The following is a 65,465-nucleotide window of genomic DNA, read 5'->3' on the forward strand; positions in this document are numbered from 1 at the left end:
CTTCTATGGCTTTATGTACACTCTGTTCCCACATTTCATCTCCCTATCTTAAATAATCGTCTCAAATGACTTGGCTGAGCTTTGACCTGGGATATCAGAAAAATCATTGAGTTTCACTCCAAATATGAAAACAGGATAGAGGCCATGTCGTATAATTAAAGAGTAAATAGATTAATGAGTTAGAGACCAACCACTGCAGCTTTAAGCGCACACATTTTTGCCATGACGTAAATGCTGCAGGCACATCTACACATTTTAAAGTGGTGGTGGATGAGAGTGTAAAATTACTCTCTATGCCACTGGAATAGTGCAAACTTTGCAGACAAATCTGGCAGTGAAAGATAACTATTACTGACGGTAAGTTGAAATTGATTGGTATCACTTTAACACCAACTCTTCACAGGAACCCATGTATTATCGGCTGTTTTATAGTCAGTTTATGATATACTGTAGATTTCTCTGTGCCAGGCTGCAGTAAGTACATCAAGTTCGAATCATGGAAAGTTTTCAGTCATTAATGGACAACAAAATCCTGTACTAATGGACTGAGGCAGCTATTAAAGCTTACACTGAAAATAAATACGATACAAGAAAACTATGTGTTCACTGTCAATGAAATCAAACATGGTGAGGATAATACAGGACACCAACAGTGTGACAATTACAGAACGTCATGTTCATCTGCATGGACAGATGGGAAATAAGAGATGGGCCGGGGGTTGTTTTTGTAGTCTGCCAATGTTCTCAAGTGAATAGTGATACATTGACTGGTCCATTTCATTTCAAAAGGCAATTAAGAAAAAAATGAAGCTACTGAACATACCGGATGTTATTGTCAGCATGGATATGATCTTTGTCTGCTTTATCAGCACTTATCGCTGCTTCCAAACTTTTTGTACCTTCACTTGAAAAAACAGAATTAAACATTGATTGAAACTTATAACTTCATGCATTTACAGAAACAAGCAGCAGAAATTTAGTCATGCGGTCAATCTGTACCTGAAACGTTACCAGAATTAATAGATTTGTGGATAAACTGATAGATTTAGTTTGCCATGTTGATTTGGGAAAGTCTTCAAACTTGAAAATAGGACTACTCCACTTTTTCAGCATTTCACCCACTTTTACAAGGACGGCTTTAAACAAAAATGACAAAAACTGATTCAGCAAAAAGAGATATATCATAAGTTAAAGACCATGAATCCCTGTCCTTGTGAGAACCTATATTACCCACATCACACCAGCTCCATTAAATATTCAAGGGTGTATTTTAATGTGGCCTCAAGCTGCAAGGCATGAGCAAATATGAAGTCTGAGCACTCCTCCATCTCCTTTCATTTTAACAAAGTGAAACCAAAATACAGCCGCAATGGCCACTGATATATTCTGAAGCAAAGGCATGCCCTGATCAGATCTGGCCAGTGAAGATGCAGGATTGACATTCTTCTTACCAAAACACACACTTAACTCACCGATATAACGTCAAAGACACTTCGGGTTGCTACAATCCACAGCAGGAAATATTTTTGTTGATCCAAAGCAGATGCTTGCAGTTATGGAAAGTGTTTGTTTTGTTTCTCCTCTCCATTCCTCCTCTAGTCTGATAATCTAGAGAACACTGCAGAAGCCACATTTGTCAACAGAGCTGTCAATCATGACTTTGCATCCACTGTTTCTGACACCAAACAACTATTTAAAAGTAAACTCCTCAGAGAAATGAACACTTGGAAATAAAACTACCATGACAGGGAAAAAACAATTTGATATGTATTTGTACTTTCTAGTTTGACCCATGTCCCAGCTGTTATAATAGAGGAGGCAGGTTTTATGATCTATACCAGGGGTTCCCAAACTTTTCAGCCCGCAACCCACAAAATATAGGTGCTAAAGATTCGGGACCCCCACTGTCCCTTAAGGTGACTTAATGTGAGTTAATTTAGCTGGTCTGCAGAAATTTAGCCTACCTATATGAGCATGTGGCTGTGTTTCCTCTGCCATTATGAATTAACCTACTGCTACTGATGCTTTTGATAATTAACTGTTCACTAACCCTAAACTTAGGAGTCATCTGGCAAAAAGAAAGGAAGACAACTCATTACATTTTCTATTTTCATGGTTTTATTACAAGTTTAGTGACTATTTTTGTCGATAGTTTTTACTATAATGGGTTAAATGTACTATTTTTGGATCATTCAAAAAATATATATATTCTGGAAGACATCTCACGACCCCCCATTTGTGTCTCGCATCCGCCCAGGGGCTCCCGACCCACACTTTGCAAACCCCTGATATATACTACAGCCTGACACTAGGAGGAGCTCTTATTATTTCTGCTTTGTTTCGGGGAGTGGTTCTGCTGTCCAATCGCACATTACTAACAGAGGTGTAATTTTTCCTCCACTGAGCCAGCATCAGACTTAGTTGCATAGGTGTTATGGATGCAAAATGGCATCTCTGTAAATGACAGAGCCGGCAGGATGGACAACTGCCATGTGTATGTGAAGCTACGCTGTTTGTTAAAACGTTGTGCCTCCTCTGCTTCCATTACAGCGTGGGAAACCAATAACACGCCTATATAAGGTAAAAGAACAAAGAGGTAGTGACAATGCAGCTACGTTACAAGGCTGTAGTGTCTACTTAACTCAAGTGATGTAACCTGAGAGAGCGACAACACTTCAGCCAGACTAACAGCCGCCCCTGAAAACACAAATTGCTTTAAATTACTTGTTTTTTTTTCACATTTTTCTTTATATTGCTTCACAAGAAATAGAAGCCAGTCATAGTAGTCAAATTGTTATGTTCTCCTGTGATATTTATTACTATTTAAAGACCTAGTTGTTGAAAAAATGCTTATTAGAGACACTAAGTTCTCACAGCACAACAGTGTGCGGCTAAAGCCATAATTGCTCTTGAAGTGAACTAATCACTTTATTAGTCTAAAAGCACGTAGGTTTTCATGGCGTGTATGATTGACTCAAGAGCTCTAAAGGGGACTCATTTCAGGTGTTAATTATGATTAAAAGTGGCTGATACTTAGTATCCAATAGTGATGAGAGGAAACCCTGAAAAATTCTGCTTCAGTTCTGATTAACCTCTCATCTGTCTCAGGAATCAGTGTCATGTTTCTAGGTTTGAGCATGTTAACAAGCCCTGACAGAACAGCAGAAGTCAGTACGCAGACTAGAAAATTAGAGTTAAAACATTTTCTTGTGGTAGAAGAACTGCTGAAACTGTATTGGTGGTTGAATTTGCAAGAATACACAGAACTGTGGGTTCAAAAGTGGGGACTTGCTGCACTCACACTCCAGGCTTAAACACACCAGAGGGAGATGAACTAGTTCAGTCGATTGATCTCTGAAATATCTATTTTTCTTTGCTTTCTTACGGCTTTCTTACACCACCCCCGTAGATAGCAGCTTAGTACGCAGTGTCCACCGACAGAGTTTCAAATATCCTGCATATTACTAAATAAACCCCCCAGGATTTCCAAAAAGTACGATCCCGGGATACAGATGGAAACAAGGAAAAGAAGTAAGAAATTTACGCCGGATTTACACGAGGATGATGGAGAACAACGAGGTGCGGAGCAGCATGCTAGCAACAGGAAAGATGGCGGACGACAGAAATGCAACGAAAGGTCGAAAGTCAATTTGGAGAGAATTCTAATACAAGAAATACAAGACTTCAGAAAAGAAAACAAGCGCCAGCTGGATGCTATTAAAGACGATCGGTACAAGACAACCCAGAGAGTCGGGGAAGCGGAGGATCGCATTGACGAAGTGGAGACAAGACTGCAGGCGGTGGAGCAGGTGATGAGAAACGTCTTAAAAGTGCAAAGTCCACACAAGGAGAAGCTGGTCGACTGAGAGGGAAGGTCAAGGAGAGAAAATATCAGAGTGTACAATGTACTAGAAAATGAGGAAGGCAGTTTGATGATAAGTTAATGGAAAAAGTACTTCAAGAGAAACTTGACTTTCCCCCGTCTAAGGACCTGCACAAACCCACGGCTCAGGGCAAACCCAGGTCGATCTTGATTAAATTCCATTTTTGACCACGATTCCCTGCAATACTAAATAAACAAAAGGAGTACAACAAGCTTAAACGAGTGTTAAAGGTCCGCTTCCAGACCCCCTACCCAGCTAGGCTGCACGTCTTCTACGAGGACAGGACTTGACTGTGCCACACGATCAGCGATGCCACGGAAGACATGAAAGACAGAGGTTTGCTGGTCCGTCATCCCACCACCAGAGGATCCAGCTGCGCGTCTTTATCACCAGGCATGGCACACGGCAGGGAAAGGACGCCCAGAGCGAGAGGGAGCTGTCACCAGGAGACGGGACTTCAGAGACCAACTCCAGGCTTATAGACGTCAAACCCCCCTTGAAAATTAAAATGTTTATTTTCACATGATAAAAAGGTTTGTCTCACAGTTCAAATCATTTCTGGGGATTGAACATATGGGCTGCACAGTGGTACAGTGGGTAGCACTGTTGCCTCAAAGTTAGAAGGTTCCGGGTTTGAGTCAGGTGCCTTTCTGTGTGGAGTTTGCATGTTCTCCTTGTGCATGCGTGGGATCTCTCCGGGTACTCCTGCTTCCTCGCATAATATGCTCACCAGGTTAATTGGTCTCTCTAAATTGCCCGTAGGTGTGTGTGTGCGTGAATAGTTGTCTGCCTTCTGCCCAAAGTCAGCTCCCCGCAACCCCGAATGGTATAAGCAGGTAGTACAATATATAAAGTAAAAGATTCCCACAAAAATACAATAGAAAACAAATAAGACAAGATTCAGGGGATCTTTGAAACATTCTATAAACATCTTTACTCTGGTGCATATGTTGATGACAACCAGATTAACTCTTTCTTGGGTGACAAGCTCTACCTACTATGACTGAAGACCAAAATCAACTCCTCGTTTCAGAAATAACTGAATTAGAGTTAATGCAAACAATTAATAGACTACATGAACCTTTTAAAAAAAGCTGGCCTTTATCAGGCTACAAATTAAATATTGGTAAAACTGAAACTCTGACTTTTTACTGAAATCCATCTGAAAATCTCAAGAAAGCATATCCACTGAAATAGAACACAGAATCGTTCAAATATTTAGGGGTTGTTTTGCCTATAGACCTATCAAAAATATTTAATAAAGACTATTACCCCTTGTATCATAAGATCAGAGAGGACCTCGTTAGGTGGAGCCTCATACCAGTCTTAAGTTTGAGTTCAAGAATTGAAACAATTAAAATGAATGTTCTCCCAAGATTTCTATATCTTTTTCAAACCCTCCCAATCACAATTAGTAAAAAACAATTAAAGGAATGGGACATGATGACATCACGTTTCATATGGCAGGGAAAAAGATCCAGAGTACAATATAGAACATTACAGTTACCGAAAGAGAAAGGAGGCTGGGGCCTTCCATCCCTGAAAAACTACTATATCTAAGCTCAGATAAGAGCAGTACTATGTTGGTGTGACCCTTCTAACGATGCACAATGGAAAGAAATGGAATGTCAAATGACATCAAATGTTCAGATTCAAGCAATTCTACCAGATAAAAACCTGCAAAGTTATATAGACAGCTTGGAGAACCAATGGATAAAATCTACTCTTGAAGTCTGGAAGAAATGATAACAGAACTTAAATTAGAAGAAGATATTCAAATCTTAAGTTGGTGTGCGTTTGATTCTGACTTCACACCCAATAAATTACTTGACAGATATACATCCTCGATTAAAAAAGGTATAACATCTCTATGTAACATCGTAAAGAAAGAGGAAATAATGTGTTTTCAAACACTGAGAGAGACCTTTTCTCTTGAAAAACATGATTTATTTTTCTTCAGTTAAGAAACTATTACAATATAAAAATAAAAAAGAATCAGATGAGAGAAGCTAGTAAACCTTTTGTCCAACTATTCAGAAATGCATATAAATGAAATGTTAAAAGAGGTATAATTTCTCGAATATATAAAAACCTCAACAATCAGAAACCTCACTCTACAAAATACATAAAAAATTACATTGGGAGAAGGAAAGCAAACTAGCAATCACAGACAAAGAATGGCTAGATATATGCTGCTTTCAATGGGCAAGCACAGAATCTCATGCATGAAAAGAATATTGCTGGAAAAATGTGGCCCGTTTTTTCATTACTCCTTATTTGAAGGCACAGTATGATAATGGTGGCGCTGAGTGCTGGAGGAAATATGGGTGCCTTGCTGCAAACCACTTCCACACTTTCTGGGAATGTCAAAACATTCAGTATAACTGGAAAGAAATACATATAACTATACAGAGCATTTTTGACACCATAATACCTTTTGATTTTAAAACCATGTATTTAAATTATATCTCCCCTGAAATAAAAGGTGTCAACAAATACTTGATAGCTGACATCAGGTAAAAAGGCTCTCATCCAAAGATGTGGCAGGCTGGACCTACATTAAATAACTGGATAGATGTGACAATAGAGATTTACAGAATGGAAAAGGTAACTTTCTCTTTAAATTTAAGGTTAGAAGTGTTCAGATCACACTGGGCAAAATGGGTGAAATATGTCAAACCTGAGACCTGACTCTGTCGATTAGGTGTATTGTAGGAACATTCATGTGTTTTATTTTTATTTTATTTAAAATTTATTTTACTTTTTTGTAACTCACTTTATTTATTTGTGTCGCAAATTGGTATCATTCAAAAGTTTATTAGGCCAAAGTGCTGATACAGTTTGATTTACTTTATTTTTGGTACTAACCAATACTAACTGTATTCAAAGAGCTCAGAAGAATGTTGTACGCTTGTTATGTACTTATGTCTTGAATACTGTGTAATTGTAATGACAATGTTCTATGGCACAAATAAAAAAATAAATAAAAAAGTTCTTACGAGGCATTATGCAAGTTGCTGAGGAGCGACCAGTTCACGTCTCTCAAAGTTAAAAAAGTCAAAGAAAAATACGGTTTGTAATTCAATTCAGCAAACTTTTACTTTCCCCTGAGGGGCAATTAGAGTGTGGGCATCTCTGGGCAGACTCAAACCACAACACCAGGCAGCAGATTCAGGACATTGACTCCAAAAATATATCAGCAGGGCTTAGGAAAAACCATAAGCTCGTTGAAAGGCGAAGAAAAGACTTCAATGATGTCAAAGTCGTAATTCTGTTTAACAACATTAATATAAGTTGGCTGATTTAATATTCCTTTGAGCACAGTTTTGGCATAAAGTAACAACTCATTTTGAATCACTGCCTTCCCCCAGAGCTGAAGTGAAGTGATTGTTGTATGAAGATGTTTGATTTAAAAGGCCTTCATGGCTGATTCTAAAAAAAGCTATAAGCAAATCAAACACAAATGGTGAAGATGATTTTAATGCACTCAAAGGGATCAAACTAACATTTTAGAAGAATTAGATTTTGTAATGTGGATCAAGACTGTATATTCACACCTCAGTATTAGAGACCCTATGGTGAAATTATCCTATTTTCTTTATGGAGGACTACTGTAAAGAAAGTAGGAGTGCTGTGTCTGTAGCAGTATAGCTGAATATAGTCTGAAATAGTATCTGGTAGGGACCAGTATGACCACCAATGGACAGATCTGATTACATAACCATTAACCCTGAACTATACTGCTTGGTTCAGATAAGTAATCATATAAAAATAAAACAGTTTAGCATTTGAGGACCTTTTTCAACTGATACTGTTTATTTTCTAATCACACCAGAATTTGGAGGAATACTTGGAATTGGCCATAACTAAAGTCAGGAGGAAGTCAAGTTGCCATTGGTATCAGGAAGGAAAGAGACAGTCATGAGGAAAAGTTAGGATGGGGTGCAATGTGATGTTTTCACGGGGCCCAGAAACCCTGGCAGTGTACCTGCTCTGAACATCTGTAGTTGCTTCTCTCTGAATGCCTTTGGTGTTACAATTGCCATAGCAGCAAATTAAGTAAACCAATTTGATTATCCTCTCAGATAAAGAGAAGCCTATTAAATAATAAGTACTGCAAAGTATTTTAATGACAGTATGGGTCTATTGTTGAACTTACGTAATTCTATTCAAAGTGTGTTTAACCAATACAAATTAGACTATATTATTTTGTTCTACCATTTGCATATGTGCCGTGACTGCCTTCTTGTTGAACTTGCAACAGCTTGACTCCAGCATTTTTTCTGAACATATTGTGTAATTGTTCAACATTTTGTTTGAGTCCAGCATCTGCCAGCCCACATTAAATCATTTAAACATGCCTGTGGTGCAACTGCTCCACTCATGGCATTCTCCTTGGGAACAATCAACCAAACTGCCATGCTCCCATCTGGTAAGGTAATGACATGCATTGAGTCAAGTTGTGTGAAGCAGTAAGTACACTGAGTAGACTTTTGAAGGAAAATTCATCCAATTAGAGGATTGTTCAAAAAGCCAGATCCTATATTTGGTGCCCATTGTCAAAACACCCCAGTGCTTAATATTGGATATTCATCTATAGAGATTTTGATTTTGAACAGGAGATAAGAATTAATGAACAAACATTAATGTCATTGTTATGATAACCTCTTGAGCCTATACCTTAGTACAAAACATGTTTATGATGTTTGGCAATAAAGGGCTGACATTTAAATGGAAACAAAGCATTTAAGCCATAGGTTCACAGTCACTTTGTGAGCTTTGATACAAACGCTATTACTTATGTTTAAAGCTCCTGTGAGGAGAGTTTAGCTGGTTATAAAACAAAGTGAAATCACTATGGATGCCTTCTTATGAGCTATAAAGGAAAAGGGACCATCAGGTAAAAGACTGACTAATTATATTCAGTGATTTTTGACTCCCGTAACGACTGTCACCGGGTATGAGCTGGGTGGAGTGCATTCAGAATACTACTAAAACAGCCTTTATGTGTTTCCACAAGGCAAAGACACTTAATGAGTGATACATTTGTTTAAACTGTTTGAAGAAAGCAGAATCTAAATTTCTAAAACCATCGCTCACACATGTAGACGACAAAAACAGCAAAGAGATGAGAGGTATTAGTTTGTCCATCGGGGGGCACCAAAATCAATACTTACTGAATGTCTCCCACAGAAGCTTTAAAATGCCCAATAAAACATACTGCAAATCCTTGAAGTGAACGTCCCAAATATGCACAGGCAGTTGGTTTTATATGACTTTTCAGAAAGTGTTAAAGGTTGTTTGATCTTTTGCTGCTTTTGTGGTAATTTATGACTGCACTCATAAATGATGTGTTATATCTAGAGTTAATTATACTTAAAACTTGGCTCCCGTCATGTCGCCCCCCCCCCCCCCCAAAAAAAAAGCTATGGGAAACTGTCAATAACTGTAATTAAGTCTGACAGCCTAATTAAGTTCTTCATTTTATCCCTCTGACAGCCATGTGCTAAATCCTAAACTTAAGCTCGCTGCTAGTGTTGCAGACAGGAAAATGAGGGACTGAACAAAATTTGCTACCGAACTGCTTCCACTTTGGGGAAAACAGAAGACAAAGCACAGACCCTGGTATACTTTCAAGTTACCTAACAAAAAAGGGGACAGGCTGAATTTAGTATGAAAGTGTTTTGCAAATTATTTTTAATGTAATAGTGAAACAAAAAGAATGCTCTAAACAATTTGAAAACTGCTCTGAGGATGCTGGGAGCAGTCAAAAATGCAACACAGACCAGAAACAGGATAGCCGGGGCGCTGTGTGACCTCAAAGAGGAAGTCAAATAAATTATAGCACAAAACTAAGAATGTAAACATGTCAGTTCATGTCTGCATTTCTATGAGCCTAATCTTTCTCTACTACTGAGACTTTCATTGTAATATACTGTATATAAAGTATGTACTTGTCACTGCTGCTGCTGTTGGGTTCCATCCGGCCAGGTGGGTAATTACATTCATTGGGTGGAGCTCCCAATCATTTCCTTTTTGATTGTGCGGAAGAAAACAATCACAGCTCTGTTGTTTGCGAACTACTGCTTTACCTCAACCTCACAAATGACGTCGTATTTCATAATAAACTGAAAATGTATTATGTGGGCAAAGTTCAACAGGTTTAGAGGAAAAGAAGCAGCCCCTCATCTTGATCAAATTACACATTTCTACGAAGTGAAGGCTTGGTTTGCAGCAGCATTGCCGATGCAGAACTCAGATTGGAAAATTTATTTCAATTTTAGAGCCTTAGGTTTTATTCTTTTTCAGTTGAAGTCATAATTCTAATCCTCTTGTGAGGACACTTGAGTCACTGGTACTTTGTAGAGATCTGGGGATATGTCAACAACTCTATCACAAAGAGTAATATGCTTGAGCAAAATAACATGAGATAAGACGGTAACAATACAGTTACACAACACATTTTAACCAGTTTAGCTCATAGTCTATGTTAATGTTCTTGGCCAGATTTTTTATCTCAATGAGCATTTTCTGGTGAAATAAAGGTTGTAAATAAATAAATAAATAATGGTATGACTCCACATGTCTGTGTCATGACGTGTTGAGATCCTTAAAACTCTTGATATGTTTTACATATACTAGAGGCTAATTAAAAATAATTAACAGTTACACTATATTTTGACTTTTGTGTAATTCTTTACGAGCTATAAATAAAGATAGTAAACTGCTAACAGTCAGTTGTCTCCTTTATACAATAAAAAAGTCAGATGGGTTTGCTCCTAAACCAACTAGGAAACTTGAAGATAATCAGCTTCATTTGTCATCACTGATTAAGAACATGTGGGAAAATGTAAGAAACACGTGTGAACTATTGATAATTTGCAGTCAAGCTGAGATTTTTAACATCCCAGATTGGCAGTTTTGTGTTTAAGCCGTGTATTTTGCCCTGAATCCTTAAACTGTTTGTGTGCTGGAATGAAAACAGCGGGGACTCGACCGTTGTGTTCTGACTTTTATCACCACTGAGGGTCCGTGTTTGGGTAGAGTGGTTTTCATTTACTATCTTGTGATGTTGGCACTGTGAGGCCCTCTGAGACTATAAACTTGACTAATAGCCTGCTGCTCTCAGCCTCTGTAACCGTTGGCCCTGTTTGAATGCCTGTGTGGATCTATGTGTGCTCCATGGTATTCATATTTATAAGAATGCATGTATAGCTGCAAGTGAACATGTAAATGTATTTATAGCTTTTTCATATTTAAAGAAGGGCATCATGCATTACTATAGCTCTATTTGTATTCATTAATTCATCTATTATTCAGTTTGGTCACATCTATTCTTTTACTGACATACATGAACAATTTTGCTGCTAAGTTTTAGCTTATATTAGGGGGCTATTTTGGGGGGCTTTTGTTTTTGAAGAGTGCTCATTGGGAGAATATGTAGTTACTTTAACACTACAGTTTTGCAATAAGAAAAACAAAGTATCCACCACTATTCTATTCAATAATATTTTTAATAAAGCTGTCCATGTAAACACATGGAACAGCTTTGAAGGTTTGACAAGCAGTGTGCTGGGATTTGATTATTTTCCAAATAACTACGTATTGTTTGATTTGCTATGTCTGCATTTATGACAAGTGATATTGTTTTTGCAGGTTGTATTTTAGATTTTGAGACAAAATAGATGATATCTGAAAGAGAAGAGTAAAACAAGAGATAGTGTGTCATGTAACAAAGTTTGGTGGTTAATATTGGAAGTGAAAGTCTACCTTCACCTTAAAACAAAAAGTGAGACAGTTTTATTTGTTTTTAAAAACATTGGTAGTCATTGGTTCATTAAATCACCAACAAAAGTGTTTTTTGGGCTGTTTCCAGTGTGTTTGTTACTGATGGTTTACAAAAACCAGACTCCAAACTATTTACAGATTGCCCTGGAAATTATTTAAGGATTCTCCGAGGAAATGTTCATTTTATTACATAAAAAAAACAAAACAAACAAACGTATAAATTACTTTGATAAGTCTTCCAGGTCTCCAGCAGCTCTTATTTTTCTTAAACTTTTTTTAAAAAAACTCTTAAGGTCAAAAGGAAATGTCTTCAACCAGAAGAAATCTGAAACTAAAATAAGAACAAATTTCCCATTAGTTTGGGCAACCCTTCCAGCTTGTCTCTGTGTATTTCCTGGATGAAGAGTCATTAGTCATTCCACTGGAAGAGTTTTGCAACTGCTATAAAATGTAAAAAAAAAAGTTAGACCCAAGGGTACTGCTAACACTGCTCAGGTTTTGTGCTCAAGGCTGAGCTTAATAAGAGCTGTGGCCGGAGGGAGAAAACTTCTTGCAGCAAACATGGTCCACAGGGTGAGTTTACCCCTGTAGCTCTGCTACCAGGCCTGCTTGATCCTTCAGTATGACTTTAAGATTTGCTGTCCATATTTTTGAGTTCCAAAAGGCCATCACGTCTGCATTAAGCAAAAGGCATAAAAACAAAGACTGAAAAGGACTTTATTTTGCCTAATGTTGGATGGATTACAAATATCCATTTCAACATTACAACCCAGGCAGACAAAAAATGTCTGTGTAAAAGGGCAGTTTTTGTGGGTCTTTTGCAGAGATGGAGTGTGTATGGAATCAGTGATATCACTGCTTGCTTCATTGCTCTCCAAATGGAGGCAGGGATCAGCAGCCACTCAGTGCTCTCCTGTGGTTTCAAGCTAGACTGACATCCCTGCCAATTAAATCAGACACAAACAGTGCCATTGTATAGGGAAAGGGATACGGATGCATTGGGATCAGGGGTGTCCAGCAGTGTCTGTCGGTGTGTCCATGCTTTGTCAGATGGAAGAGACAACCGAGGCAAAAGCATCGTGTTTCTGACTCCAGGCAAGCTCTGTTTTCAATCAAACCCAGCTCCCAAATGTGCTCCTGCTCACTCTCCCATGCACGTATACACAAACACCGCCTCCCCTTCTTAAGTGTTTACACTCTCGCTTGCTTTGACCTGGGGTTTCCACACGCATCAGGTTGATTGAATTAAACTGACCTTGGTTCTTTCTCTTTCAAAGAAAACAATCATTCCGAGGAGCAATGGATTTGTTTACACACTTGAAAATTGCACATGACAGATGAATCCAGTATGACTGAGCTCCTAATCGGAGGTGGCCAAAAAATAACCCAAATAGGAGGGAAAATCTGAAGATGGAGGCGTTAGATTAGCGAACAGACAGACATACAGCTCTTTGGTGGAAGGAAACTGCGTTTTAGGATCTTTTTTACAGCTGCTAATGCAGAGTTACACCGCAGCAACAACATCCAAAACGTTTAGCTGGGCACACGGTGTACAAAGACGTCAACATCTTTGGGCAGCTAGCGTTGGAAGATCAATCTTTTACATAACCCATAAAGTTGTCTTGTGCAAAAATACTGCAAGTTTATTTCAGTTAAAACTTCATAAAACAATTGAACTTTCAAAAAGTAAAAAAAAAAACACATTAATAAAGAAATAAGAACATGATAAACATCACGTTTCAGCAGAAATAGAAAATTGAACACAGACAAGAACGCTGGCTACAAGTAACTCAATGCATAATTAAGTTTGAATCTATTTTAAGTCTAGACTCTTAACATCTTAACACAATCTTAACAATATCAAGAGTTTCAATATATTCAAGTAATGACACCGGAGTTCTCTTATTGCTCAAACAACCTAAGAATTCTAGGGGGTCCAAGACATCAAAGTATGACAAAATAAGAAACTTTTATTTATACATTGTGCAACTTTAGAAAATCATAAAATCCTGAGAAAAGTGGGCATGAAAAATACTTCTTGACATACTAATCAGTCTGTGAAAAGTTTATTGATACTGATTTGGTTGTCCAGAGATATTCCTATCTCTCCTTATGTCTTTCGCCGACGTTTCCCAAAACCAGGGGGCGATGGTGCATCGTCTCTTCTTGAGCTGGACGATCGCTTCTGGGCTGAGGTATTTTCTGTGTCTCTGTTAAAGAGCATTTCAAAAAACAACTGTTTAGTCTTTTGTAAATGAAAGTGAAAGTATGCAACATTTTTTAAAACAAATATCACACTTGTTTCATTTGGACATTATTACGTTGTTAGTATATTGTTGCGGTAAAAGAAGCTGTTTATAATAATTGTTAATAGTACCAGGCTTCCATAACACTAAATAAACTAATTAAATAAGTTGCATCCTTAGTTGTTACAAATATATCTCACCTTTTTTACCACAAGTGTGCACTTATCAAAAGGCTCCAGAAGACTGTTGTAAAGGTGTAAAGACAACACTGTCCAATCAGTCTTCTTTGTACCCTACATGTTTGTAGAAGTATGTCAAGACTTCCCAACAGTAATAACTTAAGAAATTGAAATGAATGTCCAGGAGCCAATGCTAGCCTCTGTGTAACCAGCAGTTAATGCAGTCAGTTCATATCAAAAGTACCTTTACATTAACTGACTTCCTCAGTTGTATAGACATAAATAAGTTCTGCATACGGCAAACATTTGGCATGACATATGGTCAGGTGCATTGTCTGTTTGTATTGTTATTGCCCGGATGTGTTAATACTGGATTCTGATTGGTCAAAACCGACACTCATTAATTTATTCTCAACAGCAAAACCAATGCAGTGGGACAACCTGATACACCCCATCATATCAAATAAATCCACTAAAAGGAGTTCCAGCTCATTTCACCTCTTCCTGTTGACATTGTGTTAAAATGTTAGCTTCTGTCTCAGAATAGTCGGGAGAGTCAGGAAGTAATGACAGTTTCCAGGCATCATAGTGAGGAGCTGCTGGACCCAACTATCTCTGATAGAGACAGAAGTGGAGCAAGATCCTGTTGTGCAACAAATGCAACACTCAGCAGCAGAGCTCTAAGTTGCTGATAGCTCAACAGAAACCATAAGCAGAAGTCATAATAGCAACAATGTTAAAGGTTGTGACATTTGTGTCTCTTATGTTTAAAGGTGTTCCAACTGCAAAACCTTGAGAACAGGGAGAGCTAAATGAGGGCAGAGATGTCAACATAAATATTCCCGTAGGGTGATGTGTTGGGCTCATGCTCGCCCTGTCAGCATTCTAATCACACAACCACCCACTCACTATAAAAAACCCTTACATACCATGCCAAGTAATAGCAAAATGACTTCATACTTTGCAACAGGCTGCTTGACAAATAACCTCTAGCAAATAAATTGTATTGGACTTAGTGGTTTCTTCAACTATGCAGCAAGTGTGTCAAATTACAAGAAATAAAAAGGTTAATGTTAGTACAAAAGTTATTCTGCTAATGTCTGACAGTGCAGCAATACAAAACCCAAAGTGTGTTTAAAAGTGCTGCTCAGCTGAAAGAAAGACACAGCAAGCAGCTTGATTGGATTGTAGAAGTCTGTTTCAGATTCAGCAACATGTAGAGTATTACACTGTGCTAATTCCAAGTTAAAGCACCCCCCTCTGTTCTAAAAACAAGTTATATAGCTGTAATAGTGGCAGCTGTTAATACAGTATGAGTAAATGGAGTATATATGATGAGCTGCAACAAAAATGAGCAGTTAAGAATGAAAAAAAATCTGAAACACAAGCTTGAATGTATGGATCATCATGACACAACACTTCTTTTTCTAAAGTATCTGCACTATAATAAAGATGCAGAACAAATAGTCAAACACTGTTCTATCACTTTAAATAAATGAGAGAGGATGCTATGTTTTTTAAGAACACATGTTTTTGTATTCTCTGTATAACATTATATCTACAGTTGAAAGATGATCTGTACTACCAGGACAGCATTTTATCAAATTTCAGAATTATTTGCTAATCTGCACTTTTTGTATAGTTAATGTAATAAGAGAATAAAGCATCACAATGATCTGTTTTTATTCCGAAGAAAACCTCAGTGTGTTGTCAGAAGAACACATCTGGAGCACTCAGTGCGTCTAAAAAAAAAGCTGCCCTCCACTAATGGATTACTCACATCAACATCAATATCTTTTCTTAACATGTGTGTCCCACTGGGCTGCACAGCTCAGTGTGCAGTGTTTACTTATTGCCCTGTTACTGAATCACCTCTGACACAAAGCAGAGGACACTGAGATCCCCCCCCCCCCCCCCCCCCCCCCCTTTTTTTTTTAAAGCTGTTCAGATAACATGTCTTAGCAGCCAAAGGGGAGTCCTCAAACCTCAGTGTCCTACATATGGAACCACTTAAAGCTTCTCTGAAGGGCTCTCTTTAGCTCATCATAACTAAGATGTATATCACCCTGCAGCCAGTGACAAGGTCCTCTGCCTCTTCATCCTGACTGTACAGAGAGGAAAAACAAAATTCCAGCACTGGAATTTGGGTCAAAAGTCCACATGGGGTAAGTTGGAGGACAACGTGATGTCAAAGTATAGTGGATTACAGGTGAGGAGGCTTTTGGTTAAGTTTGGATCAATATTTGCCAGAGGCTGACAAAGACTGCAGAGAGGAGATAAAGCCTTGACTTTTACAATAAAATGTACTTTCACTTTTGTTCTGAAGCACAACTTGTCTGCAATGACGCATTCCACAGCCCAACACTGCTGGTGTTGTATGACTTTATAGAGAAAAAGTGCTTTTTGAAGGATGGCATCAGGAGTAAACACTGGCAGGTTTGGACGCAAGGTCACTCAGACAGAAATGAGTACTGATTATCTGCAAAAAACAACAGGGTGCAATCACATTCACATTTAAGTGCTTCTGATGTTTTTTCAGTGGACAGGCAGAAGAGCTTCCTGTTTGTCCTTGAGGAAGACTTGGCTTTGTGTCAGTAACACAGCACGATGATTACATTTTAATGAAGCTGTGATGTGCACAAAGACAGAGCTACATTTTAGGTGGCATCATTTAAAAAAGTGGGTATAAAATAATGGACTGGAGTCTAGTACCTGCTCTTTATATGAAGAGTCTATACAAATACTTATTGTGTTTAAATGTCATGGTTGAACGCTGCAAATCAAAAGTGAGCTCAGTGTAAGCTGGGACTCGTCCGAACTTGTTAAGAATCCTGAACAATGCAAATCATTCATAATCATCTACTTTATTTTGTTATCTTTTTTTTTTTTTTGCGATAGTGTTTTTATTTACTTTTATAACCAGGAAAAAAATAGAGCTTTATCATTAATCATTTCCCACTTTCACAGCTGCATGGCTGTATCTCAAGGTTTAACAAATGGACAAACAAGACAATAACAACTAAACAAAAAAGAAATAATAATAATAATAATAATAATAATAATAATAATAATAATAATAATAATAATAATAACAATAATAACAATAATAATAATAATAATAAAAATAGAATGAACAAAGCTTCCCTAAATCAAACAAGGCTATTCAATTTGAGAGAAATAAAATCAAGGTAAGTTGGCATATATTAAGACAAAATGAAAGAATCTGCATTTGTACATGGATTTGGGGACTGCAGTGTTGGATTGTTTTTTAACATAATCAATGAGGGGTTTCCACATTTTTTCAAAATCTGGCTCTCTGGATGTATGTTATGTTTTCTAATGGGAGGGTTGACAACATCTGATTTAACCAGTGGGTGGTACTGGGTCTGTTAGTGTCTTTCCAGTTTTGTGCAATACATTTCTTTGCAGACAGCAGACTATCAATGAATTTGCATGCATTTTTAGTGTAATGATGTTTTTCTGGATATATTGCTAACAGAAACAATTTGGGGTCTCGTATGATCTGTTTGAAAATGATCTTCTCCATGATATTTTTAACCTCTTCCCAAAATATTTGTATTTTCCTGCATTCTCACATACAGTGTACTAATGTTCCTTTAGATTCAATACATTTTATACATATGTCTGGAATGTTCTTATTGTACTTGTTTAATTTTACAGGTGTTAAGTATATACGCATTAGCCTATTTTGTTATCTTACTTGTCCTATCAATAACATGTTTTAGTATAGCAACATAAAGCTATACCACCTAAAGGAACAACACAGAAGAGGGATGCAACGCTGCACCAACTTCTCACACTTGTTTCAGAGTTTGCAGGGTAATAAGCACTGGTTCAGTGCATTTGTTAGTGTGTCTCCTACTCGCTCTAGATCTATGTGTGGCTGTCTCATTGCACTGTCAGGATCATTTGACAAAGACTGCAGCACTAATAGCTCAGTAACAAAATGAGAAGGAGAAAAGAATTGATAAAAGAATACAGAAGAGTTTTCCAAAAAAAGAGTGTATTTAGTCTTAATGTTCAGCCCACTTGTCACGGCTATAATTGGAGTGAAATATTTCCATGGCTCCCTCCAGACAGCCTCATTTATAATCAGCATAACTCAGTTTCTGACAACTGTTAGCTCAGATAAAATCATCCTTCTTGGGATGTTTAGTTGTCTAAATAACAAGCTCAGGGACACTCACTGCAAGAAAAATTGTCAAACATTCTCCAACAATTTGTTGGGAACAGAAACTTGATGAGCTGTGCTATCTCCATGCCTCTGATAACCTACTAATTTCCCAACCCCGCTTCAGGGAAAGCATAACAGCACATGTTGACATAGAACACCAGAGACAACTGGGGAAACCCTAATCTGTGTGAAAAGCAGCGTTTATGAAAGCAGACTTGAGGACATGCACTGCTGCAGGCTTAGCTGCTCTTCTTGCACTGCAGATGCTGCAGGGCTAAACGTTAAGTACCTCTCAATAAAATAATGATAGGCTTGGTCTACACTCAAAGACAGAGAGCAGTCAAAACAGTATGATGAGACCCAGATGTAGGATATGTTTCAAAATGTGTTAATATCCAAAATTGTTTCAAGTATCAATTTGATTTTGGGACTTATGAAGACATTAAATTACATCAGATAATAATAGAACACACAGCCAAAACACACAGAGAAATTTTCTCCAATGTGCTAGTTCTCTGTTTGAACAAACAGAGCAGATACCTGCATAGACAGCTGGATGGACACAGAGTATTTGTAGGCTATTAATATTCATGTGTTTGGTCTGCAGACTAGAGCTGAACATTACAAAACATCACCATCATTCAGCCATCCACAGAATCAAAAACAGTAGCTCATTAAGCATTTCAAACAGCGTGTTCTAAATGAAAGAGTGGCACAACTGAGATGATGTTTTGTGGTAATTCTGAATCACATTTTTATAATATCAGTAAGACCCAACATATTGGGTACATAAAATACAGCTCAGTTCATAATTTATGTTGACATATAATACCAGTTATTACAGTGACATTAACCTATCAGTCTTTTTGCAGTCTGCATTTTGGCTAATGTGAATATAAAACCAGAAATGTGAGCCCAACTCAAGAAGCGACCTCCAGGGCTGAGAAATGAAGCTAATGTGAGGTTCAAAAAAACACAGTGCCAAAAACTGAAGTTCCCCAAATATCCACTTGCAAATCAATCCCTGTAAGGCCTTTATGAATGTGTGGGACAGAGAAGAAAAAAATATTCTCTGTAGCTCCCATTTTCTGTACATGACAACTGCATGAGAGGTAGTTTTATGTCTAACTAACTAACTAACTAACTAACTAACTAACTTGAAATTAGTGTGGAAAAGATATTAGTGATGGGGATTGTTCAAATTTCATATTCGATCACAATATTGCTTCCTGTGATTATAAAGATAAGAGTCAAGATTAAAAAATGACTGATGCCTTCTTGCACTTGTGTTATCCTATACAGTGAATGAACAACCTTTGCGTCCTCCCCGCCACATAACTAACACTCTAACTTCATTATCAAGAGCTCAGATCAATGCGCTTCAAAGAATGCAAAGAGGTGACAGTTACCTTCATCATGTAATACAGCAGTATAAACAGGGTTCCCACTCTTTTCCAGAGATCATTTTCAAGGACATTTCCAGGACATTTTCATTGATGATCAAGCTGGTATGACAGTCTAAATTTAGTTCCTAATTTAGTTCCTAAATAGTCTAAATATGTTCCTCTCAGTGGAAGTCTTCATTGAAAGACATGTAGGTCTATGGCTATCAATGAAATCATCTCTTACATCCTTAAAAAATATGGCAAATTGATAATAGAGTAATGCAACCACAACTGTACAGAACTTCACTTTATTAGTGCAACCAAGTAACAATGATGGGCAACATCTCAGCATTCTCTTTTCTCAAAAAATATAAAATGAGCTGAGACAAAAACAAAAGAGCCAGCAGTGTCACTCTTTTTGTTCCGTTGGTTTTCACTATCGGGATTTGGACTCCTACTAGCTAGAGCAGGGGTTCTCAAATTTTTTGGAGCCAGGGACCCCTTACAGGAGAGAAAACTGTCCATGGCCCCCTCATAATTGTAACACAGATTAAGCACATTAGTGATGTGTCATGATCAAAAGCTGCGGCTCTGAGAGCCGATGCTTTATAGTGAATCAGAAGAGCCGGCTGGCATCGAGAGAGAGCCGGCTCACAGTTTTTTCCTTTCACTGCTTGGCTCTCACAGTGCTTAGCCCCAGCTCTGCTCACAGCAGAACTTTGTTTTGATTGGTCAGCATGGCGGCCATGCGGCCAATCACATGTGAGGATATAGGATTCAGGTGATGGAGGGGAGACTGTGTTTCCTGGCTACATCTGTTCCTTCAGAGAGAGTCTTCTTGAAGACCAGGCAAATACTCACTGAGAGGAGAAATCGGATCAGCCCATCCAAGCTGAGGCATCTGATTTTTCTCAATACCAACCTGAGGACATTAATAATGTTTGCTCCAGTTTGGTTCTGTTTGCATGAGTTTGGTTCTGGTTCTGGTTCTGTTTGCTTGAGTTGGTTCTGGTTCTGTTTGTTTGAGTTTGGTTCTGGTTCTGTTTGCTTGAGTTCGGTTCCGGTTCTAGTTCGTTCTGGTTCGGTTCTGATTCAGTTCTGGTTCGGTTCTGGTAGGGTTCTGGTAGGGTTCGGATCTGGTTTGGTTCTGGTAGAGTACAGTTCTGGTTTGGTTCTGATTCAGTTCTGGTTTGGTTCTGGTAGGGTTCTGGTAGGGTTCGGATCTGGTTCGGTTCTGGTTCGGTTCTAGCAGGGTTTGCTTGAGTTTGGTTCTGATTCTGATTAACCCTAATCACAACCCTAATCCTAAACCTAACCCTAATCCTAACCCTAATCACAGCCCTAACCCTGATCCTAATCATAACATTAACCCTAATCCTAATCCCAAACCTAACCCTAATCCTAATCCCAAACCTAACCCTAATCCTAACCCTTACCATAACCCTAATCCTAACCCTTATCATAACCTTAACCCTAATCCTAACCCTACACTTAATCCTAACCCTAATCCTAATCCCAAGCCTAACCCTAATCCTAACCTTAACCATAATCTTAACCCTAATCACAACCCTAACCCTAACCCAAACCCTAACCATAACCCTAACCCTTGCCCTAACCCTAATCCTAACCCTAATCCTAATCCCAAACCTAACCCTAATCCTAACCCTTACCATAACCCTAATCCTAACCCTAATCATAACCTTAACCCTAATCCTAACCCTACACTTAATCCTAACCCTAATCCTAATCCCAAGCCTAACCCTAATCCTAACCTTAACCATAATCTTAACCCTAATCACAACCCTAACCCTAACCCAAACCCTAACCATAACCCTAACCCTTGCCCTAACCCTAATCCTAACCCTAATCCTAACCCTAATCCTAACTCTAACCCTTATCCTAACCCTAATCATAACCCTAACCTTAATCACAACCCTAACCCTAACACTAATCTTAACCCAACCCTAACCCTAATCCCAACCCTAACCCTAACCCTAATCCCAACCCTAACCCTAATCCTAACCCTAGTCACAACCCTAATCCTAACCCTAACCCTAATCACTACCCTAACCCTAGTCACAACCCTAACCCTAACTCTAATCCCAACCCTAAACCTAACTCCAATCCCAACCCTAACCCTAATCCTAACCCTAGCCCTAACCCTAATCACAACCCTAACCCTAATCACAACCCTAACCCTAATCCCAACCCTAACCCTAACCCTTACCCTAACCCTAATCCTAATCCTAACCCTAACCCTAATCACAACCCTAACCCTAATCACAACCCTAACCCTAACCCTAATCCTAACTCTAATCCTAACTCTAACCCTAATCCTAACCCTTACCCTAATCCAAACCCTAATCATAACCCTAACCTTAATCACAACCCTAACCCTAACCCTAATCTTAACCAAACCCTAACCCTAATCCCAACCCTAACCCTAATCCCAACCCTAACCCTAACCCTTATCCTAACCCTAATCACAACCCTAACCCTAGTCACAACCCTAACCCTAATCCTAACCCTAATCCTAACTCTAACCCTAATCCTAACCCTTACCCTAATCCCATCCCTAATCATGACCCTAACCTTAATCACAACCCTAACCCTTACCCTAACTCTAATCTTAACCCAACCCTAACCCTAATCCCAGCCCTAACCCTAATCACAACCCTAACCCTAATCAAAACCCTAACCCTAATCCTAACCCTAATCCTAACTCTAACCCTAATCCTAACCCTTACCCTAATCCCAACCCTAACCCTAATCACAACCCTAACCCTAATCACAACCCTAACCTTAATCACAACCCTAACCCTAACTCTAATCTTAACCCAACCCTAACCCTAATCACAACCCTAACCCTAACCCTAATCACAACCCTAACCCTAACTCTAATCCCGACCCTAAACGGTTCTGGTTCAGTTCTGGTTAGGTTCTGGTAGGGTTCTGGTAGGGTTCGGATCTGGTTCGCTTCTGGTAGAGTTCGGTTCTGGTTCGGTTCTGGTTCAGTTCTGGTTCGGTTCTAGCTGGGTTTGCTTGAGTTTGGTTCTGGTTCTGGTTCTGTTCTGGTTCGGTTCTAGTTCGGTTCTGGTTCGGTTCTGGTTCAGTTCTGGTACGGTTCTGGTTCAGTTCGGTTCTGGGTCGGTTCTGGGTCGGTACTGATTCGGTTCTGGTTCGGTTCTGGTTCGTTTCTGGTTGGGTTTGCTTGAGTTTGGTTCTGGTTCTGGTTTGTTTCTGGTTCTGTTCTGGTTCGGTTCTGTTCTGGTTCTAGTTCGGTTTGGGTTCGGTTCTGGTGCGGTTCGGTTCTGGTTCGGTTCCAGTTCAGTAACCTAACCCTAACCCAACCCTAACCCTAATCCTAACCCTAATCCTAACCTTAACCCTAATCCTAACCCTACCCTTAATCCTAGCCCTAATCCTAACCCTTACCCTAACCCTAACTCAAATCCTAATCCTAACCCTAATCATAACCCTAACCCTTGCCCTAACCCTAACCATAACCCTAACCCTAATCACAACCCTAACTCTAATCCCAACCCTAACCCTAACCCTAACCCAAACCCCAATCATAACCCTAACCCTAACCCTTGCCCTAACCCTAACCCTAATCACAACCCTAACACTAATCATAACCTTAACCCTAATCACAACCCTAACCCAAACCCTAATCCTAACCATAACCCCAATCATAACCCTAACCCTAACCCTTATCCCAACCCTAACCCTAATCATAACCTTAACCCTTATCCCAACCCTAACCCTAACCCTAATCCTAACCCTAACCCTAACTCTAACCCTAATCCTAATCCTAACCCTAATCACAACCCTAACCCTAATCCTAATCCTAACCCTTACCATAACCCTAATCCTAACCCTAATCATAACCTTAACCCTAATCCTAACCCTACACTTAATCCTAACCCTAATCCTAATCCCAAGCCTAACCCTAATCCTAACCTTAACCATAATCTTAACCCTAATCACAACCCTAACCCTAACCCAAACCCTAACCATAACCCTAACCCTTGCCCTAACCCTAATCCTAACCCTAATCCTAACCCTAATCACAACCCTAACCCTAATCCTAACTCTAACCCTTATCCTAACCCTAATCATAACCCTAACCTTAATCACAACCCTAACCCTAACACTAATCTTAACCCAACCCTAACCCTAATCCCAACCCTAACCCTAACCCTAATCCCAACCCTAACCCTAATCCTAACCCTAGTCACAACCCTAATCCTAACCCTAACCCTAATCACTACCCTAACCCTAGTCACAACCCTAACCCTAACTCTAATCCCAACCCTAAACCTAACTCCAATCCCAACCCTAACCCTAATCCTAACCCTAACCCTAACCCTAATCACAACCCTAACCCTAATCACAACCCTAACCCTAATCCCAACCCTAACCCTAACCCTTACCCTAACCCTAATCCTAACCCTAACCCTAATCACAACCCTAACCCTAATCACAACCCTAACCCTAACCCTAATCCTAACTCTAATCCTAACTCTAACCCTAATCCTAACCCTTACCCTAATCCAAACCCTAATCATAACCCTAACCTTAATCACAACCCTAACCCTAACCCTAATCTTAACCAAACCCTAACCCTAATCCCAACCCTAACCCTAATCCCAACCCTAACCCTAACCCTTATCCTAACCCTAATCACAACCCTAACCCTAGTCACAACCCTAACCCTAATCCTAACCCTAATCCTAACTCTAACCCTAATCCTAACCCTTACCCTAATCCCATCCCTAATCATGACCCTAACCTTAATCACAACCCTAACCCTTACCCTAACTCTAATCTTAACCCAACCCTAACCCTAATCCCAACCCTAACCCTAATCACAACCCTAACCCTAATCAAAACCCTAACCCTAATCCTAACCCTAATCCTAACTCTAACCCTAATCCTAACCCTTACCCTAATCCCAACCCTAACCCTAATCACAACCCTAACCCTAATCACAACCCTAACCTTAATCACAACCCTAACCCTAACTCTAATCTTAACCCAACCCTAACCCTAATCACAACCCTAACCCTAACCCTAATCACAACCCTAACCCTAACTCTAATCCCGACCCTAAACGGTTCTGGTTCAGTTCTGGTTAGGTTCTGGTAGGGTTCTGGTAGGGTTCGGATCTGGTTCGCTTCTGGTAGAGTTCGGTTCTGGTTCGGTTCTGGTTCAGTTCTGGTTCGGTTCTAGCTGGGTTTGCTTGAGTTTGGTTCTGGTTCTGGTTCTGTTCTGGTTCGGTTCTAGTTCGGTTCTGGTTCGGTTCTGGTTCAGTTCTGGTACGGTTCTGGTTCAGTTCGGTTCTGGGTCGGTTCTGGGTCGGTACTGATTCGGTTCTGGTTCGGTTCTGGTTCGTTTCTGGTTGGGTTTGCTTGAGTTTGGTTCTGGTTCTGGTTTGTTTCTGGTTCTGTTCTGGTTCGGTTCTGTTCTGGTTCTAGTTCGGTTTGGGTTCGGTTCTGGTGCGGTTCGGTTCTGGTTCGGTTCCAGTTCAGTAACCTAACCCTAACCCAACCCTAACCCTAATCCTAACCCTAATCCTAACCTTAACCCTAATCCTAACCCTACCCTTAATCCTAGCCCTAATCCTAACCCTTACCCTAACCCTAACTCAAATCCTAATCCTAACCCTAATCATAACCCTAACCCTTGCCCTAACCCTAACCATAACCCTAACCCTAATCACAACCCTAACTCTAATCCCAACCCTAACCCTAACCCTAACCCAAACCCCAATCATAACCCTAACCCTAACCCTTGCCCTAACCCTAACCCTAATCACAACCCTAACCCTAATCATAACCTTAACCCTAACCACAACCCTAACCCAAACCCTAATCCTAACCATAACCCCAATCATAACCCTAACCCTAACCCTTATCCCAACCCTAACCCTAATCATAACCTTAACCCTTATCCCAACCCTAACCCTAACCCTAATCCTAACCCTAACCCTAACTCTAACCCTAATCCTAATCCTAACCCTAATCACAACCCTAACCCTAACCCTAATCCTAATCCTAACCCTAATAATAACCTTAACCCTAACCCTAATCCCAATCCTAACCCTATCCTTAACCCTAGGGAATGGTTTTGTAACAGAATAAATGCACAAAATTGGTCAATTTTAAGTCTTCTCATAAAAACACTGTACTTAAAAGGGTTTTCAACAAAACCCATTACTTTTTGCAAAGTTAAGGTAAAATATACGGCTACAAAAGATCCTAAATTAAGAGCCGTTCAGGAGTCGATAAAGCCAGCTCTTCTTTGTGAGCCGAGTCAAAAGAGCTGGCTCTCTGAAAAGAGTGGAACTTCCCATCACTAAAGCACATGCTTACTACCATTTGCACTCTTAGTTGCCCTTGGAACTATTTGTATTGTAAAACGTATCAATGTAAATACTTCAGACCTGTACCATAGTGATAAAGAGATAACACTTCAATTTGAATCAAGTAAATACAACTTGTATACTTTAAATCAGAGGGTCATTTCATTCCTTGTGGACTCAGCATGACAGCATTTATACTTTTCAAGTAATTGATCTTAAACGCTTTCAGAAAATTAACAGTCTCAAGACTCACATATCCCTTCGAGCCACCAAATGGTATCATAACAATGGTGTATATGTTGTTTTGTAATGAAACAGCACAATTTTATAATTTATTAGAAATGTATTCAAATTATTTCACGGACCCCCACGCTATGGTTTGTGGACCCCCAGGGGTCCCAGGACCCCACTTTGAGAACAACTGAACTAGAGTACGGTAATTGAGCTCTCAGTCTGCAGAGAAAGTTGTGAGGCACAGACCCCCGAGCTCTCTGCCCGACTCCACTGGTCACACTATAACTTAAATATAAGACTCTTTGAATCAAAAGAGCACTCTACAAGGTTAATGTACCATAAAACTAGACAATATACCCCCGTTTTCTGTGAATGCATGATTATGACCAAGTGAAGGAGAAAAGATGTGAAAAAAGTTGTGCAGTGTCGCTGTCTTTTCCAGCACAGCGTGCACTCAACTTTCAATGAATGGGGATGTGTTTTGTTAATCGGGTCAGGTCGCACGCAGCCATGTTGGAATAATTTTCCAGGACTATATGTGATTTTTCAGGACATTTGACTTTTTCTCCCATTTTCCAGGTGTTTTCCAGTACTGGAAAACTGGTCAACTGTTTTCCAGGTTTTCCAGGACAGGTGGGAACCCTGATAAACTATAAACTATCATGCAGCCACACGTGGAGAGCAGGAGCCAGAAATGCAGGTGTGTGTGTGTGTGTGTGTTAGTAGAGCAGAGGGACAGAATGAGCATGAATAGAGCGAGGTTGTGGGAATAATAAACATTTACAAGTTATCAGTAAACAACATTGGTGGTCCGGATCATATTAAACTATATGCCTATGCCTCGATGTTTTAAAGATGAGGGCTTAATAAGGCTGATTAATAGATCTGCAGCCTGTGATAAAATGCAACTGGAGAAAGAGCTCAACTGCAATTAGAAGTCTTGTATTCATTCTAGTATTGGCCCTTTTCCACTTCACAGTTCCAGCCCTACTCGACTGGACTCGGCTCTACTCAGTTTCAGTACCTTTCCACCAGCCCGAGTACCGACTCACGGTGAGCGGGGTCATCATAATACTAACCCAGCACCAGAGTAGCATCATGCTAACAGAGCTAACACCGGACACTAACGCCACATTGTAAGGATTTCACCTGCTGTGGGTGGAAAGGATACGGGAGAGCAAGACTGAACTAACTTGTGAAGAAGGCCAGCTCAGTCCTGGACCCTGTGGAGGATGTGGCTAACAGGAGAATTATCCCCAAGCTGTCGTCTCTAATGAACATTTCTTTTCTATATATATTCTTGTTGAAATCTTGTACTGTACACCTTCTTGTTTGCTGCTGTAACTCTATGAATTTCCCTGTTGTGGGACGAATAAAGGAGTATCTTATCTTACCTCTCTTATCTAACACAGCTGCGCAAAACTGTGTTCACGTCATTTTGAACGCGACACAAACACAACGATTACAAACAATGGAGGACATGGAGGTAATGGGGTACAGACATTGTACAGTACTGATGTTGTTTCTTAAAAATGGCAGGTTTGATTCCTGTGTTGGGCGTCGCGCTCATGACTCTTAGGTGATGTCATTCTCTGACCAATCAATGGCCGGCAGTCCGTCAACATCACCTTTTAGTATCGGCTCAGCTCGCTTGGAATCAGAGCAGAGCAGGTACAAAAAACTGGTATCTGACACGAGGTAACGCACCCGCAACACAAACCGAGTAGAGTCGAGTAGAGTAGAGTAGGGCTAAGACGGGCCAGTGGAAAAGGGCCATAAGTGTTCTCATCAAAGTGATGTGAAAAAGTTCCTAAAATGAAGTGCTGATGGAGTAAATGGCCCCTGTCAGTAATATCACATATGATTAATGTTATTAATAATAGGACTGCTGTATTAATCCAGGTAAAAAGTGAGCAAGTTGAGGAGGATGACAGACAAGTCGGCTTCGCAGATGTCAAGAATAACTGTCATTATGATTTATGCCATTATCAAGCAGCCCTAAAAATATGCAAAATCAGGGCACTCAGGTGACAAGTTGATGCAGTCAGCTTTTTCCAGGCTGTTACCTGAGCTGATTCAGTCACTCCACTTAACAATGCTGCTGAGATTGCATTATTGTTGCCTTCTGAGGGTTCTCCATGCAAATAAAAGTACACAGATAACACGGTTCGCTGTCCAAGAAATGTGATGAAGCTTTTTCTGCGAGTGAAAGTCTCATTATATGTTACCTTTGTTAGAACTAACTACCTGGTGTCAGTCTGTGTGCACATTGTACCGAGCTTGTTGGCTTGTTCAGTGTTTGTAATACATTGATTTATTTATGACAGCCAGGGCAAAGGAGTCAGGATGTTATTGGTGTATCCCCAAAGAGACTACAGCTGGCTGTACTGATGAGCAGACTGTTTGTTTTTTAATAACCCAATAGTACCGCTCACCTGCTACTCTCTCAGCAGAATTAGGAACAAGCTGGCAAGCTGCGTATTCCAGTTTGCACACATTAGCTTGCAACTATACTTTGATATGGCTTTCATAAAACACACAGAGAGGTAGGACTTAAAGAAAGTTGTTTACATCCTCTGTTTGGCAGTTTTTTGTTTTCCAGACAATTAGAGCAACTCTGGAAAAGAAGATGTCGGGATGGGAACCCTGGACTGACAATAATCAACATCCCTTGGTGGGTTAAAATCAAAGCATAAGGCTAGTTAAAAATGCAGACATGTGCTGCAGATACAGAACAGATTGTAGCAATAAACTGAAATCCCTCTGGTTTCTGAGAAATACCAGGGTATGATGTATTGGGCAGAAAAGCTTTTCTTCCACATTCACGGTGTCACGGTAAAGTTGACCTCTGACACTCAGACTTAAATATGTTATCACTTCATTTAGTACACATTTGTTTGACATTATGTCATAATAAGTGTGTGAATTCTTGGGATACAGCCCCTGAAAGAAAACTGTAAATCTTATTCCTCCATCCTTGAGTTCAAGTGGACGTTTTTGCTAAATTAAAAGGCATTCCCAGTGAAAGTTCCTGGGATACAGCGCACATAGACTTCATACAAAGGTACCAACAGATAAACAAACAACCCCAGAAAGATAATGCCTCAAGCTGCAGCTTTTTCCCACACCATGCAGCAAAACAAAGCCCAGTCAGAGAAAGCAGAGCGTTCATTAATGTGCCCTGTCAGCATGATGGCTTATTATCAGTGCACAGTTTTGCGCAATCCCCTTTTCATTCTTGAGTCTTTTTGAAGTAAGTTTTGGTCATTAAGAAGCATTTAGTTGCATGAATGCCCTTTTACGTAGTGGGGCAGAATGGTAGTCCGTGGAAAGTGTAAAATACTGTACACAGACTTGAAACAACTTGCACAAAGTACAACAGTCCTGAGAACAACAGAGAGTGCAGACATCCAATCTGTGAATCAACACAAGCGTGCAATTACTCGTAATGAAAAACTGTGTGGCATCTGAAGCATAAATGGGTGGAACAATAAAAATCTGAAATGATATTACTTTTCCTGACAGTAGCATTGACAGCAGAATCACTTACTCAGGGTTTCTGGCAGACTCCGGACCAAAGATGTCTGAAATAGAACTGTAGTGGAAAAGGGAGAGAGAGAAGGGGAGCGAGAAACAGAGGAGAAAGGAGTAATTTACTATAGGTAGTGTAGTGTATAAAACTGGGCACTGCAGCAGTGACATACAAACAGGGCAAACACAACAACATATATTGAGGAGCATAATCCTCACACACTCTGCATCCTTCACAGGTTACAACATGATGCTTTATTATGCATTTTTGATTATTTTGTCATGTTTCGTGCATAAATACCAAGTGGCAACCTTCGGTCTCAAACTATGAAGCCCATGCGGAAGTGTTATAAACTGCAATTCATCGAGAATCCACTTGAGGCTGTCTGTAGTAACACAACCACATAGTCATGAATGGGAAAAAGACGATCTTTGCAGCATTAATAAACATGTTTACAGCCTGGTTACAATGTTACAATGTTACAATGTCATTTAGCAGACGCTTTTATCCAAAGCGACGTGCATACGAGAACAAGAACAACACAAGCAAAGATCTAGACAAGAGGAAACAAGATCAGTAAGAGTAACAAAGTGCTTCAAGTCAATTTGGGTGCAGGTACTGCCAAGCAGTGTAAAGGCAATGCACAAAAGTAAGCAAGGAATTTTTTTTAATTTTTTTTTCAAAATAAGGAACATCTACAATGAAGCAACCAAACAATTTAAGACCTTCCATTATCATCATCAACAATTAACATGGTTCAAAAAACGGCTTGGCTCTATGCAGCTAATCTCTCTATAGGCACACACTGTACAGGGGGTGAATTTTTTTCTAACGCGACGGTTCAGAAGATATTAAGATTACGAGTTTTTGCCCACATGACAGACTTGACTCCCGGACGGGAACACATAGCTGTTGGCTCAGAGGCTCAAACTCCGCCTCTTTACGTCACACTATGCCTGGTTGGGTTCCGCATTTCCAATATGGCTGCTGCCGTCGATTGGCTTCAAAACAGCGCTCAGGAACAGATGGGTGACGTCACGGATACTACATCCATATTTTATACAGTCTATGGTAAACACCCATCAGTCATAACATTGTGACCACCTGCCTAATATTTTGTAGGACCATCTCTCATCTGCTCAGGATCAAAAGAGTCTTGACAAAATGAGACATAAACTCCTCTGAAGGTGTGTTGTGGTATCTGGCACCAAGATATTAGCAGCAGATCCTTAAAGTCCTGGAAGTTTTGAGGTGAGGCCTGCATGGATCAGACTTGATTGTTCAGCAAATCCCACAGATGCTCCGTTGGAGAGAGATCTGGTTTTCCTTCATCAGCCACTTTTGGTAGGTACTGACCGCTACAGACCAGGAAATGAAAAGGGGGCTGTAGATTTGGAATTGCTCTCACCCAGTCGGCCCTTGTATGCTTGTCCATTTTTCCTGCTTCCAACCATAGACTGTATAAAATATGGACGTCACCCATCTGTTCCTGAGCGCTGTTTTGAAGCCAATCGACGGCGGCAGCCATATTGGAAATGCGGAACTCAACCAGGCAGAGTCTGACGTAAAGGGGCGGAGTTTGAGCCTCTGAGCTAACAGCTATGTGTTCCCGTCCGAGAGTCAAGTCAGTCATGTCCTTATTTGGGCAAAAACTCGTAATCTTAAAATCTTCTGAACCGTTGCGTTAGAAAAAAATTCACCCCCTGTACAGTGTGTGCCTATAGAGAAATTAGCTATGTAGGACCAAGCCGTTTTTTGAACCAGGCTGTAAACATGTTTATTAAAGCTGCAGAGATCATCATTTTTGAATTGATGTCTATGTGGTTTCCAGTGTTTCTGCAGCCAGCCTCAAGCGGATTCTCGATGAATTGCAGTTTATAACACTTCCACATGAGCTTCATAGTTTGAGACCGGGGGTTGCCGCTTGCTTCCAACACATTGACTTCAAGAACAAAATGTTCCCTTGCTGTCTAACATATCCCACCCACTGACAGGTAACACTGTACAGGAATTATCAGTGATATTCACTTCCCCTGTCAGCAGTCATAATGTTATGGTTGATCTGTCTAAGTGCTTTCCTATACAGTTGTGACGTCTACGGTTTTTTATGTATTATATATGCTTTTGGTGCACAGCATATTCCCACCAGGAGCAATGCAGGTTTAATTCATTAAAATAACCTTTGATCCACCATTTATCAAAAGATATGTCACACCCAATGTTCACAGTCAGGTCAATCACAGCAGAATATCCCCAGACATTTTAGGCATATGTTTGAAGAGGATCATCAAAGAGACAAATCTCATGAGTGAGGACGACAGAATCATGAACCAGTGATGCACCAGGACTGACTCATAAAAAACATATGTGAGAGTAAATATTGGAACAAGGACATCTTCATTTGTACACACTGAAAAATTAATATGATATGATATTATCTGAAGTTAGTGGACAATAAAGAAAAGGAACTAATTAAAAAGCAAGTGTAAATGCTAAAGTCGGGTTCTTCCTGTTTAGATTTAATGTACTTAAAGATTTGCCAAACATTGATTATTATTGGTCTAACAGCAAGGGATAAAAGCTTTTGATTTAACAGATGTCACTCACAGGCTATATTTCCCTGCTCCTGCATATGTGAGAACCAAAGCTGCGGGCGTAAAAAGATCAGATAAATATTTATTCTGCAGATGTTGAGTACATTTGGAGGAGATCAAGTATGCAGACTGTTGAAAAAGAACAATTTCTGGTTTTCTAGTAGGAAAGCATAAAATCATGATTTATTCAGTGAGGCTCAGCAGCAGCAGCACAGCCACCTTCAAACTGACATGCTCCTAAAAGTTTGGTTTTTAAAAGGCCTTCTGTTATAAACTTAAACTTTTAATTAGCCCTTACTGAATCTCTTGTACTTGAGTATCATATAGTTGGTGTTTTGCCTACATTTATAGCAGGTAGCTCTTCAACGTTGCTCTTGGAGGTTAAAAACAGACTTTTAGCCCTTCTATAAAAGCTACCACATGATTAAAATTAGGGGTCATTACTCATTGGGGTTGGTCATCATTGATATAAAAGTATTTCAGTCTTAGCCTGAGCAGGGCTGATTTTTGTCCTCATTAGAGATGAAGTAGCTCACATTTGTTTTGTAACACATACCTGCCACAATGAGCTCAGTCTCACTGCCACAGTTGCGGCTAGCTGAGGGCAGCTCTATTTATAATTAACTAGTGTTACCTAAGGTGAGGGAGACAGGTGTGCTGTGACAACTTAATTTCCCTTGACCAACATAAAATGTTAAAAAACGCCAGGAAAGGAAAGTCTCTTTAGCCATATTAATGCTGCAGGGTGCCTGCATGCATAAGGCACCAACAGCAGACACTAATCTTTCACTGTTTTTTTTTCTAGGCAAACAAGGCAAACAATAAAACACACTGAACTGTGTTGAGGCCAACTTTAAAAGGGAGGTTTGGCTGATTTGTGTAGGGCTCTGCTGACCGCACAGATAAGTCCTCATCAATATCAGTTTTTTATGATGCAGCAAAGGAGCTCGTCCTGTTCGTCAGACCAAGATGTTGAGTTTGGCTGCTAGGCTTCGTTTAGAGACAGCGAGGGATCTGTTTGTAATTATGCTGTGATTAAGCTTTGACTGCATATTAGCATGGCTTCACACTGATTATTATAATTATTCAGTGGGTTTTATTTTCCATCTTATGTTATGTTTTTTCAGCTTTTTTTCAGTACACACATGTAGTGGGTCTCATTCTCCGTCACTGTTTCATTTACTACTGCATTATATGCCTCTTTCTGTGTCCACTGTCATGTAAAGTCCTTGTTATGTGTCATTTCATTTTGCCAAAACATGTCTCCTGTTCTTGCCTGATATGCTACACATAGTTGATCAGGGGGAAATAACTAGAACAATAGATCTTGACAATTTTGCTGAGAAGATCAGAACCTTTCCTTGAATGTGTGATATCTAAATCCAACAGTTGGAAAAAAAAAAAGGTGGGGGCGGGGCACTGCTCACTACTGTGTCCCCAGTCCACTTTTAATTAAGTAATTTCACACTATGGGCCCGGTGGTGATTAGGTCAAAGGCACCAGGCCAAAAGGCTGTATTTCTCTGCTGTGTCACAGTAAAACGTTAAGTTAAAATAGGAGGGCAATATAAAGGCTTAAAGAGGATATCCAAGACTGTGTGGTGTGAAGGCAAGCGATAAGCACTCCCAATGAGACACTTAGAGGTTCATCCAGAGATTCTCTGTACAGGAATCCTTTTTTTTTTTAACAAGGATGAGCTCATTGCACTGCAAATTAATTACCGCCTTATCTAACATTATACAGTCGAGTGAAAAGATCTGATGTGAGTGACAGAACATTTTGCGACACTGAAAGAATATGCTGTATGCAAGTGCCAATAGTGTTTTTTTTAATATGAGAGTGAACTTTTCAAGAATATTCGCTAAGCGCAGAGGTTTAATGTCAGAATTTCTTTATTGTTCCATGTGAAGCAACGAAGATCACCTCTCAATACATGGCTTGCTTTCATCTACAAAAGGGCAGGGTGATCATTTGAGTGAGAATGTGTTATTGGATCTTATGCCTCTCCGGATGTGCTTGTTACCAGCTGCATGAGAGACATACAGACAATAAGGAAAAAGAAACTCATGTCATGAGTTGTGATGAAATGCATACCTACCATACTGCAACATTAAATCTTTGTAGTGTGGGGATTTTTTCCTTCTCACAATAAAGAACAGCTGATTGATATGCTTTCCTTTAATCTGTAGTGTATGTGAAAATTGAAATGAAAGTAAGAGTGTCATCCTGATGTGTGTTGGGCACTATTTTCTAACTCATGGTCTACATCTGAATGCACTAACCTCAGATTGAGTTTCAACAGTTGTCATTACCATGATAGAGTTTAATGGGGAATGCTAATTGAATATTGAATGTCTAACAGATTATTTCAGTGCTGTCTTGTGAATACCACACAAGAGCCCTGAAAATGAATGGTCATCATATTTCTGAAATAAAGCTAGTCAGCCAGGCTCTCTGGGATTTATGAATTGTCAGAGCAGCAGGATGAAGCGCTGCTTCTTTTCAAACAAATAAATGAGGTTCCAATCTATAATTTTTCATTATCCCTGAGAAATCACAATAAGTAGCTTGTGTAGCATATTAAGGATCAAGCCCAAAACGCTTTGATTGTTTCACATACTGTGAGTGAATCAGGATCTGTCTAATGTCCCTCTTATCGGGGTCTTACCTGCTGATGGATACTTCACTAAAAGTGGGGCTTGGAGACAAATCGATGGCTCCCTCTGATGGCTCTTCATCTGTCTCTTTTTCTTCCACCTTTACCACCAAGCAGCCTTTAGATTCCGCATCTTGATCTTAGGGATGTAGAAATACAGATCAGTGTGTCAGACATCCAGGTGGAAATAAACAGAGGACAAATTCCCTGCTAAAAGAGGCATGAAATGAATGCCCCTGATACCCTTGGCTATTTTGAGCCCTAGATTATTTATGCCCTTCGGTGGAAACATGACTCACATTTACTACTAACACGTTTCATAGAAGTTGTGTGTGCCACCATTTATTTATTTATTAGTTCAGGTCCTTTTCAGCTTCACTATGTTCAGCAGCTGCTCATCAACTTGGACATTCTGCCATGTGCTACTTGATGGTTTGGGTAATGTGAGCTTTATTTGCTTGCTGAGGAGGGTGATGCTGATGTTGAGTGGTGAGTAGGTTATGTGTTTAATAGCTAAAAGATAAACTCTCTGAAGGGCTGTGTCCAACTATGCTGTTTTTTGCCCTGACAACGCTCATGACCTCGATTTCAGGGGGAGTACTCACCAGCAGTAACTGTTGCTACATCATGAAAGTTGTCCTGTGGCACTTCCACTTCCCTTAGTACTGACTGCTAGGTCTGTTTTAAAATGCTCTGTATGCTTCACATTTGCTTCCATATGATGTCTTTTGAATTTTGGGATAATGGCCTTCAAGAAATCTCAAACATTTTGGACATCTCTCTGAATCATAGCCCACTTGTCCTCCTTCTAGGAAAATTACCAGAAGAGATAAAAGAGTGATTCTCACTTATTCTTAGTTTTTAGAGCAGCAATAATGAAACAAATTACAAGACATTGGCTGAAAAATGACAGTTTAGTAAAGGCAAAATGGAAGGACCTTGTAAATTAAATCAATGGAATGGAAAAAATTACAATGAAGAAAGCATAAATCAGCTCTTTGTTTTTAAAAAAAGAAGAGAGAAATGGGAGAGATACACAAGTAGCAATGCTCCAAATGATTCACTGGTTATAAGTGAGAAATAATTAGGCAGTAGTACATGTTCTTCATTCTATTAAATTCTCTATTTATTTTTGTATAACCCTTGCTTCTCTCCTCTTTTCAACGCTTAATATACACATGAAATTGAACACAGGTATACACTTTGTCTATTTTCAAATATGTATCGACTCACTGAATTAACTATATGTCGCCTGTAAAATTTGTTGGTTTTTGTATGACTATTTTCTTTCTTTTTTACAATCCTTATAATTTAAGTGTCTGTTTTTTGGATTCAATGCTGCTCATACGTGCCTTAAATTGCCCCCCAGGGACAAATAAAGTTTTTTGAATTGAATTGAATTATTTTACAAGTGTAAGAAGTCAATCAGAATTCCATTTAATTCTGATGTCAATGTAATTTGCAATCTTATTGAAAATGAATTGTTATTATTTTAATTTTATTTAATATTATTATTATCCTTTTTCATTGGTTGCTGTATATTCCTTTATCCATCTGTCTTGTTTTTTTTTTTTTCTTCGTTTGACTAACTGTATGTAATAAACTTGAAAAATGCAAATAAAAAAAGAAAAAAGATTGATAGAAATTATATTGCAGCATTAGCAGTAGCTCTAGCCCTTTAATTTGTAGCTTGAAAAATTAGTTTCCCTCGGTAAGGACCTCCAACATTGTTTTTGACAAACTGATATCAGAAGTCCCATCGTGTCTTGATACTGATTGGACTGTTATCAAGAAGTGACATAGGAGAGCACTGCGGTATTGCAACAGTTGAACTTTTTCAACAGAGACTGCAGCAACTAATGAGCATTAGCATAGTAACACTACGTCAGCAGAATGGAAAATGAACACAAACAGTCGACACAGCTTACTGCTTTCCTTCTGAAATCGACAAGTTGCGTTGAAACCACAAAACCAACCAGCATCCTCACTCATATTTAAACTCTTGTTAGGGGTCTTTTAACGACAAGTTTCCACAATAAGGTGTTCAATTGCTACTAGAGGAGATGAGCAAAGGTCTGCTGAAACAACAGCTTTCCTTTATCCTCCTCCATCAGAACAAGACAGCAAAGTCTTTTTTTGTTGTTGCCTTTATACAAGTTTTCAGTGACATGTTAACATATACTTCTAAATGTGGGCAATATGAGATTTTGTCGTCTGAACTGAAAAAATGCTGCAAAATAAAGTATGTAGCAACAAGGGGTCAAACAACCATATGTTATATTGACAAACAAGGCCAAAAAGTGTGTAGGGGTATGGATCAGGCTTTAAAAGGAAAGGGTTGGCTGACTCCTGCTGCAGCATGTTGACAGAACAAACAAGAGGCAATCAATATCAGTTTTAGTGATGCTGTGAAGAGCCCTGGCTGGTTTTGAGTCCCACATGTAGAGTTGGAGATGTTTGGAGAGATTATCTTTTTGTTGCTGAGGTCAAATAGAAAAATGCTTGTGTTTTTTTTGTGCTGAAAACAGCTGTTGTTGTTGTTTTTTTTACCAACACATGAATTACTAAAATATTTGTTGGCTCGATTTTTTTGTTAATTTTATTTCCACAATGTTTTCCTTCTGTTGTTCTCTGCGCTTCCTCTTCAGCATTTGGTTAATTGTTTGCTACAGTTCTACTCATTTCCAAAACCCATAAAATCACACAAACAATTAAATTTGTGAATTCAGCGAGGACAGAACGATAAATTGATGCACTTAATTCAAAACACCCTTACACACAAACAACCAGAAGGCAGTCACAAAAACCCTGTCAGGCTGCATCTCATTGCTTCATTTGCATTTTGTCAGTAAAAAAGCATTTTGTCACAAAGCAATTAATCTGCACTAGTTTGACAACAGCAAATGTGTTCCATGAAGATATAAGGTGAACTTGGGGAGCAGGTGGTTTGTGCTGAAGGGTATCAGAGAAGCTTAAAAGTCTCCTACAGCTAGAGCATGTTTTATGGCTGGTGCAGTACCTGCAGAGTGTGGTTTATGTTCATCCATTCCATCTGCAATGACTTCCTGTTTGATACGAGTCTGCCTGCTGGTCTCTAGGCGACCCCGGACCTGAGCAATCAGGCGGGAAAAGTCACTGCTGTGCTGCTTCCCTGCGGGAAATAGAGCATCTATGTTAGAAAACATATAAAGGACAGACTCTTTAATGACCCGGTGCAGGGATGTTTTGCAGAAATCTGAGATATACCCAAAATGTCAATGAGGATATTATCATTTAAGGTAACACAGGTGCTATTAATGTAAAGTTGAGTACATGCCGGTGGAGAAAAACAGGCGTTAAACACAGCACACCCTGGTGAGCATTAAAGACGACACTAAAAAACCCTCCTAAAAAAAGCTCCTGTACTGTGTTGCTTGGGGAACATACTAATATCGACTGTGGACTCATTTTTCTTTGTGAGATAATTCTTACACATAAGGCTGATCAGATAAATATTTCGACTTAGAGGAGACTAATTCCAACCTTGAAAGTTTGAATACATTAAAGAAAATACTAGGATTTATTCAACGCCACAGATGCAAGCTCCAAGATGAGATCAGTGCAGGAAAATAAACACCTTGTCTGCTGTGGCTGAGGTTAAAAAGTCATTTAAAAGACATTATCAGTAGCTCTGAATAGAAGCAGGGAAAAGGGGAATAAAAATGAAGTTATGGCAGTCATTCAGAAACAAATAAGTGATTTAATCACTGTCCACAGAAATCCAGCACATCTGTGATACTTATATAAACACAGAACCAAACATTGTAATTAAAATTTGTGTGCTCTAAATTTTGCAGTTGAGTTAAATGTGATTTGGGACTGTTATTTTTCTTAAGGGTATTTGTATATTTGAGGTAGTTTTCAATTGATAAGAAATAAATCCCTATGAGAAGCCTGTGTTAACTGCATTTTTTAGAATCTAATATGTAAAGAAATACTTTTTTCCCCCAGGAGAAGACACGCTTATTTGCCCTTGTTGTATCGGGCACCAGGTAATATTCTTGAGGTCCATATGTTTCTAAATCAAATCTTTTCGTTTAAGCTGCTGTAGCAAGTATGGAGAAAGCAGCAGGACTTTTCTAAATATTTAAAAAGTAATCATTCCCTCCCATGGTTTTAGCCGGCGCGCTTGGAAAACCTAATGAGCCGAATACACCTAACTTTCCATTTGAAAGACAATCTGAAGTATAGTTCTATAAAGGCTAAACAACTCTTTGTCTTCTAGCACTGCAGAGACAAATGCACACTGTGATAATGATGTCAGGTAAATTAAACACTAATGAAGAGTGGGCACCAACCTGTTTTTATGAGACACTCTTTCTAAATATCAAACTTTGAGCAAATTGAACTCTGCTGCCTCAAACAGGTCACTCCTATTGAGCAGAGAGATCAATTACCCGAGCATGAGGATTGGCTTATGTAGTTACAAAGCTTCACTTTGGTTCATTTAATGATCAGAGTGTGACAAGACAGGTTTTCAAAGTTAACATTTGTGCATTTTGTGAGAGTAAGTTAAGGTAACACATCTTGTAGCAGTGTAATTTATGGTCATAATAGCAACATCAGCATTTAAACACTTTTCCCACCTTTTTTCTTCATTAACCACTACAAAATGTAAAAGTTTGTATAAATTGTAAGTGTAACTAACTACAGCACTTATTTACTGTATTTGTAAGTAAACTTATTTGGAAAAAAGTACCAAAAGTAAATAAACTATAGTAACTATAGCCCATTTCTGGGGTTTGAAAGAATGTTTTAAAAAAATGTATGTTATTGTCTCTCAAAATTTGAGAGAAGGAGAGGAAACCTTGTTGAAGGTAAGAGAAGCTGGAAGTGACTGACAGCTGCTGAATGTGGTAGGAGTGAATGCCTGTCAATCAAGCAAACATGACTGAGACCCAAGTTTCTCTGGGAAAAGGGAATATAGCTCATAACTAAATTTTTCATTTCACTTATTTATTATCAACTCAAGCGTGCTGGTTGTATTAACTTGGGGTGTGCATGTGAAGTCAACCAAACAATTAAACGTTGTCACGCTTGCTAGTCAGCACCAGACTTACTGGTCCGTTAAACAAATTATTTAAATTATAAGTGCAGGCCACAATTGTCGGTCTTATATTTTATCAAAGCTGTAGTGGAGCTACCTGTATAGGCCTGGGTTTAAGCTCCAGTTTATGGCTTACATAATGCTCCACTAACCGGATGTAAACAAGCACAACTGAGGGATGGCATCTTGTGGGTTGGCACAGTTTGGTAGTGTCTTAATCTAGAAAATTGAGATAAAGTTTTATGTCTGCAGCAGCATTAGGTTAAACCGGCATACAACCCCTTGTCTAGAACAATGTTTCCAGCACAGGGATTTGGATGTCAACCTTCAAGGAGGACTGAAGGCTGGGGATGCTAGCTCTGCTAATGGTAGGCACAACCCTCAGCATGTGAAAATTTAACTTTGAAATGCTGATCTGCAAGTGATCATAAATCACTACACACTCTCCACTGTTCACTTATCTTACCATATATCAGTTACTGTACTGAGGTTTAGGGGAAACACATATAAAAGCTCACTGCAACCACTGTCAGTACTACAGAAAAGAGCCATCAGAATAGTTCACAATGTTGATTTCTGTGAACACACAAATTCATTGTTCCTCAAATCCAAAATATTGAAATTATTTGACCTTGTAGTAGGGCTGTACGATAAATCGATTTTTGCATTTTCGGTTTCAGGCGATTTAAAAAAAAGAAAATCTAGATTTTCTCTGTAACCTTCTCCGCTTCAAGCTAGACATCTAGCTGAAAGTTATACTGCTTTTATTAGTATGGTAGTGTCTGCCATTTTGTTACAGGCACATTTCTAGGCTTGCATTTGTTTTCAGAGGCCTTAGAATTATATTGCGTTTGAATTCAATGTTAGTGAAACTACATAATGCACTTTTAAAGAAAAGTTTACAGTTTACACTTTTTTTTTAGGTACAGTGTGTGGACATAGGACTATTTAGCAATGTCTTTACAGTCAGATTGTAGACTGAAACGCTTCCTGCCCATCCCTCCCGTGAAACAACAGTGACCTTTAATGAAAATAAGTTCCTGTGATGCATGATAAGTGATACTCCATTTGTCAAGTTTTACTATCAAAAAAGGTCTATCAGTACAATGAATATTGTTTCCCATTCCTACCAAGTCTGTTCTGTCACTACTGCACACTGTACCTTTAAGGGGAAATTCAGTTTGCCTTGAACATTTTATGATAAAATTAAATCAACACTTGTTTTTAGTCATTTGTAAAAAAAAAAGAAATTTCAGGAGATAAACAAAGAAATCGATTAAAATCATAAATTGAGGTTTTTGTAAAAAATCTGGGATTTTATTCCTAGGCCATATCGCCCAGCCCTTGTGGATTTTAAAACGGATCAGAGTCTAAAAAGCTCTCACCACGGGGGCTCTGACAAGCAGAAGAGTTAATGACATTTACTAAGTCCTACAGAAATGTAGATGTACTATAGCGTCCGTCCGGACGCTGTAGGGATGACGAGCCGATTCGTGAACACCTTGAGTTTTAATAACCGGTCACTGTCGGCCGTGATCACGACAACCAACAAAGCAACAATCAATGTTAGAATGAATGAAGAACTTCTCCTCTTGTCTCTCCTCTCTCCCGCTCACACACTCTACACCTCTCCTGATGCCTTCACTGACTGTCAACACTGTAGGAATTAAGAGCATCTACACTGAACACGTTTAACAAACAGTAGAGTTGTTACAGTATTATATGTGTTATAACTTTTCTCCTGATGTCGTGTCACCAGTACAACTGGATAATGCTAGAATGACAGTTGTAAGTAGGTACTAACAATAGCCATGTTTGTTTGTGTTTTTAACTTTCACTATGATAATGTTTTGGTGAGGACCGGTTTTGAATCAGTCACCATCATATGGTCGCAAGTCAGTGGCGCTCGTGCATGTGAGCGGGGGGGGGGGGGGGGGGCGTTGTTTTGGAGGAGCTCTGAGGGAGGAGGGGAGGGGTTAGACGGAGTGATGAGGACATGCTACATTCAAATTCATGCTAGTTTTCCGAGACTGCCAACCCCAGCTTTAAGAGGGAAGTTAAGATTAAAGATGGTGAGTGTTCGGACCACTAAGAGAACTTTTTGTATTTCAATCTGTGGGGTAAAACTTTTTAACAGTCTCAATATGGAGCTACAGCAATGTCAGAACATAATCCAGTTCAAGAAGAAGTATAAAGAAATGATTTTCATGATGTAAAAGGAGGAAGACAAGTGTTGATAATCACGAGGGGTTTACTTTTGATTGTCGATGTAAATATGAAGATATGACGTTTAGGAGTGCACTAGTATAATCTCAGATAATAGTGAATGAAGGGGTAGGATTAGATACGTTTTAACTTATTCTTACTCCTTTTCGCACATGTAAAGTAAATTGTTTCACTGCTTGCTAATGGAACTGATTCCTTTTGTTTCTTTTGTATAACTATTTCTTCTTTTCTAATTGTATGTTTGTTTTTTTCTATTTTACTTTTACATGTTCGAAATAAAGACATCAAAAAAAAAAAAAAAAATCTAATCAAAACATTGAATGCCTTTGTATCCGTAATACTTCTTAAAGTTATGTGAATCTTTAAGTTTATATGAACACTAACATTAAACTGTTCATGTTAATACTGCATGGAATAGGTTGTTGCATATTGTAGGTTTCTTCCATAGACTGTAAAAAATATGGACGTAGTATCCGTGACGTCACCCATCTGTTCCTGAGAGCTGTTTTGAAGCAAATCGACGGCAGCAGCCATATTGGTAATGCGGAACTCAACTAGGCAGAGTGTGACGTAGTGTGAGTCTCTTAGCCAATGGCTGTGTGTTCCCGACCGGGAGTCACGTCAGTCATGTCCTTATTTGGGCAAAACTCATAATCTTAATATCTTCTTAACCGTCACGTTAGAAAAAAATTCACCCCCGTACAGTGTGTGCCATTAGAGAGATTAGCGTTGTAGGGCCAAGCCGTTTTTTGAACCAGGCTGTAAACATGTTTATTAATGCTGCAAAGATAGTCTTTTTCCCATTCATATCTATGTGGTTTCCGGTGTTTCTGCAGCCAGCCTCAAGCGGATTTTCGATGTATTGCAGTTTATATCACTTCCGCATTGGCTTCATCATTTGAGACCAGAGTTTGCCGCTTGGTTTCTTCATATTATCCTGCTCTGCATATAATTTTGAGTAGTACGGTTTGTCTGTAAACTAAAGATATTGTTTGATGTCTGGGTTCAATGCAAATATTTAAAAAAAAGAGATTGAAATATCAAAGCTACCACATTGGGTGTCACTCCATTCACAACATTTTCTTCCCAGTAATGGCGGCTGGGAACACACATCAGACTTCTCTGTGGGGTGGCCTCATGAAGCAGGATTTCCATATTTTTGTTTTGAAGTTATTCTCGGTTATGAGGATGTTTCTCTGAACAAGCAGCTTCTGATTATATTAACATGCCATCGCATTGAGAAAAAAGGCTTCGAGCACCTGATGGATTCAGTGTTTGTGCGTACACGTGTGCTGCTTTCACCTTCCTGTCTGCTCATTCACTATTCCCTGTGCCGGCAGAGTGAGTCATCCACATCCTCCTCTGATAAATCAAGAGGTTATCACAGCACTGCAGCTATTTTTAGAACCCACCTCCTGTGAGTCACATCCATTTTTCAAACACTTTTAAAGTTAGCTTCTCTGAATTTTTCCAACAAGTTTTTATGTCGTTCAAACATGACAACATGACTTTGGGTAATGTTCTCGGCTGTTCTTTTTCAACTGCTCTGGGCATAAAAACACACAGCTTGACTAGAGTCCTGTGAATATCTTCTGTGTGTTGTTGAATGATCATCTTTGAGCAGAAACAGAAAAAAAACAACTGTAAGCACTTTACACTTTTACCCATATGTCAAAAAAATGGGAATATCATTTCTTACACTGACGGCAAAATCTTAACTCACCTCATCGGTTAAAATTTTCATTCCTCCCCTTGCTGTTAAATTACTCACAAACTGAAGAAGAAGCAATCTACTCATTTCTGTAGTTGGTAATGTGTCCTGGAAAGTATATGAGGCTGGCTCCTAGTGGAGGGATTCTAGACTTAATAAAGTAAGATTGAAATTATGGTTGGGAGATGCACTGAATATGTAAAACTGTAATTTGTTTGAGGCCAAAACTGTTAAAAAACTGTCTCCTCAGTTTCCAGAAAAAGAAAGTCTTCCTCACTATATGACCATGCTACTATTACTCAGCTTTGACAAAAATGATGTTGCACAGTTTAGGTTGATGGATTATGTCTCAAGCAAGATCAAGCCTGTGAGAGTGGATTTTCCAACTAATCTATCTGCCGAGAATTGGAAAAAAAAGAAAATCAATTGGTCAAAAAGCATCCAGTCTGATTTGGAAAAATGTTACTGCAGGCTGCCATTAGATACCAAAACTCAATCTGGTTTTGAGATATTCTGGGGACACATGTCCCTGAGAAACCATATCTAGTATATCTGAATTGTTTGGTGGGTAATAAATCAGGCGGTATTTTCAACACAAAGAAATGTGATTGTTTATGGTATTACAAGGCAGGATTCACTTCATCAAACAGGATTTCCTGCAGCAATTCAAATCAGAGTTGAGCTTGAAACACCTTCATCAAAGATCCCATCCTTTGATAGATTAATATGAGACAACTTTTATGAAGACATAACCATCCAGAGGGAAACCTGATCAGATCTAAGATGCTGCCTTCTCTACCTCTCCTTGCCTCATGAGTATAAGGATACAGAAAAGCTGAGTTATCAAGCATCTTCAAAACAAAAGGCAGAGTACTACTCATGACATGAGATAAGTTGGAAAGCAGTGAGAAGGATAGTGTTTGGAAATACACTTTGACTTAATAGACAGGGTCCAATGAAAATGAATAATAATTTAAGGGAAGTTTCAAATTGGTTGTATGCAATACATGTTTGTTCATGCTCTTTGTATGTCTCATTGCAGATTATTTTCATATCAAAGCTTTTCAGTCTATGGGGCGCCAGTTTGGACATGTGGCAAATCATGTGCCCCACCTACAGAGACTGCAGACCTCAAAAGCAGATGGGCCAGGTTCAATTGTGACCTGAGGCTCTTTAACACATGCCATCATGCCATTCCCCACTCTCTGCTCAGTTCTTCATTTTATCCGCTATACTCTCTAAATAAAGAGGCAAAGGCATAAGACTTGGTCAGACGTTTCTAAGACCCAAACAGTGACAAAAATAAATAATTTCTGCACAGCTGAACAAACGGCCTTAACACAGTTGTGGAATATTTATCTATCAATCCCAAGATTAAAAGCTTTCCTTGCTTCATAGTCACTGTTTGCCTCTGCAAACCATTCTCTGTATTTTGGGTCCTCTTTCTCCACTATCTCTTCTGTTTCCAGTTTGTGAATGTATAAGTAATAGGCTGCTGTATACACCATGAATTGTCAGGTGAACAACAAAGAAAGAATGTAAAATCATAGAACGCTTACTCGACTGTGAAGGCTTGATTCAGTATTCAGGCATGTTTCAGTCAAAGTGCAATCTCAAATTTAAGAAAATAAGACTTCTTAGGACATTTCAATGATCTTAAATCTGTGAAATGTAATTAAAGACTCTTTTTTAGGATGTGTAGGAACTCTGATAAGCAGAGAGCACAAAGGAGAAAGCAGCATTACACACTGATACACAAAGAAAGGCAAATGCCTCTATTGCCAAACAAAAAATGTAGAGATCCGTCTCTGTGAAGAAGCAGACACTTTGCATTTCTTTTTGTCTGATAAGTCTCCATGGAATATTTGGTGCATCTTTTTCTCTAGATGGCTGCAGTCATACAGCTTTGAATCACGGGCACAAATGATCAAAGCAGCATTTCCCATTTTTCTCAGTGAACAGATTCATGTTTGATGTCAAGAATTACAAGAATAAACTTTACTAATTTAAAACTGACAGTCATAAAATGTCTCCTATTGTAACAATCAACTATTGTTGAGTGTAAACATGATGCATGTGTATATCATTCATGTTGGTAGGTAGGCTGGCTTAGCATCAGAAACAGGAAAATTAGATTTCATGATGTACTTTTAGTGAAATTATTAGGTCCTGTTTTTACTCCTTTGCACATAAAACATTTGCATGGCACTGTGTTGTTTTAATAGAGACAAGAGGCATTTACTGTGCTTTAATATTGCACATTTAGGCTCTTTTTTTTAAAACCAAATAAAAATATTCTACTTGTGTTTCAAACAGTGCTGGCATTTTGGCCATCAGGCTGAATATGTAAAGTTAGGCAGAGCAGTGTCATCAGCTGCCCTGTGTTGTCACTGGTTTTTTTTTTGCCTACTGCTTGGTGTGTCAGTCTCTTAGTGTGTCAAAAAACTGATAATGATGTTCTTTAAAAATGTAACTTACTATAATTTGAATGCACTTCCTCAATCGCCTCCTCAGACTGATTCTTTGAGAAAACCATCACCTGCAAGAGATTATTCATGACTCAATTATTCAATTCGACTGTGATGTGGATTTCACATGAACATCATCGGCCTTTACTATCAATAAAAATATACAAACACATATACATATAACATGACAGCTTAACATGAATATTTGCACAGCAGCCAGCATTTAAGAAGAACGATCCTGCTGTAAGAGGGGAGTTGTTAAAAGTAGCCAGTCTGACTCTCATTAGAACACTTTCCACTAAACATGTGTCGACAACATGCTTCTACACCGGAAATGAGACAAACATATTAAGTGTTTCTCTCCCTGCTTTCCCTTTTTATGGAATATTACAGCCACCAGCTGCAAATATAAACAGGACCCTTCATTGCTGTGGAGTACCGTTAAGGGTCAACAAAAAACTCCACAGGATGAATTTGTAAAGAAAAATAATAAAACATTTTCAAGCCTTCAAGCTTGTGGGATTCCATTATGCAGTAAGTACTCACAGGTTTTGCTTTCCCCTGCAGCTGATTCTTGATCTTCTCATTGGCCTCCACATCTTTGGCAATATCCTCAGCTGACAGAGGACACAGAGATCTTTATTACTCTCCAGATCACAAATATTGCCTGTTATGAGAGCTGTGCTATCAAACAGATAAAAGGTTTTATCCCCTCAAGGAAGCTGTTCAATATTGAGGCATTCCTGGAGGGTGCCAGAAAATAAACACACAACCTGTAAGATTTGATAAGTACATACAGTGTCTATTAATCTCTCCACGCAGGAACATTTTTTACATTAATAGATCAGCAACTATGTTGCCAACTGATCACACAGGCAGTTCATGTTCATTTTCAGGGGAAATGTTTGACATTTGATGATTCTAGATTTAACAATGGGAAGATTCCCAGTGTCAATGTGATCAAATAAATAATGAGACTTTTTCCAATACCAACAGCTGGGAAAACATCATTTTGGAGTATGTAGCCTGTTACAACATGTTTGATATTCAATAGGCTGAACAATTTAATGGAACTATACACAACAAAAAGGCAAAGCAAATGTTGGTGAAAATAATCAACCAAAAAAAGAAAAAAAAATTAACATTTTTAATCTCTTTTGATTCCTAAATCTATTTTGGGTGACTTTATTAAATGTAGTTTGTTTAATTAGGTTAAAAGCACATTGTTTACACATTTACTCGCCATAATCGCACAGATAGAGCTAGTTTGGGTTTTCATAAGGCAGTACATAATCTCAGGTCCAGAAAAAATTGAAACGCTCTAAATAAACATTAAAGTGGAGACTGTGGGATTGTGCAAATTTCCTAAGTTTGGAAATAAAGCTTTTAGGTATTGTACCTTTTGCTTGGAATGACTACAAACTGATTTTGATTTGCAAAACTGAGATTGTCCTGAATGTTTTTAAATCCTTAGTGAAAACTCTTGAATCCAAGCTTTCTGAATGCAAATTTTTTAAGTGATCGTTTTTGTTAGTGAAACTGTGTTGTTCTCCTGTTCTTGGAAAATAAACCTCCAATCTCTCTCTTACCTGGAAAAATAAAGGTTGAATAAAATAAATAAAATCAGACATAACTGAACCACACCTGATTTAGGGTTTAGGGAATCGCACTGGGCGTTGTAAATCTGGATGAACTCCTGGTGCCTTTTTATCATCTGGTCTCGTGTCCCCTTCATGGAGAGATGGCAGTCTTTCAGCCTCCTCTTCAGCTCCTGCAGGGACAGAAGGTTGTACACTACCTTCCCCATCGGACGCCTTGACTTGCCAATGGAACTGCAAACAACATGGTGACTTGTTTATTTTCCATAATAATCAGATAGATCTTGACAATGATTGATGGGATAGCTCTGTGCTCAGCTGTATTAAAACTTACTGCACTAAATAGAGGGACAAAGCTGTAAAAGACTGATGGAAATGTCAGCTTAATGAAATATAACATACAGTGACCACATTAGCAGAGCTCATAATAAAGTGATGTTAATGGATGGGGAGTTGACATTTGTCAGCCGGGTGGCAGCACAGACCTCTGATGATCCACTGCCCTGTTATAATCTGGCACGGCTGTGGTATGTTGGTTGCTGTTTTTTGGGCTACATTTCGTATTTTGTCTCGAATATAAAACATTAAATGTGAGTTATTAAGGTGAGTAGCAAAAGGAAGCCTTCTCATAATGGCTGGCAACAAACAGCCAGAGTATTAAACCTCTGCGATTCATCATCCTAACCCCAAGGTCTAGTCTTGATGAATTGTTTAGCACTGTTACACAAATACGACCAATCATTTGCAAAACCTCATAATTTCTGCACGGGTCCTTGAACGCCCTGGAAGAGCTACTTTCTTGCTGAGGCTGCTTACGAGGATCAGCGTGTCAGATTGACAGACCGTGTCCTCAGGATGAAATGTAGCCAGGGCCACGGTAATACTACAATTAAATGAGTAATGGCAATTGTGTTGTTGCAGCAATGTTGCCATATAATCAAACAGAAGCGTCATAAACAGGCTGTAATAGTGAGAAAACAAATCATCAACCTCCCCCGACTTCATCAAGGTGTGTGAGTGAACACTATCACAGAGGAGAACTGGAAGCAAGGAGTTAATTGATGAAGTCAATTGCTTTATATTTATATTATTTTATATGAATTATATTTATCTATATTATATGAAGCTTATCCTGGGAAACAGATATGTTACGGATATGTGAGCTAACATTTTATTGTTTCAGGCAGAAGTGTCTACACCCCAATTTCCAGCTCGGGATGGCACAAACACCACCATATATTCAATATGAAATACAAAGACTGACTGTTGAGGGGAGCAGCACAGAGGATTATTTTAAAGCCAAGGTGGCTGCCTCGATGTTGATTGCTCAGAATTCACAACAACTCCTGTACTAAAGAAACTGGATTGTGGTTCTCTTGACAACACATATTTGGGTCGAGTATGGCTTCCAAAGCCATCTCAGCCTCAAAAGCTTTATAACCTTCTGATATGTCACACCTTTCTTTTTCTTTCACTAGTTGTAGGTCTATCCGATTGATCACAGTTTTTTTTTTCTTTGCCAGTTAATGACCTTAGTTATTACCCGGCTGTGTTGAACACTTGATTCTGATTGGTCAATATAGTTATTAATTCTCATAAGCAAAAACAAACAAATGAAACACATCATATCAAATCAATCAGTCTGGCATATTTCACCTCTGCCAGTTGCTGGCAAAAACATTAGCTTCAATTAACATCAAATTGGTCAACATTGTGGCAAAAAACTGAGTCTTTCTCAGGCTGGTCTTGAGACTGGGGAAATAATGACAGTTAAAAGGCACAGATGTGAAAGCAGCCTGAGGAGCTACTGGGCCTCAACTATCTTTGATAGGGAATAGAGGAGCAATCTAAGCAACGGCAGCACAGCTAATGAGTGTATCTCTAATGGCCCTTTTCCACCGACCCTACTCTACTCGACTTGACTCGACTCGGTTTGTGTTCCGTTTCCACGGGAGCAGTACCTTGTGTCAGATACCAGTTTTTCGTACCTTCTCTGCTCTGGCTCCAAGCGAGCTGAGCCGATACTAAAAGGTGACGTCAATGGACTGCCGCCCACTGATTGGTCAGAGAATGTCGTCACTGAAGAGTCATGAGCGCGACGCCCAATGCAGTTTCGCGCAGCTGTGTTATGATGACCCCGCCCACCATGAGTCGGTACTCGGGCTGGTGGAAAAGGAACCCAAACCGAGTCGAGTCAAGTAGGGCTGGAACTGTGCAGTGGAAAAGGGCCATTATGTTGCTGCTCTTAACAAAGTAACTACCAGTGGTAGTGATAAAAAAAAATGTTAAAAGTTAAGATTTGTGCCTCATTTATGTTTGCAGGTGTGTAAACTGTAAAGCCTGGAGAAAAGTAGAGCTGGATAAGGACAGATATGTCAATATAAATCTTCCTGAAGAAGGCCAGTCCTTTTTGTGTAACGTTAACTTCAATGGAAATGTTCAGGGTCCTGCTTACCTCTTGCAATCTAATATGCATAACCCCCTGTTCACTATACGTAATTCACTCTTTAGTAAAATGAAATGAACTGCAAGGTTTCAGAGTTTGTTAATTGCTGTAAATGCACACATCAGCCTGTGAAACTTGCTACGCTCAGATCAAGGCTATTTACAGAACATCCTGCAGCATTAATTAATACAGGAAGCAGTAACAAAGTGCCACTACTTTGCTCATCTCATTCTAACCTTCAAAAAAACTATGAAGTGTTTTTAACGTCAACCCTGCCTCCTTATAAAGAATTACAGCCTGAGAACACAACAACAAAGAGCATTCCTTAAAGACTGGAATCCAGTAAGTGGCTTTTTTACCTCCTTAAGCTCTCCTTCTTCTCTCCTCTGCTCAGACACGTGTCCAGATGCTTGTTGATGAACTGCTGAGGCACGCTTACAGAGCACACAGGGCACTCCACTGCAAAGAGATTCACAAAAAGATTATATCATCCTTTTAATTTCAAACTATTAATCAATTTGAGGTGGTTTGAGTCATATTACATTCTTCAGACATAACAAACCAGTTCCCTGCCTGCAACACTTCATGTAATATCAGACCACGAAATAAAATGGCACAATGCCAGAATTTCTGATTCTAATGAAACTAATAAATCTTTAATTTAAAAACTAAATTAATAAAGCTTTATGTTTAGATATAAATGAAAAACAGAATTAAACAAAGCAACAGAACTTCTTGAAATATTTTTGCCGGTGTTTTCTTGATGCATCATGGAGAATATCTTTCTGTTTAGTTTGGGGATATAAGCAAACATTTCTAATAGTTGGCCTGAGGTTGGCTGACAATCAAACAATGTGCCTCGATTGCAGAACGTTTGAAATCCTCATTATATAAAGCTGTTTTTTCCAAGTACTGGAGTATTGCTCTATTCCAATTGCTCCTAGCAGAACTATTAATGTTCCTTTAATTAAATCAAATACATTTTCTTTTGACATCATTTAACATTAGTTTTGTATTGTTTGGACATCTAGCCTGTCTGTAAATTGTACATGTCGAAAGCTGATTTATTGCCTCACTGCACTTCTGTTGAACGGCCTGAAAAGGTGAACAACAGGCCTTCCTCTTGGATGTATGTTAGGAGAAATTAATGAAGAAGCTGATTGGTGACATTTGGATGCTGATTGGATCAAAGTTGCTGTAACTGTTATTGAGGCAAACTTTCAAATGTAAAATGAAGAAAAAGCAACAGTAGAAGTAATATTGCCTATAGGCATACATTATACTTTAAGTGCAGCAGCATTGACTTACATCTGCTGACTTTTCTTTTACTGCTGCTACACAGTTAAGAAGGGTTTTTGTAGCCCTGTGATAGAAAAAAAGTGAGATTGCCAGCCTGCAAGGCTGTAAATGGCCAATCTGGAGGTATCATACTGAGAGATACCGCGCACTTAACCTAAGGATAGAAAGTCTTCACCTTTGATTACAGGCTTGACATCTGTAAACAGCGTTGAGGAATGGGCCATCTCCACCCTTGTGTCCACACTGTGTCCTCCCGTGTCCTCTTGTTTGATTGGCATTAAACCCCGGATGGACCCCTCCTCCACTTCCATGGGCTCTTCCTTCACACACACTGGACGCAGAGCGGTTCCAGAATGTAGATCAGTGTTGTTTACATTGTGCTTGCGTGCAGTCTGTAGTCCCTGCTGCGCACAATGAGCAGCAGAGCTTTCCTGTTGGGCTTCTTTCGACGGGGATGTCTTAGGCTTCTTTTGGAAAAATTGACTCAAAACGGTGTTGTTACACTTCTGGCCTTTCTCTCTAGGAGTTTTGCACTTGACAGCTGAAGCCGGAGTCTTTGGGGAGATTGGAGGAGAGTCAAAATTTGCTTTTGACAACTGCTGCCTGGAAAAAGGAGAAAGAAAGGCAAAGTGCATGTGGATAAAGTACGTGTGCAGCATATAATTAAAGCACACAGTCAGCCATGACCCTTAGAAAAAATGAAACTCATTCTGATACATTATGCAGCACATCCTGCATCTCTGTTGAAAGAATGATATGCTGAAAATATGTATCAAGACCATAAATGTGAACTTACATTATATAATTTAATTACATAGGTTGGAAACATATACAGACCCTTAAATTGAAGAGAACTGTATTTGCTGATAAATACTGTTGAGAGCCCTTTCACACTAACTGCACCCACTCAATTATCCTTCCTTCTCTGCAGAGCGAGACGCACTTTGCTTCTTTGGCTTCACTCTTGGAAATGTGGAAAGCAAACAAATTGCAACTGGGCCATTACTTGGCAATAAAATGGAACCAATGAGGTGTGTGATGTTTGCCTGTCCATATTTAAAACTTATTTGTGCTCATTGTCCCCATTAGGGTACACGCACACGCACACGCACACACATGCACACACACACACGCACACGCACACGCACACACACACACACACACACACACACACACACACACACACACACACACACACACATACGGTGTTGCCAGAGCTGCTTTGCACAAGTGTGGTGTGGAAAGACCTCCCCCTTCTCCCCTCAAACATCCTGAAGAAATATGGTCTCCTCCCAGCATTAATCCACGGCACGGCATACAGCCAGGGTAACAAACAACAACCCATTCTTTTAACTTCTCTGACTGATGAATTTGAATATTTTGGAGGAAACAGGAAGGAAACATTTATGAAACCTAGATTATCATGAGTTTAAATGTGCTGGCTGCGTTTAACACATTTACTTAACTGACCTAGTGTTTATTTTTAGCATACTGTTTACTTTTAATGCTAACTGCACTGTGACTCAGCTCATCCTGGCCAGTTCAAATGTTCTATAATCTTACATCACAGCCATTAAATGTTACGGTTTCTGCCTCATTTGAGCTAAGATGTTTTTTTCCATATCTGTCGTGTGCCAAATGGTTCTAAAAACTGCTGAGTGCAGGCGGTTTACTATCTGTTGCCATAGAGAATACAACCGTCAGAAGAGCGGATAAGACCTATTTTTAGAGATTATGTACATAATTACAGCAGTTTAAAAGAAGTAACATGTAGTTATGACGTGACAAAATGTTGTCTCCTCAGAATTCAAGTTTAACCTGTCTGTAGTCTGTGAACTGTGCTAAGAAATACACAGGCAACTTTTGCTACAAGTGACAAAAAGTAGAAATACTTTTAAGATCACATAAGTCATTTAAGACACTTTTTGGCAAGAATTAAAGTAAAAGGGACATTTTTTTTATGACTGGGCTGATAAATTAAATGTCAATAGGAACCTTTAAAAGTTCCAAAGATAAGACACTAGTATCCTTTCTTCTGTTATCCTCTTACTCCAGCATTGGCACGATAATAAAAGAAGGATATTCTATTACTCCACTTCAGAAAATAAAATCCAATGTGTGCTCTGGCTTGGCTTAAACTCATTTTGGATGGATAGGGAGAACTTGCAGCTGATCTAAATATAAAATACAGTTCAGTCAAACTGTATCCGCAACTCATTATTCAGCTACAGGAAGGACACTCGGGTCATTCATAGTATATAAACTGTGTCTTTCAGGGTGTTATGAATGAAACCGATTCAAAGGGTTTGCAGTGACTCCAAATGAAAGGTTTTCAAATTACCAATGAAAGAAAGAAATGAGTTAGAAATTAATTAAAAAATAAAAATCTTCAACAGTAGTAGTAACCCAAACAGCCAGAAGCAAGTCAATACTATCTATTAAATTAATTTAAGTAGAATAAAAACACTATTAAAAATGATTTATCATTTAACCCTTATCTAATTATTACTAGGTGTTGAATGCACGGATAGTTCTGATAGAACCTTTGACACTAGGTGCAAGAGATCTGATACATTAACATTTTACTAACAGACACACAGACAGACACACACACAGACAAACAGACAGACAGACACACAGACAGACAGACACACAGTCAGTCAGTCAGTCAGTCAGTCAGTCAGTCAGTCAGTCAGTCAGTCAGTCAGTCAGTCAGTCAGTCAGTCAGTCAGTCAGTCAGTCAGTCAGTCAGTCAGTCACTCACTCACTCACTCACTCACTCACTCACTCACTCACTCACTCACTCACTCACTCACTCACTCCTCCGTACATTCAACGTTTTTCCAAATGAAAGATGCAATGCACACTTGTCTGAGTAGAAACACTGACATGGCAGCAGAACCCAGGCCCATTTTTTAATCTAAAAGAAATAGCCTTGGTCATTAAAAGTTGTTTATTTAATTGAGGGCAAAGGAATCAATCCAAAAGAAAGATAGGTTGTCTGAGACAAGTCTATTGCCACATAACAGCACAAGTTTATGACGGAGCTATCTATCAAGGAATTATGTGTTTCAGACACCCAGTACTAGACAACAGGAAATTAAAAAACTTAGGACAGCACAGCTGCGTAAGCCACTAGCTCGCAACTGTGATGAAAATCAGAGGCTCCAAAGTTTGAAGGGAGACCTTTCAGGGTGCTAATGACTCTGATGTGATCAATTGGGTGGGCAGGAGAATCAACTGGACTTGTTAACTAATATCAGCACTAAGACATCAGACTTACACTAGCCTGCACAGTTCTGATGATGTTGTCTTCAGTTTTTTGTTTTTATTTTTGGGGGCAAAGCTCAGTGATTCAGTGAAAGTGAGTGAGTGTCTGCCTGGCAGATTTTTTGTCTTCCATTTGTTGTCCAGGATATAGAGATGACCAGAAGGCACCCAACACCACAGATCAGTCATAAAATGTCAAAGACAGTTATCTATTTCTGAAATAGCAAGAGCATGACCCTAAGGAGACGTGTCCTCTGTTGTCCTTTTGTGTTGTTATTTTTCACTGAAATGGGAAAACACACTGAAAAGGATACAGACAGTTCACATGATCAGAACTAAGTTATTACATAAAGACACTGGGGTGTCCAGCTGTACCCCACTTTAATACAGTATGCCACAGCCAGACATTTATAGGTCTGGCCAAGGAAATCGATAAGTGCAAGCTGTAAGCTGCACCTGTGTGGTCAGTGGTACCAATAACCTAACATTAAGGAAAATGTTTTCCTACTTGGCGATGAATGTCACTGGAGGAAATAAACCCTCCAATTCAAAAATAAAAAACATTTCCTTTAGATCAGCTCAGCCAGGATACCGCCCTCTCTGCCTACATCCTGATCTAATGAAAAAAATATCAGCCCTTGAGCTTTACAACACAGAGAGTCATGCAATCCACAGAGAACCTTGCATGACCCCAGCTTATGAAAACAAAATCCCCATTTGATTTACAGAAAATCCATAAAAGCAGGAGGAGATCACTGCAGGGCAATTATAAGTGTTTTTGAAATACTGGTTAATTGAAGTACAGTGAAACTGGTTCCCTTGTGGTCATATTGTAATCTCGACAATAACAACTTTAACCCCATGAAATCTCCACCGTAAACGTTTTCGGCTCAGTTCTTAGAATCTCAATGTCTACAAATTGGAGAGATGTACAGACTATGCACCTGTGGTCATTGTAAAGAGGTTTACAGGTTGTGGAGTGAGTCTTATTTCCTGAACAGCTATTTCACCATTTAGTTTGCCTCAGGATGAAACAATATGAAATACAAACTTTTGTATGCTGTCCATGACTGCAGTGATTTGAACTACAGTGCAGCATGCCAGAAACTTGAATTACATGGTATCAGGATGACAAATTAAAGTGCCATTGCTTACTAAGGACCAACAAGTTGCCGCTCAGTGGCTCAAGCTTCAAGCATCTTTGTTGGCAGTGCCACTGATTGTTGTTTGGGGAGTATTCTTTTCCAGTTCATCACAGTTTGAACTGAAAGCAATTTAAAACTACTGTGTGCAGAATCATACATGCGCTTGCATTTCAATCATTTTCATTCTGGTTTAAAAACAGCTTAGGCTGATGCAGTTTGCACAAAGCTCTGTTTAGAAAGAGACATAAGACAGTTCAATGTAAACCATGTACATTGTTATTTGGTTACCTTGCAGCATGAAAGTTTAAGACCAAGTCATCCAATAAACGGTTGTTCCTTAAATCTTGATCTGTTGCTTCCTAAAAGAAAAAATAAAGATACATGAGGGAAACCTGCCTCCTTCAATGCACTGTATCACAAACCTGCAATCATGAAGTCTCAATTTGTGGTGTGACTCTAATGGTCATGCTGATTCATACTTACTGTATTGCAAAGTGGACACTGCAGCTTATAGGACAGAAATTTTCTGATGCATAGGGAGCAAACTGTGGAATAAACGACAAACAAAGTTATAATAAACACTTTAGCTTGTATGAAATTAATTTCCTTAGTACCAAACTGTCTACAGACAACTGAACTGAATTTTTAAACAGTTTTCAATGTACACTTGTATTTTGTCAACATTTAAACTTTGACAGTTGCACTTATACACCACAAAATGCATATTTCAGAATGAGAGAAGCATATAAAGTCTATTGAAACAATAAAATCCAAACAGCAAATACGTATCGAACTAATTATTCAGCATAAGCAAGGAAATCACTGAATTAGTATTATTGTTATTAATACAGAGTAAAAAAGCAGAATGCAGAGTCCAGAAATGCTTACCAATAGTACCCTCTCAAAAGTTAAAACACCCAACTCTTTTTAATAATTATTCATCACTTTTTACTTTGAGATCCATTGCAAAAGTACAATATTGATGTTTTCTGAATGATTACGGCTGTATGTGCATTTTCCTACTCATCCCTCAAGGCTTTTGTCTTCTATAATACTTGATGTATTGCTATACTTCCGCTCCAAAGAAGAACACATCAGCTACTGTGAACGTTGCTCTATTTGTTACTTACAGTTGTGAGAACATTTCGTAATCATCGCAATATTGAGGAAGTCGAAGCAAATGGGACACCTCAGCAGGGTGTCAATATTCTGTAGAAGAGAGAAATCACAGTGATAAATAAATATTCATGAGACCACATAACTACAGCCTGATGGCAGGCTGTAACAAGAAAACTTAACACATACTGTAACTAATATAGTACTTTTTCTTGGTGAAACTTAGCTATTGTAAACAATGTATTTTAGATTAAACATAAAATTGTTCTTATTTCAGGGTTAACAATTCTACAAATGTTGAGAAGTGGTTAGTAAAGTGAATATACTTTTAAATCCAAACTAGATTTGGTTGTTTAAGAGTTTTATACAAACTCCTACAGATGGACACTATTTCCTTAAGTCCATCCATAACCACCCGGGTCCACTATGAACTGCATACATTCCCTCAGTGATTGAAGTCACACCCCACGAACAAAAAATGTAACAACAGGATGGTGTAAAAAAACAAAAACAAATAAAAAAACAAGATAAACAACAGCTACACAATCTACAAGTACTCAAAGTCTACTTAGTGCTTATTCTGTGCCTTAGTTCAGGGGTTCCCAAACTTTTCACCCTGGGACCCCTAAAATATTGGTGCCAAAGTCTTGTGACCCCCACTGTCCCTCAAAGTGATTTAATGTGGCTTCACTTAGCTAGTTTGCAGAAAATTAGCCTACCTATATGAGCATGTGGATATGTTTCCTATGCCATTATGAATTAACCTGCTGCTACTGATGCTTTTGATAGTTAACTGTTCACTAACCCCAAACTTAGGAGTCATCTGGCAAAAAGAAAGGCAGAAAACTCATTACATTTTCTATTTTCAAGGTTTTAATTCAAGGTTAGCTACTATTTTTGTCGATATTTTTTACTATAATGTGTAAAATGTACTATTTTTTTAAATAATCAAAAAAACTAAACATTCTAGAAGCCATCTGTCGACTAGGGCTGAACGGTTTTAGAAAATAATCTAATTGCGATTATTATATTTACTATTTTCCTTAATATTGTGATTGCGATTTAATATGCGATTATTTTTTCAAGGTCCTCTTCTCATGTATTTTTCAACAAACACAAGCAATAAATCAATCTGTATTATAATAAACAATATTAGATGTATTATACACAAACTGTTCTTTCTCATAGGCGAGGCTTATGTTAAGATAAAGGCAAATGAAACATGAAGTAATATAAAAGACGGTTTATTTATCTACTTGAATTCCAGTTGTAAACTTACTAAATACTTTGACTTGCAGTCTTGTAAGCGTTCAACACAACTACTTAATAAAATTCTGCCAAACAGGTGTTTTGAGTTTAAAGCATGTTTCGATGTGAATCAGCTGACCAAAGGTGTTGCACACAGCGGAGACGCTCAGCTGGAGTGCGCCTCATGAACTGGTCTGGCTGCTCACCTGATTTCAACCCGACTGAGAACTTGTGGTCAATACTGAAGATAATTTACAGTAATGGCAAGAAATACAGCTCAAATAGCATCTTTAAAAAGCCATAGAACATTAAAATGGTGCCTAGTTTTTAATTTTCACAAGTTATATGCTCTTATCACCAACTTGCATAATAATTTGGCACACCCATTTCTGCAGATTCTGAATCTATTTAAAAATACAGCAGAAAAGCGTCATTTTAACCACACAGTTGAAGAAATATATTCACTATCTGACTTCTTGACAAATTTGAAAACGACTGTTAACATAGTTTTTAACATATTCACAAAAATACTCACTTGCCTAATAATTGTGCATGCAGTGTATGTATATGTATGCATGATGTATGTATGCATGTACAGATAGATATGTGTGTATGTATATGCTGGACTCTCCATATATATATATATATGTATTGATGAATCCCTCTGTGATTGTTTTGTTTTTTTGCTTTTATTTGTAATTTTTACATGGCTCCTGTGTTGTGGAGGGACGTGTTGGTTGCTGACGCAGACCAAAATAAACCTAATCAATCCAAATATGAACCATAAAATGAGCGTTTCTGAATGAACAGGATTGTCATTGGTCCTTATGCTTTATGATCAATATTAACACTGCTTGTTGATAGTTAGCTCCATTGACTGTTACACAAGCACATCGTTCTCCTGCTGTAAATAAAATACCAGCGTATTTGTTTAACTGTAATCTTCTACATTGGTTCATAATTCAGCTGTACCGACACTGACTATGTGACGCCTATAGCTTAGAGATCATTTACTGATATGTCTATGTGTTTGGGTTTCCATATGGCTAAGCTAGTCTTCGCCTTGTTACGCAGCAGATGCATTTGAGAACAGATACATAACTTACTTTCAGAGATGACAGGCCGGGGGGGAAATCGGCTTCCATCCGGAAAGCCATGTTTGGTCTAGAAAATCTGCTAATAAAGATAATGACAAAACTTTATGTGTTAGCAGTAAGCAACAATCAAAGTCCCGCTCGAAGGGACGCTGAACGGCTCTTATGTCATATGACGACTTCCGGCGCTGATTTGTAGTTCTTTGTTTCTGTAGGCTAGAATCAGAATCAGAATCAGCTTTATTGGCCAGGTATGCTTGAAGACACAAGGAATTTGACTTAGGTAAACTGTGCTCTCTTTGTACAAGGCATAAGAATAAGAAATAAAAATAAAAATAAAATAAAATAAAAATAATAACAATAACATCAGCTATAAATACAAAAGAACAACAAATAGGCATGACTAATACGTACAGGCTAAAATAATATGATAAAAGTGCAGTGGTGAGTAGCAGAGGTAGTTTTTACATTATAAAAATAGTAGTTAAATAATACAAATAATAGAAATATGGAATTCTGTGGGAGAATTGTTGCATTGTATATTTACATGTATATTTACAGAGAGTATTGATCCAACAGGTATGACACTGTTATGGTTTAGTGTTCATCAGAGTGACAGCCTGGGGGAAGAAACTGTTCTTATGGCGGGTTGTTTTGGCGCACAGTGATCTGTAGTGCCTGCCGGAGGGGGAGGAGTTTGAAGAAGTTGTGTCCAGGGTGTGAGGGGTCAGCGGTGATGCTATCTACCCATTTCCTGGCCCAGGACCAGTACAAGTTCCGGATGGGGGGCAGGTTGACACCGATGATTTCTTCTGCAGTCCTTATAGTCTGTTGCAGTCTGTGTTTGTCTAGTTTGGTTGCAGATCCAAACCAGACAGTGATGGAGGTGCACAGAACAGACTGGAGGATTGAGGTGTAGAACATGATCAGCAGCTCCTGGGGCAGGTTGAACTTCCTGAGCTAACGGAGGAAGTACATCCAGGCTACCGTTAAAGCTGCAGTTGGTAGGATTGGGGTAAAAAATAATAATAACTGTACTTCTTTTGTGCTGTGTTTGGCAAAAAAGTCATAACACTCATCAACAGCCATCAATAAATGAGGTATTTTGAGATTAAAAACTTTTTAAAGAATCAGAAATCATAATCATTCTCACTCCACCATCCTTCTCCATAACAAACTCAGTCCCCTCTGCAAAAACATCACATTGAAGGTAAAAAATTTAGGAGTGACATTTGACACAGATCTTTGCTTTGACACTCATGTAAAAAAAATACTGTTAAATCCTGCTTTTTCCACCTCAAACAAATCTCCAAAACAATATCTTTCCTTTCCCCCTCTGATCTGTCCAAAGTCATCCATGCTGTTTTTTTCTCGTCTTGATTACTGTAACGCACTTTTAACAGGTATCAGCCAGAGCTCCCTCCACAGACTCCATCTACAGTAGTTCAAAATGAACCCCCTCGGATTTTAACAGGCACATCAAAATATCAACACATCACTCCTGTTCTCGCCAGCTTACATTGGCTGCCATTTTTTTTTCATGTCGATTTTAAGATCTTATTGATTACTTTTAAAATATTAAATGGACAGGCCCCAAACTATTTAAGATACCTTTTAACCCCCTATGTGCCTGGACGGCCACTCAGGTCTGTGGATGCATCTCTGCTGGTTGTGCCAAGATCCCGCCTTAAAACAAAAGGTGACCGGCCCTTTTCAATCAGAGCTCCAAGATTGTGGAACTCCCTGCCACTGATATTTAGACAATCCACAACCTTAACTGCTTTTAAATCCTCACTAAATACATTTTCATATAAGAAGGGATTTCTCCACCCTAATTCTTGTAAATATCTGCATTCAGATGTCTTGTTTTGCTTCTGTCTTTTTTCTCTCCCCTGTTTCCACTGTTTTTTATGCTTTGTTATTCTCTGCTTGTTTGTTGTGAAGCACTTGTAACCTTGTCAAGAAAAGTGCTATATAAATAGAGTTTATTATTATTATTCCATGTTATGGCGAGATCTTTGTGTTTTCCTATGTCTCTGTATCCAGCAATCTATAAATTCCAATCGCTCCTCTGACCAATCAGAGCCACTCTCCTGATTGGTCCTCCTACATCGTCCTGATTGAGTGTGCACTACGATCTGTTTGTGTACGGGGCTTACAGGCACAGAGAGGGGGTGAGAGAGGTGTAGTGAGAGGGAAATCTGGTGTGGAGGGGTAGTGTTTCAAAATCTAGCATTCAAAATCTCCCCCTGAACTGATGTCTATTCCAGGACTACCAACAGCAGCTTTAATGATACCAACATCCAGAATTTTGTTCTGGCTAAAACTTCACTGACTTGTCTCTGGCTTTATTTTTGAAGACTTAACACTTTTACATGGAAATGTATTAGGGATAGACCCATTATCGGCCGGGTCAATATTCGGCATTTTGACGCATATCGGCATCGGCTTTTTTAAAACATCCGACGGCCGATAAGGGATCAATTTAAAACTGGGTTATTTTGGCTCAAAATTCCCTAAATCACGTGGCAGAAATGACACCGTCTGCAGAAACTGTAGCCTAGCTTGTGTTCCATTTCTCCTTGCAGTTTGTCATTACAGGGGATGAGCTGAGCAGCATCCGTTGTGGCCCCTACAATAACTAGTGATGTAAAACTCATACAACCCCACTTCAAAAAATCTGTCCCATATATCCCCATAAAACAAAGATAAGTGAAAGATTAACATTTCAGTTATATTGACATTTTGGAAAACTTGATTTACAGTAAGAAACTTTAGGGAGCTATTAATTTGTTTAAGTTTTCATTTAACTTTGTAAGACATGCTGCTGAGCCTGGGAGCTCACTTCACTTTTTGTTAGAATTTAAAAATAAGATGTCTTGTCAAAGATAAACCTTTAATATGTTGCAAATCTTAAAATCTTTTTAATAAACATATGCTAAAAGGCATTTAAACGAAGTTAAGTGTTGTATTTTGTGTTATTCAAAATTTTGATGCCAATATTTTCCCTTTTACTGCAAATGAATATCGGCTCCAAATATCGGTTATCGGCCTCCTTGACTACAAATAATCGGCGTCAGTATCGGCCCTGAGAAAATCATATCGGTCTATCTCTAAAATGTATACTTGCTTTCACCCAATACCCTGAAAGACGTGTTGTTTTCCCGAATGAGCTTAATTGATGAGTGAATTACCCTCTATTTGCCTGACGTCTATGATATTTGATAGCCTGCCTCTGTCTTTTATGATAGCTACACTTACTTACATTATTTAAACCTCTGACTCTTCTGCTTTTAAACTGCTATCTCTACAATTAATCAGCTAAGTGTGTCCTTATAAAAACTGGCAAAAATATCCACAGTGTTGGACAAAAATAGGTTAGCACATTTAAATCTCATTCAGTGGATGTTTAATTTAGTTACTGTCCTTGACCAATACATTAAGGGTTGGAACTGTGTCTTTGTGTTTATATAGACATTCAAATATAATGGTACTTTTTTTTCACACAATTGAGCATATTTGTTATTTGCCTGATGAATACAGACATTAATATTAATAATAGTAAGTTATTTTCACATCAAGTTAACAAACAGTATTTAGTCTTAACTTCCTTTTATTGTCTACTTCCATTTCACATCATGGTTCAATGTATGTTTGGATAAAGGGTGCCATATGACCAAACAAAAATGTCTACTTTATTCTTAGTGTTGATATACCATCTTTTAACAGAAAACAAAACGTTTAAAAGAAAATCTTGGAATTGTAAGCCCTATAAGAGATTAAATACATTGGTAATGGTGAATATATGGTCTAAGAGTCATGTTAAACAATTTAACAAACTCAGTGTATCATTTTGCAGTGCCTACAGCAAAGCAGCAGAATCAGCACAGATAAGCTACAGTAAATAAAAAAAGAAAACAATTATGATCAGGGATTAACCACAAAAGCCAACATTTATCAAATGACATAATGTTTCGATACCACTGATGGAATCTGAGAAAATGATGAAGAGATAGCAAAAGGACTTAAACAGATGTTCATATGTCTTAGATAAACTGAATCAGCCCTTTAAAACGAACAAGCTGTTAAATTTAACCATAACTCCAAACAGAAAACCTGAGAGTTGAAAATGAATATTCCATAAAAACAAATTTACTGCGCACCCCTCCACTGAACAAGCCTTCCTGCTCATCGTTTTATTTGATGAGAACTGATCCTTTGTGACAACTCTAAGTATGAAAAATAATCCTGTAACCAAGTCCAAGCTTAAACTATGAGAAATATTATCAGACCTGTGGTGAATGGCTTTGATTGTTGATTCTTCGCAGTCAGTTATGGCAAAGTCTTTAGCAAAACAATCCTTCCACATTCAATTCATCATTGAGTGATCGTGACGTCTTTTCCTTGAACTGGAAGCAAATTCTAAGAAAAGCCTTTTAGATGCCTCACAGAGCGTGAGCATACCCAGAGGAGAATTTTACTGCTCAAGGCTTTCTCTTCTAAATCTCGGGAGACAAAATTGAGATTCTCACTTCAGCCTCATTCAAGTTTCAAATTGTTCTCATTAGTTTCTCATTAGTGTCTCCTAAAATTCACTAGGAGAAATAGTTGAGACCATGACATGAGTCTTATCTGAGACTTAAATGAGAGATCTCATTAATGGCTCATTTTGTTCTCATTTTTTAATATATTTTTGGGCCTTTTTGCCTTTATTTGACAGGACAGCTAAAGAGAGACAGGAAATGTGGGGAGTAGTGAGCGGGGGAAGACATGCAGGAAATGGTCGACTGGCTGGGAATCAAACCAGCGACCCCTGCGACAAGGACTGTAGCCTCTGTATGTGGGGCACTTAGACCACTAGGCCACCAGAGCCCAACAGACTCCACCCCTTTAATTGTAATAATCTGTCTAAATCTGGTCAGCCCTTTTGCGGCCCATATTTTAAATAAATGGTCTGTCATACCTGGTATGAAATCTCTATCTGTTGCAGTTTCTCTCAAATCAACTAAATCTTTGTGAAGTGGTTTTGTTCCAAACAGACTTGTAAAGGAAGGACCATATTGTGAAGTCAAAGAAGAGATCCTTTGACATCTAAATAGCTGATCGTGCAAGTGGTTCAAATGTTTTCATGAGAATTGTAAGTTTGTAGACAATTGCATTGAAATCTTAATTTTGCTGGGCACTATAAATGTTGATGAAAAGATGAGCTCAGGCTCTTTCTTTGCTCCATCTGAGCAAAAACTGAGTCTGACAAAAACAAATGGATGAGGTTAGATTGAGAGAGCTCCCTGATTTCTCCACCTGAGCTCAAAAGGAGTCACAACACCTGAGAAATACCTGAGAATCATGTCAGATTCTGACCAGATCTCCTTTTGAACTGAAAGGGAGACTAAGCTGAGACTTTTTGCAACTTTTTTCTGGAGGCAAGAATGAGAAACAGGAGACATAAGCTAAAGTCTCATTTTGCTTTCCAACAGATCTCATTGTTGTCTGGGAGACATAAATGAAACACTTTTGAGATCTCCTCTCTAAAATTATCTTCCTATGGGTAAAGCCACAGCAGTACATTCTTATAAATAAAACACATATTTGGAATGTTTTAAAAGGTTTTTACTTTTGCACTCTTAATAGAAAGCAATTAGAAAAACAGTTCTCCAAAGGAAAATATTTTATTTTATAGAGTAGCTGCTCTCTTTAT

At 38.8% G+C, this 65,465-nt stretch overlaps 1 protein-coding gene across 1 annotated transcript; it reads right to left on the bottom strand.

Annotated features, from left to right (window-relative positions):
• Window positions 1–13,722: 13,722 nt before the first annotated feature.
• rad18 (RAD18 E3 ubiquitin protein ligase) lies at window positions 13,723–59,943 on the bottom strand. The gene is made up of 13 exons (XM_034697751.1): window positions 59,780–59,943; window positions 57,440–57,518; window positions 56,793–56,854; window positions 56,598–56,668; window positions 52,070–52,497; window positions 50,955–51,054; window positions 48,196–48,383; window positions 47,098–47,168; window positions 46,562–46,622; window positions 38,080–38,211; window positions 35,073–35,199; window positions 29,829–29,873; window positions 13,723–13,882 (listed from the first exon to the last, which is right to left on the bottom strand). The coding sequence occupies exons 1-13, from the start codon at window positions 59,828–59,830 to the stop codon at window positions 13,783–13,785; spliced, it is 1,515 nt and encodes a 504-aa protein (XP_034553642.1). The 5' UTR covers window positions 59,831–59,943; the 3' UTR covers window positions 13,723–13,782.
• Window positions 59,944–65,465: the final 5,522 nt, after the last annotated feature.

The sequence above is a fragment of the Notolabrus celidotus genome, chromosome 1 (assembly GCF_009762535.1).
Source record: "Notolabrus celidotus isolate fNotCel1 chromosome 1, fNotCel1.pri, whole genome shotgun sequence".
In the NCBI taxonomy this organism is placed as follows: domain Eukaryota; kingdom Metazoa; phylum Chordata; class Actinopteri; order Labriformes; family Labridae; genus Notolabrus; species Notolabrus celidotus.

Coding starts and splice junctions, on each gene's coding strand:
- rad18 (XM_034697751.1), bottom strand. CDS start 59,830: ATGGCTTTCCGGATGGAAGCCGATTTCCCCCCCGGCCTGTCATCTCTG. Junction 57,519..59,779: donor CCGGCCTGTCATCTCTGAAA/GTAAGTTATGTA, acceptor TCTCTTCTACAG/AATATTGACACCCTGCTGAG. Junction 46,623..47,097: donor TGCAGGGGAAAGCAAAACCT/GTGAGTACTTAC, acceptor AATCTCTTGCAG/GTGATGGTTTTCTCAAAGAA.